Raw genomic sequence first — 70,431 nt, 5'->3', positions numbered from 1 at the left:
GCCCCAGGGGTGTGGGCGGTCCCCTCTGGCCACGGGCCTTCCCCAGCCAGGCCTAGCCAAAAGCTATGGCCCTAGACATTGGGAGCAGGGCTGGGCCTCAGATCAGAGAAGGTCCCAGTGTCCCCAGGAACACTGCACAGCCCCTCTGGGTGAGGCCTCCCAAATTCCCCCAGTGTTGGGTGTCAGGGGAATAGAGACCCCCAGGTACGTACCTGTTTGCAGAAAAACAAGTGACCACTTCTGGGGGATTCTGGACTTGGTTTTGTGGGGGGTTTTTTTTGTTTTTTGTTTTTTGTTTTGAGTCAGAGTCTCGCTCGGTTGCCCAGGCTGGAGTGCAGTGGTGCTATCTCGACTCATTGCAACCTCCGTCTCCAGGGTTCAAGCGATTCTCCTGCCTCAGCTTCCCGAGTAGCTGGGATTATAGGCGCCTGCCACCACGCCTGGCTAATTTTTGTATTTTTAGTAGAGACGGGGTTTCACCATGTTGACCAGGCATGGATTACAGGCATGAGCCACTGAGCCTGTCCCATGGTTTTGTGGTTTTGTGAAGCTAAATTCCTCCACATTGAAAGAGGAGACAATTTTAACATGAGTTTGGAGGGGAAGAAAAAAACTTAAACATTTTTGGCCAGGTGAGGTGGCTCACGCCTGTAATCCCAGCACTTTGGGAGGCCAAGGCTGGTGGATCACTTGAGGTCAGGAGTTCAAGACCAGCCTGGCCAACATGGCGAAACCCCGTCTCTACTAAAAATACAAAAATTAGCTGGGCATGATGGCGCGTGCCTATAATCCCAGCTACTCAGGAGGCTACGGTAGGAGAATCACTTGAACCCAAGAGGCGGAGGTTGCAGGGAGCTGAGATCACGCCACTGCACCCCAGCCTGGGTGACAGAATCATAAAAAAAATTTTTTTTTTGAAAAAAAGAGGAGACATTGAACCCTGGCACGGTGGCTCACGCCAGTAATCCCAACACTTTGGGAGGCTTAGGTAGGAGGACCTCTTGAGACCATGAGTTTGAGACCAGTGATCCGGTGTGGATGAGGGGGTGCAGCAGGGGAGCTTAGAGTAAGTAAGAAAAGAAGAAATTGGGGCTGGGTGCAGTGGCTCATGTCTGTAATCCCAGCACTTTGGGAGGCTGAGGCGGGCGGATCACCTAAGGTGGGAAGTTCGAGACCACCCTGACCAACATGGAGAAACCCTGTCTCTAATAAAAATATAAAACTAGCCAGGCATGGTGGTGCATGCCTGTGATCCCAACTACTTGGGAGGCTGAGGCAGGAGAATCACTTGTACCCGGGAGGCGGAGGTTGCGGTGAGCCGAGATCGCGCCATTGCACTCTAGCCTGGGCAACAAGAGCGAAACTCCATCTCAAAAAAAAAAAAAAGAAAAGAAAAGAAGAAATTGGAGAAACTGTGCTGGGTGGCGTCCAGCCTCGTGAATCTCTTACAAAACCAACATTACTCACCAAATCTTTTGACGTGTTTTGTTTTGTCTATGGGAGTGGGGAGGAAGATGGGAGAAATGCTGAGGGCGGCCTCCAGGTGAGCAGGGGGGCAGACGCTGCCATGGGGGTCTTGCTAGACTCCGTGCTGCTGCACAAGGAAACTATTGCCGAGGGTGGGCAGGGATGCAGCATCGGAGACCGCCCGAAGCAGCACCGCTAACACCCACGGCACCCGCTCCCCACCTCCTGGCTTCCTCCTGTTCCCCTCTAGACGGCTTTCTAGCAGGGGAGCAGGGATGCTGACCCTTCCAGCTCCCTCTGCCTGAGCCTCTGAGTGCTGACTCGAGGTTAACTAAAATCCCAGGAAAAGACTCTTGATTGGCACTGGTCAGGGCCTGCCCCCTGACCAATTAAGAGTGGCCAAGCAGTGATGTCACATAACAATGGTTGCTCCTGGGGGTGTCCCACAGTTGCAGGGCAGTTCGGGGAGGGGTGGGGAGGGTTCAGGACAGGCAGAATAGCAGAGGGAGGAGCGCAGCACTGCCCAAGGGACTTTGCGTCTCTGCACCCCGCAAAGTATATTTATCTTCAACTCACAGATGAGGAGTCCACGGCCAGAGAGGGTCTGTGATGACAGCTGCTGAATGGAGGAGTCATGAGTGCCAGTGCCCGGACTCACCTCCTGCAGCACTGCCTGGCCTTGGATCCTGCCTATTCTAGGTGCTCACGTCTTCTTGCAAGATTTTTTTTTTTTTTTTTTTTTTTTTTTGAGACAGACTTTCACTCTTGTCGCCCAGGCTGGAGTGTAATGACGGGATCTTGGCTCACTGCAACCTCCACCTCCCGGGTTCAAGTGATTCTCCTGCCTCAGCCTCCCAAGTAGCTGGGATTACAGGTGCCCGCCACCACGCCCGGCTAATTTTTTTGTCTTTTTAGTAGAGACGGTTTCGCCATGTTGGCCAGGCTGGTCTCAAACTCCTGACCTCAGGTGATCCTCCCGCCTTAGCCTCCCAAAGTGCTGGGATTACAGGTGTGAGCCACTGCACCTGGCCTGTCCTTGCCAGATCTTAAGGCCTTGAAGGCAGAAACCACGCTGGATCTTTTCTCCCATCCCCAGAGCTCGTTTCTCTAGGCTGGATCTGGGTAGTCCCTGGCTGCTACCAAGGGGTCCTCTGAAGAGTCTGCAGTGACGGAGAAGGAGCCACAAACCCATTTGTCACCTAAATTTCCCAAACCTGCAATGTCAGAGTGGCCCTGATGATTCACAGAAATCTCTCTATGTTCTTTTATTTTTTGTTTTTGTTTTTAGAGACATATCTCACTCTGTCACCCAGGCTAGAGAGCAGTGGTGTGATAACGGCTCACTGCAACCTCGAACTCCTGGGCTCAAGTAATCCTCCCAACTCAGCCTTCAGAGTAGCTGTGACTACAGGCGTGCATCATCATACCCGGCTTTTTAGATTTTTTTTGTAGAGACAGGGTCTCATTATGTTGCCCAGGCTGGTCTCAATCTCCTGGCCTCCAGTGATCCTCTCGCCTCCCAAAGTGCTGGAATTACAGGCGTGAGCCCGACTTAGCCCCATGTTCTTAACAATCCTTACATCCTCAGGGTCTGAGCGTGAGCCCCAGGACTGCACCAGCCAGCTGCGGTGTTTGCAACTGCGGTGTTTTCATCTGATTTGCCAGTTAAAGTCTCCATGTGTTAAATTTGCATTTCCCTTGTTATTACGGTATTAGGTTTTATTCCCAATACTCAGAGCTAGAATACGTGGCTCAAAGTGATCCACGGAGGCATGCAGGAGTCACGTGATCCCACCACGTGGAATGATCTTGTAAACATAAACAAGGGGCAGGGGAGCCATGCAAATGCAGAGAGGGTACCCTGCCAGCTAATCCGCAGGTGCAACTGGAAAGACCAAGCAGGCAGGACAGTCAGGAGCCTGACTGGACAAGCAGGACAGCAGGGACTGACTGGCCCCCACCTAACCCCAGCTCCTGGCAGTGACCGTGATGCAGCTGTGAGTGCAGAAGAGGCCAGGAGCTCTTTTTTTTTTTTTTTTTTTTTTTTCTTTTGAGACAGAGTCTCGCTCTGTCGCCCAGGCTGGAGTACAATGGCGCGATCTCGGCTCACTGCAATCTCTGCCTCCTGGGTTCAAGTGATTCTCCTGCCTCAGCCTCCGGAGTAGCTGGGATTACAGGCATGTGCCACCACGCCTGGGTAATTTTTGTATTTTTAGTAGAGACAGGGTTTCACCATGTTGGTCAGGCTGGTCTCGAACTCCTGATCTCATAATCCACCTGCATTGGACCCCCAAAGTGCTGGGATTACAGGCGTGAGACACCATGCCCGGCCAGGAGCTCTTTTTCGCAGTGGGCGCTTTGTCTTCTCTAAATCCATAGGGTTTGTTTATTTGTTTGTTTTCCAGAACAAGCAAAAAATAATTATTTGCAGCAGAAAATGGATTAATTTTTAGACTAAAGGCAGAGATGTCCAAATTATAGAGACACCATTCAATGTCCCCTTCCCTCTGGCAATAAAAGAGAAACAGGTCACACTGTGCTGAGAAGGCAGGAAAACCTGCTTGTTGTGACTGAATTATGTCCCTCCAGACCCACTGGCTGAAACCCTAACTCCCAGTACCTTAGAATAGGACTGTATTTGGGGACAGGGTAAAGGGGTATTTAACTTCAAATAAGGTCATATGGGTGGGTATTTAAGTTTTTTAAAAAAGGCCATACTAGCCTTATGAGAAGAGCATAGGCTGGGCGTGGTGGCTTACTCCTGTAGTCCCAGCACTTTGAGAGGCCAAGGCAGGCATATCACTTGAGCCCTGGAGTTTGAGACCAGCCTGGGCAACATGGCAAGACCTCATCTCTACAAAAAAATACGAAAATTAGGGCTGGGCGCGGTGGCTCACGCCTGTAATACCAGCACTTTGGGAGGCCAAGGCGGGTAGATCACCTGAGGTCAAAAGTTCGAGACCAGCTTAGCCAACATGGTGAAACCCTGTCTTTACTAAAAATACAAAAATTAGCCAGGCGTTGTAGCAGGTGCCTGTAGTCCCAGCTAGTTGGGAGGCTGAGGCATGAGAATTGCTTGAACCGGGGAGGCAGAGGTTGCAGTGAGCCAAGATTGCACCACTGCACTCCAGCCTGGGCAACAGAGTGAGACTCCATCTCAAAAAAGGAAAAAAAAATTAGCTGGGCACTGTGGCGTGTGCCTGTAGTCCCTGCTACTAGGGGAGCTAAGGCGAGAGGGGCTTGAGCCTGGAAGGTCAACGCTGCAGTGAGTGAAGATTGCAACACTGCACTCCAGCATGGGTGACAGAGCGAGAACCTGTCCCCACAAGAAAAGAAGAAGAAGGGATGAGGACATAAACACACACAGGGGGAAGACAGCACGAAGACTGGGGAAGGAGAAGGTGGCCACCTGTAAGTCAAGGACAGAGGCCTCAAAAGACACCAACCCCACTGACACCTTGATCTTAGACTTCGGGCCTCTAGAGTTGTGAGAAAATAAATTTCTATTGTCACCGTGGTGCACACCTGTAGTCCCAGCTACTCAGGAGACTGAGGCAGGAGGATCGCTTGAGCCCGGGAGTTTGAGGCTGTAGGGCTGTATGATCGCATTTATGAATACCCCCACCGCCCTCCTGCCTGGCAAAACAGTAACACTCTGTCGCTTTAAAAAATAAATAAATAAATAAATAAATAAAAATTAAAGTAAACTGTTGTTTAATCTACCCAGTCTGTGGTATTTTGTTACGTCAGCCTAAGCTGACTCATACAGTGCCCCAGAGTTCATGTCAGATATTATGTTCAGAAAGTATGATGTTCTATTAGCAAATTTTTTTTTTTTTTTTTTGAGATGGAGTTTCGCTCTTGTTGCCCAGGCTGGAGTGCAATGGTGTGACCTCGGCTCACTGCAACCTCTGCCTCCCAGGTTCAAGCAATTCTCTTGCCTCAGCCTTCCGAGTAGCTGGGATTACAGACATGCACCACCACGCCCGGCTAATTTTTGTGTTTTATAGTAGAGACGGGGTTTCTCCACGTTGGTCAGGCTGGTCTCGAACTCCCGACCTCAGGTGATCCACCTGTCTCGGCCTCCCAAAGTGCTGAGATTACAGGCGTGAGCCACCACGCCCTGCAGCAAATTTTCTTTTTGAGACAGGGTCTTGCTATGTTGCCCAGGCCGGTCTCGAACTCCTGGACTCAAGCAATCCTCCTGCTTCAGCTTCCCAAAGTGCTGGGATTTGCCAGGTGTGGTGGCTCACGCCTGTAATCCCAGCACTTTGGGAGGTTGAGGCAAGTGGATCACCTGAGGTCAGGAGTTCGAGACCAGCCTGGTCAACATAGTGAAACCCCGTCTCTACTAAAAATACAAAAAAAAATTAGCTGGCCATGGTGGTGGGGCAGGCACCTGTATTCCTATCTACTTGCAAGGCTGAGGCAGGGGGATCACTTGAACCCAGGAGGCGGAGGTTAAGATCGCACCACTGCACTCCAGCCTGGGCAACAGCACAAGACTCTATCGCAAAAAAAAGAAGAAAAAAAAAAAAAAGAAAGTCATCAGTCCAAAGTGCTGGGATTACAGCTATGAGCCACAGTGCCCAGCCCAATGACTAGCAATATTTTGACATTTGGACAAAGCTACCGATGTCTTGGCTCTCGGCCCCTGTGCAGAGCAGGAGCGAGGGAGGAATGTTTGATGACTTTGTTCTGCTTATCACTGAGCACCCAAGCTCAGGGAAGGGCTGTGCATGCGTGTGTGTGCACGTATGTGTGTTTATTCATGGCCCTGCAAATCAGGAGCCCAGGCCATATGGCCCCTCCAGCACGAGTGCTGCTTCTCGACTTGACCAGGCTGAGGATCAAGTCAATGATTTTTTTTTTTGAGACAGAGTTTTGCTCTTGTCGCCCAGGCTGGAGTGCAATGGTGAGATCTTGGCTCCTAGGTTCAAGTGATTCTCCTGCCTCAGTCTCCCGAGTAGCTGGGATTACAGGTGCCCGCCACCATGCCCGGCTAATTTTTGTATTTTTAGTTTTTGTTGTTTTGTTGTTGTTGTTTGTTTGTTTTGAGACAGAGTCTTGCTCTGTCACCAGGTTGCAGTGCAGTGGCGCGATCTCGGCTCACTGCAACCTCCGACTCCCCAGTTCAAGTGATTATCCTGCCTAAGCCTCCCAAGTAGCTGGGATTACAGGCACACAGCACCACACTCAGCTAATTTTTTTGTAATTTTAGTACAGACAAGGTTTCACCATGTTGGCCAGGATGATCTCGATCTCCTGACCGCGTGATACACCCGCCTCAGCCTCCCAGAGTGCTGGGATTACAGGCATGAGCCACCACACCCGGCCTTCTTTTTGTATTTTTGGTAGAGACAGGGTTTCGCCATGTTGGCCAGGCTGGTCTTGAACTCCTGACCTCAGGTGATCCACCCACCTCGGACTCCCAGAGTGCTGGGATTACAGGCGTGAGCCGTCGCCAGCCATTTTTAGCTACATCTAAATGCTGTGCCAGAGAAAGAACCTTCTCCAAAGCCAAATGTCACCAGAGAGAGGCTTAAAACTCGGCTAGCCAGGGACATGCCCAGGTCAAGAGGGTGACGTGCTGCTGGTGTGTCTCCGGGACCACACCATGGGCAGCCTCCTGAGGAAACATCACCAGCTTCTGAGGCCAGGTTTTGCCCGAACACCCATAAGGGTCCCGTCTTAGCCCATCTGGGCAGGTGTGACAAATACCCCAGGACCAGGAGGCTTTGAAACAACAGACACTTCGTTCTCAAAGTTCTAGAGGCCGGAAAGTCCAGAAGTCAAGGCACTGGCAGATTCTGTGTCCCGTTCAGAGTTAGTCATTCTATTTATTTATTTATTTTTAGGCCAGGCACGGTGGCTCACGCCTGTAATCCCAACACTTTGGGAGGCCTAGGCGGGTGGATCACCTGAGGTTGGGAGTTCGAGACCAGCCTGACCAACACGAAGAAAACCCATCTCTACTAAAAATACAAAATTAGCCAGGCGTGGTGCCACATGCCTGTAATCCCAGCTACTCAGGAAGCTGAGGGAGAATTGCTTGAACCTGGGAGGCGGAGGTTGCGGTGAGCTGAGATCACACCATTGCACTCCAGCCTGGGCAAGAGCGAAACTGTCTCAAAAAAAAAAAAAATTAGCCGGGCATGTTGGTGGACATGTGTAATCCCAGCTACTTGGGAGGCTGAGACATGAGAATCGCTTGAACCCAGGAGGCAGAGGGTGCAATGAGCTGAGATCATGCCACTGCACTCCAGCCTGGGCAACAGAGCAAGACTCCATCTCAAAAAAAAAAAAAAAAAAAAAATTAGCTGGACGTGGTGGCCTACACCTGTAACTCTAGCTACTCAGGAGGCCGAGGTGAGAGAATCACTTGAACCCAGGAGGTGGAGGTTTCTGTGAGCCGAGATCACTCCATTGCACTCCAGCCTGGGTGACAAAGCAAGACTCCATCTCAAAATAAAATAAAATAAAAAATAAAAATAAAAATTTTTTTAGAGACAGGGTCTTGCTCTGTCCAGAGTGGCAGAAACAGAAACTTTCCTGGGCCTTCCTGTAGCAGGCAGCTGTCAGGGCCTGGGGGACACAGAAATTCTCCCTGGAATTCTTCCTGAACCCCAAAGGTACTTTGATAACAGCCGGGGTCCACTCCTTGACTTCTTCCTCGCTCTTAGAAAAGTCCTCCATCAGAACCAGGCACGGTGCCTCGTGCCTGCAATCCCAGCATTTTGGGAGGCCAAGGTGGGCAAATCGCTTGAGCCCAGGAGTTCAAGACCAGCCTGAGTAACATAGTAAGACCTCATCTCCACAAAAAAATCAAAAAAATTAGCCAGGCGTGGTGGCATGTGCCTGTAGTCCCAGCTACTTGGAAGGCTGAGGCGGGAATTTCACCTGAGCCCGGGAGGTTGAGGCTGCAGTGAGCCGTGATTGCAACACTGCACTCTAGCCAGGGCAACAGAGGGAGACGCTGTTTCAAAAAAAATGTAAAGAAAAAAGAAAAAACCCTAAAAATGCCCTATCAGTCCAGAACCCCCGAGCCATGTGTCATGGGGCTGTGGCTGATTTTTAATCTGCTGGTCTTGTGTGTTTGCAGAGGGACTTTGCCAGAACTGGAGTAATTTGGTTAAGGCCGAAGCTGAGTGGACACAGACAGCTTGTCCTGGGTCCTGGGAGGGTGACAGGAGGAGGCTGCAGGTTCCCAAAACCACAGCCCTCACAGCTGGAAGGGACTGGGAGAGACCCCCTCCCTGCACAGCCCCCAGTAACCAGTGTGTCACCCAAGCCTGGGAGGGAAGGATGATTACTCTTCCTAGTTTACAGACGAGGAAACTGAGGCTCTGAATGGTCCACGGTCTCACAGAGAATGAGCACCTGAAAGATGCTAACCAGGCCTGTTGGAGTCCACAGCCTCATCTGCCTCTCGGGACAGGTGCTGCCACTGAACGAGGTGGCTGAGCTGATCCGGGGTGCCCTCTCCCCAATACCCCTTTCCCATGGGTCCCTCACATGCCAGGAAGCTCCCTTTCCAGAGCCAGCCTTTGGAGTCCGGCAAAGGATCTGCCCAGGTCACTTCCTGGGGACTTGCCTTAGCTGACCCCCCAGCTGGACAGCAGGGAGGGGGCTTGGGAAATGTCGAGGAGGAGGACCACGGGGTTGGGGGGGTCTTCACGGCGTCTGCCCCCTCCTCACTTCCCCTTCCAGCCTGGCCCTGGCCTTTCCGCCCCACCTTCTGCTCCCCATGGGCACCCAGGGACAGATGTGGCCTGTTAGTGCTATCCGAGAGCTGTGGGGGATGCCTGTCACCTGTGTCCATGACTCAAGGGACAATTCAAAGTCCTCTCTCAGCTCCCAAAAGGCTGACCCCACCCTGGGCAGCACTGTCCTTTGTCCTGCTTTCCTGGGGGAACCACTTGTAAGTTGATTTGGGGACTCGTCCTAGCTCCAGATTGTTTTGCTTTATTTCAAATAACAGGTCAAGGCAGCTTGAACGGGGGCGTGAGAGGAAGTCAGAGGCAATCCTGGGGCAGCAGCCCTGCAGGGTGGCCCCCCACCCTGAGGTCTCCCACAGACTGGCTAGGTTTCAGAGCCATCTGAGGACACGGCTGGGACAGGCCCCCACCCCTCGTCACCTGGCCTTGCATTGTGTTTCAGCGTCTGGTGTGGGGGTGTTCCATGGACAGATACGAAGTCTCACAGTTTCCTAACAGGAAACACGGGGCGTGGAGGCCTCCTTCAGGTCCCAGTCCACTGGGGTTAAGAAGAAGGGCTTGGGGTCAGGCGCAGTGGTTCATGCTTGTAATCCCAGCACTTTGGGAGGCCAAGGCAGGCAGATCATTTGAGGTCAGGAGTTCGAGACCAGCCTGACCAACATGGTGAAACCATGTCTCTACTAAAATTACAAAAAGAATTAGCCAGGCGTGGCCAGGCGCGGTGGCTCACACCTGTAATACTAGCACTTTGGGAGGCAGAGGCAGGCAGATCACGAGATCAGGAGTTCAAGACCAGCACGGCCAACGTGGTGAAACCCCGTCTCTGCTAAAAATTCAAAAATTAGCAGGGCGTAGCCAGGCATGGTGGCTCACGCCTGTAATTCCAGCACTTTGGGAAGCCAAGGTGGGTGGATCACTTGAGGTCAGGGGTTCGAGACCAGCCTGGCCAACATGGTGAAACTGACTCTACTAAAAATACAAAAATTAGCTGGGCATGGTGGCATGCGCCTGTAATCCCAGCTACTCAGGAGGCTGAGGCAGGAGAATCACTTGAACACGGGAGGCGGAGGCTGCAGTGAGCCAAGATCGTGCCACTGCACTCCAGCCTGGGCAACAGAGCAAGACTCTGTCTCAAAAGAAAAAAAAGAAGAAGAATGGCTTGGCCCTTGGCTTCCACACAGAGCCTTGGGGTCCCAGCACCCTGCTCCCCAGCCCCACCCTGGACCCCAAGGCCTTGCAGCCCCATTGCCTCCCGGGCCACGCAGCCCAGGCCCCAAGTCATCGCCTATGAATGGAGATAGCACCCCGCCCACCTGGCCACACAGGGAGAGGGCAAAACGACCTGGTCATCATACTCCCCCAGTGTCACCTTCCTGGTTTCCCCTCCCAGAGACTCCTCCACTCATTGAACGAACACAGAGGCCTTGGCCTTGGCAGGGAGCCAGTCCCTGTGGGTGGGCAGCGCCGACAGCCATCACTGGGAGTGGGGTAGGAGGGGGGTACAGGGATCACTGAGCAGAGTGGCAAGGGGCCAGCTCTCTGGGCAACTGGCTGAAGTCAGCAGTCACTGGTCATGGGCCTACACCCTCGAGAGGCCTGGCCGGGTCTGTGCCCACCCTCTGATGGGGGCAGTTGGGCACCAGGGGAGACCACCCCAGTTAGACAGACACAATGGGACATACTCCTCTTCCCAAAGAGAGACGACAAGCTTTCTCGAGAGAAGGGCTGGATGCAACACGGGCAGGAACACGGACGGGGCAGGAACACAGGCCGGATATTCACCACTGGCCCTTGCCTGAGGCCATCTCTACATGGGGGACCCAAACGTGATAACCACGGTGAAGGCTTGGGGTCGCCCTTGAGCTGTACAAGAAGATCCTGTTTCATCTTAAGAACAACTCGGCCAAGGCCAGGTGCGGTGGCTCACGCCTGTAATCCCAGCACTTTGGGAGGCCTAGGCGGGCAGATCACCTGAGTTCAGGAGTTCGAGACCAGCCTGGCCAACATGGTGAAACCCCGTGTCTATTAAGATACGAAAATTAGCCGGGCGTGGTAGTGTGCACCTGTAATCCCAGCTACTCGGGAGGGTGAGGCAGGAGAATCGCTTGAACCTGGGAGGCAGAGGTTGCAGTGAGCCGAGTTTGTGCCACTGCACTCCAGCCTGGGTGACAGAGCGAGACTCCATCAAAAAAAAAAAAAACCAACTCTATGAAGCCCACACTGTAAGGAAGCACAGAAGTAGCAAAGGCTTTGCTGAGTATTGGGAACCTACCCTGGGCAACAAGCTCAGACCTGCCTGGGAAGGAGCTGTGCCCAGCAATGATGCAATGATGCTTTATTTATTTATTTATTTATTTTTTTTGAAAGGCATGTGCCACCACACCTGGCTAATTTTCTATTTTTAGTAGAGACAGGGGTTCTCCATGTTGGCCAGGCTGGTCTCGAACTCCTGACCTCAGGTGATCCACCCGCCTCAGCCTCCCAAAGTGCTGGTATTACAGGTGTGAGCCACCGCGCCCAGCCAGTGATGCTTATTTTTTCTGCCAGTGGTGAGGCTGGGAACACAGGGACCATAGGAGTGGGAACAGCCAGCCTGAGGACAGACAGTAGTGCAGGGGCCCCCCCACCTGGCATGGGAGGTTAAGAGCCAGCCGCCGGGCCTACGTGGCTGGGAGGGTGGATCTGTAGCTGCCAGGAGAGGGTGGTGCCCCTGGAGAGGCTGCAGAATGTCCTCTTCGAGTCCCTGAGCCTGCATCCTGCAGGCTGCAAAGTGCAGTCGCCTGGAGTGGCCGGTGCCGACTGGGATAATAACCAAGTGCTTCTCATTGCTGCGAGGGCATCTCTCTTTCCCATCCCAACAAAGAGGCCAGGCCTCCGGCTTGCTGGTCTCTGGGAAAGCAGACAGAGCGGGCAACCAGATCACAGCCTCCCTGGCCAGCACCCACACACCCTGGGGTGGCGGAAACTGGGGCTCCCTGAGAGCATTAGACTGGGGCAAGCAGGAGGGCAGTGGGTTAGAGGCAGGTGCAGGCGGAGAGGAGGGGTTGGCAGCCTCCCCACCTAAGCCTCGGAAGGGATGAGGCCCCTCCTAGCCTCAGATGGTAGGACCCTGGGAAAGTGGCTGCAGGGGAGCCCAGGACAGGCAAACCCTGGAGACAGGGGTCCCAGGGAAACTCCTTACAAAATGTATAAAATTAATCAGGGGCTGGGTGCAGTGCTCATACCTGTCATCCCAGCACTTTGGGAGGCTGAGGCAGGCAAATCACTTGAGGTTAGGAGTTCGAGACCAGCCTGGTCAACATGGCGAAACCCTGTCTCTACTAAAAACACAAAAATTAGCTGGGTGTGGTGATGGGCGCCTGTAATTGAAGCTACTCGGTAGGCTGAGGAAGGAGAATCGCTTTAACCGAGAGGCGGAGGTTGCAGTGAGCTGAGATTGCGCCACTGCACTCCAGCCTGGGTGACAAGAGTGAGACTCCATCTCCCAAAAAAAAAAAAAAAAAAAGAGTAATCAGGGAAGAGGAGGGAAAAACGGAAACAAGCCAAGCTTGCAAGCTACTCAGCATGAACTGTGAGAGCAGCCTGCTCTCTGACCAGCTGCCTCACAGCCATGCAGTGCCTGTGGCCTCAGAATCACACAGACCCTGTCGCAGGATGCTAACACCCCTTAACTGCTCTGTAGACAGCCACTACAGAGCAGTTGAAATGTTCACTTTTGCATTTGAGATATTCTTTCAGGTCCTGCATCTGGATGAAACTACTGATGCCAGCTAGTCTGAAAGATCCCACAAAGAACTGACTCACAAAAAAAAAAAAAAAAAAAAAGCCATTTCCACATCCTGACGAATTCATCTCCCTGCCCCCACCAATCAATGACTCCAGTTTTCCAACCCCTTGACTTCTTTATAGGATCCCCATAAAAGCCCCAGCCTGGAACTCCTCTGGAGGTGGATGTGAGGGTCTCCTCCCAATTCCTCGCTCTGTGCTCTGCAATCATTAAACTCTTTCTTTGCTGCAAACCCTGCTGTCTCAGTGTCCTGGTCTGCTACTGAGCAACGGGCATGCAAACATGTTGGTCCTATGACACCAGCCTTAGCCAAACCCTAGGCCCAGGAGAGTCACACCCTAGAGGTCTAGACAAGAAGAGTGTCAGCAGGGACCACTTTGCATTGTAGACTACAGGCCCAGCTAATTTTTGTACTGTTAGTAGAGATGGGGTTTCACCATGTTGGCCAGGTTGGTCTCTGGTCTCGAACCCCTGACCTCAGGTGACCCGCCCGCCTTAGCCTCCCAAAGTGCTGGAGTTACAGGCCAGGAAGTTCCTTTTAATGAGTATGATAAAATATTTACATCTTGTTTTTTTGAAAATGCTATATTTAAGCTTTGTTCTTAAAAGACTGTTTTCCTTGGTACACATTACAAATTAATAGTTATTTTCTCTCCACATTTTGGAAATATTATTCCACTGTCTTCCAGCTTCCATTGTCATTGAAAGCCTCCTTATTGTCCTCTACGTTTGGTGGTTTTGTGTTTTTGTTTTGTTTTGTTTTTTTAAATTGGTCAGGCGTGATGGCTCATGCCTGTAATCCCAGCACTTTGGGAGGCTGAGGCTGGCGGATCGCGAGGTCAGGAGTTCAAGACCAGCCTGGCCAACATGGTGAAACCCGTCTCTACTAAAAAATACAAACATTAGCCAGACATGGTGGTGTGTGCCTGTAATCCCACCTACTCAGGAGGCTGAGGCAGGAGAACTGCTTGAACCTGGGAGGCAGAGGTTGCAGTGAGACGAGATCACGCCACTGCACTCTAGCCTGGGCAACAGAGCAAGACTCCATCTCAAGACTCCAGCTGCGGTGGCTCATGCCTGTAATCCCAACACTTTGGGAGGCCAAGGCTGGCAGATTGCTTGAGTTCAGGAATTTGAGGGTGGGCAGCCTGGGCAATGTGGTGAAACCCCGTTGTCACCGGTGGAGGTTCTTGGCATCTTCAACAAAGAATTGGACAAAATGCACAAACAAAGCAAGGAAGGAATAAAGGGATTTATTGAGAATGAAAATACACTCTGCAGTGTGGGAGCTGGCCTGAGCATAGGGGCTCAAGGGCCCCATTACAGAATTTTTGGGAATTTAAATACCCTCTAGGGGATTCCATTGTTTACTTAGGGTATGCCCTATGTAAATGAAGATGATGAAGTAAAGTTATAAGGTTATTTACTTGGCCTGTGCCCTGTGGAGAGGATACTTCCTGTCATAGCTGAAATGTGAATTGGCCTTATGTGCCCTGCCTCCGGACCCTATTTTCCTGCCTCATCATCTCTCTAAAAGTACAAAAGAATTAGCCAGACGTGGTGGCACGTGCCTGTAGTCCCAGCTACCGGGGAGGCTGAAGTGGGAGGACTGCTTGAACCCTGGAGGCAGAGGCTGCAGTAAGTGGAAATCATGCCACTGTACACCAGCCTGGGCGACAGAGCCTGTCTCAAAAAAAAAAGTCTCCCGTTCATCACGCTGCCATGATCTGCAGCTTTCCAAAAGCATACCTAGGTTTAGATTCTTTTTATTTATCCTGCTCAATATATGTTGTGACTCTGTTTATAGATTCCTGACTTGCACCATTTCTAGAAAATTCTCAGTCATTAGAGGTTTTTTTTGTTTGTTTTGTTTTTGAGATGGCGTCTTGCTCTATTGCCCAGGCTGGAGTGCAATGGTGAGATCTCTGCTCACCGCAACCTCCGCCTCCCAGGTTCAAGCGATTCTCCTGCCTCAGCCTCCCGAGTAGCTGGGATTACAGGCACCTGCCACCAAGCCTGGCTAATTTTTGTATTTTTAGTAGAGATGGGGTTTCACCATATTGGCCAGGCTGGTCTCGAACTCCTGACCTTGTGATCCGCCTGCCTCAGCCTCCCAAAGTGCTGAGATTACAGGCATGAGCCACCACCTCCAGCAGCTTTTTTTTTTTTTTTTTTTTTTTTTTGGAGAGGGAGTTTAGCTCTTGTTGCCTAAGGTTCAAGCAATTCTCCTGCCCCAACCTCCCAAGTAGCTGGGATTACAGGCATGTGCCACTACACTGGCTACTTTTGGATTTTTATTTTTTATTTTTTGAGACCGTGTCTCCCTCTGTTGCTCAGGCTGGAGTGCAGTGGTGCGATCTCAGCCCACTACAACCTCTGCCTCCGGGGTTCGAGCGATTCTCCTGCCCCAGCCTCCCAAGTAGCTGGGATTACAGACGCCTGCTACCAGGCTGGTTAATTTTTTTATTTTTAGTAGAGATGGGGTTTCACCATGCTGGCCAGAATGGTCTCAAACTCCTGACCTCAGGCGATCCGCCTGCCTCAGCCTCCCAAAAAATGCTGGTATTACAGGCGTGAGCCACCACACCCGGCCATTAGCTCTTTATTTGCTGCTTCTCCTCCCTCAACTCCCGGGACTCAAGATTAGACTCTGTGAATGTCCCCTGGTGGGTGGTGGGCAGGTCTAGACAAACCTGTCCCCAAAGTCTGAGGAAGCTAAGAGGCTGAAAAAAGAGGCTGACAAATCTGGCTTCTCAGAAAAAACATTTAATAGGGCCTTATGAACAGAAGCCATGTCTGTGTGTAAGGCAGCAAGACAAGAGGTGGATCCCCACACTCTCACTCCCAGACCCAGGGCTTACATAGCCTGGGAAAGGGTGAGTCAGAGGGACGAGCAGGCCACTTGAGGTACCTTAACATTAAGGTTGTTTGACCTTAGGGCAGGATTTACAGTAAGTGTGTGCTCTTACACAAGGAACAATAGAGAAACTGGAAATCTTTTTGGTTTTGAGTCGAAGTCTCACTTTGTCGCCCCGGCTGGAGTGCAGTGACATGATCTCGGCTCGCTGCAACCTCTGCCACCCGGTTTCAAGGGATTCTCCTGCCTCAGCCTCCTGAGTAGCAGGCACAGCCCACCATGCCCGGCTTATTTTTGTATTTTTAGTAGAGACGGGGTTTCGCCATGTTGCCCAGGCTGGTGTCCAACTCCTGACCTCAGGTGATCCACCTGCCTCGGCCTCCCAAATTAAAGGTTCTCCTGTCGGTTCAAACCCTGAGAGCGTGCCAACAGACAACACGAGGCAACGTGGAGCAACAGGCTGTTTTAATGAGCGATTACATGCAGGCGGGCTGAGGCCTAAAATGGCGTCAGCACCAAATGAAGACGGAGCAGGGGTTTTATACTCTCCTGTAAACAGGAAGTGTCCCAGTCTGACGTGACTGCTACATAGTACCCGGAAGGCCTCCCTCTCGATCTTCAGCGAGTATGTCTCTTCCGGCCAGGGTAGGTGTTTTCCTCCTGGCTTTCTTCCTGCTTCTGCCATGCTGCTGGCGCAAGTAGCCTTGCGCCTTGGGACTGGGCCTGAGAAGGGAGGAGTTACCCATCCCTTCAAGCTTTCAGGCCCCGGGGAGAATCACCAAAGTGCTGGGATTACAGGGGTGAGCTACCGCGCCTGGCCAAACTGGAAATCTTAGAGGCCTCCCAGAACTGGGATTATTCAGAAGTCAACATGGCAGATTAGCGTCTAAGATGGAGCTGCTTTGACAGCCTCGACCTCCCCAGCTCAAGCGATCCTCCCACTGGGACTACAGGCATGCACCACCATGCCCGTCTAATTTTTTATTTTATTTTTAAATTTTATTTATTTATCTTTTTTGAGATGGAGTCTTGCTCTGTTGCCCAGGCTGGAGTGCAGTGGCGCAATCTCGGCTCACTGCAACCTCCGCCTCCCAGGTTTAAGCAATTCTCCTGCCTCAGCCTCTGGAGTAGCTGGGACTACAGGTGCCCGCCGCCACGCCCGGCTAATTTTTTGTATTTTAATACAGACGGGGTTTCACCATGTTGGTCAGGATGGTCTCGATCTCCTGACCTCGTGATCCGCCCGCCTTGGCCTCCCAAAGTGCTGGGATTACAGGCGTGAGTCACCGCGCCCGGCCTTTATTTTTTAATTTTTTTAGAGACAAAGTCTCACTGTGTTGCTCAGGCTGGTCTCAAACTTCTGGCCTCAAGTGATCCTCCCGCCCGGCCTCCCAAAGTGCAGGGATAACAGGCATCAGCCAGGGCGCCCAGCGTCTGTGTCTCTTTATTGCTATTAATATTTCACCCTCTTTCTTTCTCCACGTCCTCCCCGCCACTTCCTGGCTTCCCTCTCATGCTCCAGGCCTTGCCAGGGCCCCACCCAGCCTCCAGGGATGTTCCAAGGCCCAGCCTGCCAGGCTGAAGTGAGTGTTCTCTGGGTTCAGCTGAGATCAGCTGGAATCTCCCCCAAAGTAATTTCCTAGGTAACTTTAGGGCAAACAGAGGCCAAACAATGGAAAGAATAGAGGCCCCTAGAGGGAGAGGCCAAAGGGGCCGCCATGGGCTGTCCCCGGGGCTGGGCCTGGGCTCTGCTCCAAATGCCTGCCCTCCTCCCCACCAGAGCCTTCCTGCCTCAGGCTCTGAAGATTCAATCACTAGGGGGCCCCCAGAGGCTCTTTCTCCCCACTCACACACACTACTGATCCCCTGGCGGGGAAGGTGAAAGGGTGCAGGTTGGGGGCAGGGCTGGACACCCCCCACCCCCGCCACAGACAAAACTGAAGAATGAAGTGTCTGTCCTCTGGGGGTAGGGGTTGGAACCCATGACAGAGGGTGCTCAGGCCCCCAGCCCAGTCCAAGTCCAGTCTGAATGTCCCCTGCCCCAGGCCTCACAGCTTTTCAATCTCCTGCCATCCAGGATGGCCACTGCTGGGCCTGCAGGGTCCTCCCAGGACCCTAGGAGAGAGAGGATGCTTTGACCCACACAGCACTTCGTTACCGAGGACATGCAGGAGCCCCTACCCAGAGCGCGAGGGCCAGCAGACCCAAGGGGACCAATCCGAGTCCAGATCGGGGATTTTGCTACCTTGCACCCAGCTGATTGGCTCAAGGAGAACCAAACAGAACCCAGAGTTGGGATTTTGCAAACAAAATGCAGAAGAGAACTTTGTCTTCCCACTCCCACGGAGAGCTAGTCTGTCAAAAACAGAGATGAGGAGCGGACAGGAAGAGAGTGGTGGGCGCATTGGAGCACTAGGCTTGGGGAGTTCCTGCTTGTCCGAATATTCGGTTTGGAATCTTGGCAATTCCACAAGCCAGTGAATCCTCTTTGTGGCTGAGTGAATGTCAAGTGGATTTCTGAAATTTGCAACTAAGAGAATCCTCATTAACTCAGTGTTCAAGGATATTTACACCTGGAAACAAAACAAACAGCAAAAACCCCATCACCCTGGGCTCCAGGCCATGCGAGCTTCTCAGGAGAGTGGTCTACACCTGCTATCTCTCCTGCCGAGGTCTGATCTCTCCGTGCTGCCCACTGAAACCGCCCCCACCACTACCCCTACAAGGAGGAAAAAGACCTACGAGTCCCCGAGCCTGAGGGACACACTCAGCCATCATCTTCCTAAACCCTGCCGGGGCCTGATGCTGCCCGATACTCTCCTCTCCCTCAAGATTCTGTCCTGTCTCTCACTCCTTCTCTTCCTCTCCTCTGGGGGCCTCGGAGGCCAATCACAACCACCTACATCCTTGTCACTGAGCCAGCCCTCTGCCTGGAGGTTGCTCAAGGCACCTTAGTACGACATGTCAAAATCAAACTCACCATCTTTCCCTGCATGGCTGCTCCTACCCCCCCACCTTTGTACAAGATGTTCCCTCTGCCCAGTGTGCCCTCGCCACCCTGATCCACTATAAACCAATTGCCTTTCCGGCTTCCGGACTCCCTGGCATCAGCCCACCCCCTGCAAAGCTTATTGCCCAAGATGGAAGAGCCAGGTAGGGGGAGGGTCTGAGTTGTGACATCCCCATTGAAGGAAATCAAAATATCACACCCCAAAATATGACTACCTGCTATAATGAGCATTTGAATTAAAAACCCTTAGGCCGGGTGCCCTGGCTCACGCCTGTAATCTCACCATTTTGGGAGGCTGAGGCAGGTGGATCAACTGAGGTCAGGAGTTCAAGACCAGCCTGACCAAGATGGTAAAAACCCCCATCTCTACTAAAAATACAAAAATTAGCCGAGTGGCCGGGCGCGGTGGCTCACACCTGTAATACCAGCACTTTGGGAGGCCGAGGCGGGCAGATCACAAGGTCAGGAGATCGCGAACATCCTGGCTAACACGGTGAAACCCCGTCTCTACTAAAAAAATACAAAAAAATTAGCTGGGCATGGTGGTGGGCGCCTGTAGTCCCAGCTACTCGGGAGGCTGAGGCAAGAGAATGGCGTGAACCCAGGAGGCGGAGCTTGCAGTGAGCGGAGATCAAGCCACTGCACTCCAGCCTGGGCGACTGAGCGAGACTCTGTCTCAAAAAAAAAAAAAAAAAAAATTAGCTGAGGGTGGTGGCCCAGGCCTGTAATCTCAGCTACTCCGGAGGCTGAGGCAGGAGAATCACTTGAACCCCGGAGATGGAGGTTGCAGTGAGCTGAGATCATGCCATTGCACTCCAACCTGGCAACAAAACTGAAACTCCGTCTCAAAAAAATAAAAATAAAAATAATGGCCGGGCGCAATGGCTCACACCTGTAATCCCAGCTCTTTGGGAGGCTGAGGCAGGCGGATCACAAGGTCAGGAGATCGAGACCATCCTGGCTAATACGGTGAAACCCCGTCTCTACTAAAAATGCAAAAAATTATCCGGGTGAGGTGATGGGCGCCTGTAGTCACAGCTACTGGGGGGCTGAGGCGGAAGAATGGCGTGAACCCGGGGCTTGCAGTGAGCCAAGATGCACCACTGCACTCCAGACTGGGCGATAGAGCGAGACTCATAATAAATAAATAAATAAATAAATAAATAAATAAAATTAACAACCCTGAGAGATCGGCAATGCAGGAAGAGACTTTTCCCCCGGTCTACCTAAAGATGGGACTCACCCGCCAAGAACAGCTGTTCTTTTTGTCATGCGTGTCCCTGTTAAGAGACCACCAAACAGGCTTTTGTGTGAGCAACAAGGCTGTTTATTTCATATTTCGCCTGGATGCAGGCGGGCTGAGTCCGAAAAGAGAGTCAGCAAAGGGTGTTGGGATTATCATTAGTTCTTACAGGTTTTGGGATAGGCGGTGGAGTTCGGAGCAATGTTTTGCGGGCAGGGGTGGATCTCACAAAGTACATTCTCAAGGGTGGGGAGAATTACAAAGAAACTTCTTAAGGGTGGGGGAGATTATAAAGAACCTTCTTAAGGGTGGGGAGATTACAAAGTACGTTGATCAGTTAGGGCAGGGCACAAACAAACCACAATGGTGGAATGTCAGCAGTTAAGGCTATTTTCACTTCTTTTGTGAATCTTCAGTTGCTTCAGGCCATCTGGATGTATACCTGCAGGTCACAGGGGATATGATGGCTTAGCTTGGGCTCAGAGGCCTGACATTTTTCCCTCCCTGTTATGTCATTATCCAAAAATGCAGCCACACCTGAACAGATTCTTTTTTTTTTTTTTTTTTTGAGACCGAGTCTCGCCCTGTCGCCCAGGCTGGAGTGCAATGGCTCCATCTCAGCGTACTGCAACTTCAACCTCTCGGGTTCAAGCGATTCTCCTACCTCAGCCTCCTGAGTAGCTGGGATTACAGGCACATGCCACCACGGCTGACTAATTTTTGTATTTTTAGTAGAGACGGGGTTTCACCATGTTGGCCAGGCTGGTCTCGAACTCCTGACCTCGTGATCTGCCTGCCTCGGCCTCCCAAAGTGCTGGGATTACAGGCGTGAGCCACCTCGCCCGCCCCCTGAACACATTCTTTCCAAGACAATGACTGTCTCCAGGGGTCGTTTAAATTCCAAAGAGAACGATTTAGAAATTAATCTCTGAGGCCGGGCTCGGTGCCTATAATCCCAGCACTTTGGGAGGCTGAGGTGGGCGGATCACGAGGTCAGACTATCGAGACCATCCTGGCCAACATGGTGAAACTCCATCTCTACTAATATGCAAAAAAAAAAAAAAAAAAAAAAAGTTAATATTTGTTCCCCATTTAATCCTTCTCCCTGGCAGTCATTTATTGCCCCACAACAGAATTCCTCTCTTCTCCTTCCTTGCCCTGGTTTACCAGGATCTAAGCCCCCATTCTTTCTGCAACCTCAAGGTGGTTGGGAAGTTTCTGCACCGCGTTGGGAGGTTGGGTCTTCATTGTGAGGGCTCGCATGCATGCACCCCTGATGAACCTGTGTGCCTTTTGTGCTGTGAATCAATCTGCCTCACATCAGTGATTACAGCTCAACCCCCTAACTCCAATCCCTTTATCTGTGGACCGGGAACAGTAACCAGCTCACCTGCTTCAAGGGTTGAACTAAGCTCAAGTGAGGACTAGACGTCTACCTGAATGTCTCACACGTGGGGAGCCTGGTCCGTTTTAAGAGACCAAAAAGGGGGTTGAAACTGTTAACAGGATTGGCTGGGCGTGGTGGCTCAAGCCTGTAGTCCCAGCACTTTGGGAGCCGAGGCGGGTGGATCACAAGGTCAGGAGATCTAGACCATCCTGGCTAACACGGTGAAACCCCGTCTCTACTAAAAAATACAAAAAATTAGCCGGGCCTGGTGGTGAGCGCCTGTAGTCCCAGCTACTCAGGAGTCTGAGGCAGGAGAATGGTGTGAACCTGGGAGGCGGAGCTTGCAGTGAGCCAAGATCGCGCCACTGCACTCCAGCCTGGACGACAGAGGAGACTCCGTCTCAAGAAAAAAAAAAAAAAAAGAAACTGTTTACAGGAAAGGGGTCCCGATCCAGACACAAGAGAGGGTTCTTGGATCTCCCGGAAGAAAGAATTCAGGGTGAGTCCATAAAGTGAAAGCAAGTTTATTGAGAAAGTAAAGGAGCTGAGCACAATGGCTCATGCCTGTAATCCCTGCACTTTAGGAGGCTGTGGCTGGCAGATCACTTGAGGTCAGGAGTTCAAGACCAGCCTGGCCAACATGGTGAAACCACGTTCTAGTGAAAATACAAAAAAGAGCCGGGCATGGTGATGCGCGCTTGTAATCCCAGCTACCCAGGAGGCTGAGGCAGGAGAACTGCTTGAACCTGGGAGGCAGAGGTTGCAGTGAGCCGAGATCTCTCCACTGCACTCTAGCCTGGGGCAACAGAGTGAGACTCCTCAAGAAAAAAAAAAAACAGTAAAGGAATAAAGAATGGCTACTCCATAGACAGAGCAGCCCCAAGGGCTGCTGGTTGCCCATTTGTATGTTTTTCTTTCTTTCTTTTTTTGAGACAGAGTCTCACTCTGCTGCCCAGGCTGGAGTGCAATGGTGTGATCTCAGATCACTGCAGCCTCCGCCTCCCGGGTTCAAGCGATTCTCCTGCCTCAGCTTCCCGAGTAGCTGGGACTACAGGCGCCTGCCACCACACCTGGCTAAGTTTTGTATTTTTAGTAAAGATGGGGTTTCACCATTTTGGCCAGACTGGTCTCGAACTCCTGACCACAAGTGATCCACCAGCCTCGGCCTTCCAAAGTGCTGGGATTATAGGCATGAGCCACCATGCCCAGCTGGTTATGTCTTAATTATATGCTAAACAAGTGGTTGGTTACTCATGCCTCCCCTTTTTAGACCATATAGGGTAACTTCCTGACGTTGCCATTGCATTTGTAAACTGTTATGGAGTTGGTGGGAGTGTAGTCGTGAGGATGACCAGAGGTCACTCTCATTGCCATCTTGGTTTTGGTGGGGTTTTTTTGTTTGTTTGTTTTTGTTTGGTTTTTCTGAGACAGAGTTGAGACTGGTCTTCAATCTCCTGACCTCATGATTCGCCCGCCTCAGCCTCCCAAAGTGCTGGGATTACAGGCGTGAGCCACTGCGACCGGAGGTTTTGATGGGTTTTGACTGGCTTCTTTACTGCAACCTGCTTAATCAGCAAGGTCTTTATGATCTGTATCTTGTGTGCGGAACTCCTATCTCACCCTGTGACTTAGAATCCCTTAACCATCTGGGAATGCAGCCCAGTAAGTAGGTCTCAGCCTCATTTTACCCAGGTCCTATTAAAGGTGGGAGTTGCTCTGGTTTCCATGCCTCTGACAAAACCACTTGGAGGTAGAAAGCCACATGTGAGCTGACTTTTGAAGAAAGCTCACTTCATTTGTAACCAAACACAGGTCCGGATGCCCACAGAGTCCAATTTACAAGAGTGAGAGGTCTGGTAGAAAGAAGGTGATTTTGGCCAGGCACTTTGGCTCATGCCTATAATCCCAGCACTTTGGGAGGCCGAGGCAGGTGGATCACCTGAGGTCAGGGGTTCGAAACCAGCATGGCCAACGTGGCAAAACCCTGTCTCTACTAAAAATACAAAATTAGCTGGGTGTGGTGGTGCATGTCTGTAATCCCAGCTACTTGGGAGGCTGAGACAGGAGAATCGCTTGAACCTGGGAGACGGATGTTGCAGTGAACTGAGATCCCACCATTGCATTCCAGCCTGGGCAACAAGAGCGAAACTCTGTCTCAAAAAAAAGGAAGAAAGTGATCTTGTTACTCAGAACTCCCAAAACTAGCAATGGGGAAGTGGCCGGACTCCCATCCGAAGCAACCACTTCAAATTTGGAGGGGGAAAGCAAGGGTTTAGAAAGGGAAAACTGGCCAGGGTTGGTGGCTCATGCCTGTAATCCCAGCACTTTGGGAGGCTGAGGTGGGCGAATCGCTTGAGCTCAGGCGTTCAAGACCAGCCTGGGCAACATGGAGAGACCCTGTCTCTACAAAAATACAAAAAAATTAGCTGGGCATGGTGGTGCACACATGTAGTCCCAGCCACTTGGAGCAGGTGAGGCAGGAGGGTCATCACTTGAGCCCAGGAGGTGGAGGTTGCAGTGAGCAGAGATCACACCACTGCACTCCAGCCTGGGCAACACAGTGAGACCCCATCTCAAAAAAAAAAAAAAAGAAAAGAGAAAACTTGATAAGGAAGGTATATGCAGGAACGTGCTGAGTACAACCTCTATGTGTCCTATTCCTGAGGCTATCTTGGGTCCCAGTCCACCTGGAGCATGGGCTGGCAACATCTCAAGACTGGGCGGGTTGTTAATTAGCCATCTTCAGGTCGTCTCTGGAATTTTGCAGCTGTATCTCCAGGCTTGGTCTGCCTGTCTCAAGATCAGCCCTGGAGCTTCTAAGAAGGCTTATAATCAGATACCAACATGAAGTTAGGTAAATGTGAGGGGAGTATAGATGGTGGAAAGGGGAGAGACCCGGAGTCTGTTTCAAGGCTAAGGGAAAAGGGGCTTCTGCAATTTGTTACAAGGTTACATCTTGAAACCCAAGAGAAAGATAAAGAAAATTTAAAAATGCATTTTGGTGTGGGGCGCAGTGGCTCACGCACCTATAATCTCAGCTACTCAGGAGGCTGGGTCAGGAGAGCCACTTGAACCTGGGAGGTGGAGGTTGCAGTGAGCTGAGATCATGCCACTGCCCTCCAGCCTGGCGACAGAGCGAGACTCCATCTCAAAAACAAACAAAAAAATATAAAAATAAATGCATTTTGAAGTTAATTATAACTAGGCAGTTAAAAATAACTGCTTAGTTACACATTCACTCACTCACTCATTCATTCATTAATTCATCAAACACTGTCTGAGTACCTAGTATCTTCCAGGTCCTGGGCTTGAATGGAACCCCAGCCTGCCCTCCAGGAACTCCTGGTAAGTGGGGCTGAGAGGCAAAAACAGGCCATGCCCCATCATATGATCAAGTCACGGTGGAGGGCAGGGAATGGTGGGACAGAGCAGACAGACAGAGCCTGTGGGCTCTGAGATGGACGTGGAGGCTGACCCACTGCTGTCCCTGCATCCGGAGGGGCAGAACTGGAAGGCAAACCCAAGTCTCAGCATCCTAACCCTGGCTGTCCCAGGAGACTGGGACTCAGGGGCTCCCGGGGTTAGGACAGATTGGGAGTAAGGCCTTGGGTCTCCGTTCTGTGAGAGAGGTACCCCCATCAGGCAGCGGCCTGGAGGGGTGAGGACAGAGGCTGCCAGCTCTCTGCTGATCCCTCCCACCCTCTCACAGTCCACGTGGGCTGGGGGTGGTTATAAGGACAGAGTCCAACAGTGCCCAGTGCCAGGCTGGCTCACCCTGCTGCACACCAGAAAGTCCTAGCTAGTGGTTCTCAAAGCGAGGTCGCCCAGCCCAGCAGCACCGGCATTAACTAGGCACTGTCAGAAATGCAAATTCTCAGCCAGAGGTGGTAGCTCACGCCTGTAATCCCAGCACTTTGGGAGGCTGAGGCGAGTGGATTACTTGAGGTCAGGAGTTCAAGACCAGCCTGGCCAACATGGTGAAACCCCATCTCTACAAAAATACAAAAGATTAGCCGGCCGTGGTGGCGCATGCCTGTAATCACACCTGCTCGGGAGGCTGAGGCAGGAGAATTGCTTGAAGCCAGGAGGCGGAGGTTGCAGTGAGCTGAGATCACACCACCGCACTCCAGCCTGGGCAACAGTGTGAGACTCCTTTTCAAAAAAAAAAGAAATACAGGCCGAGCACCATGGCTCACTCCTGTAATCCCAGCACTTTGGGAGGCCGAGGTGGGCAGATCACCTGAGGTCAGAAGTTCAAGACCAGCTTGGCCAACATGGTAAAACCCCATCTGTACTAAAAACACAAAACTTAGCCAGGCATGGTGGCGGGCCCCTGTAATCCCAGCTTCTTGGGAGGCTGAGGCAAGAGAATCACTTGAACCCGGGAGGCGGAGGTTGCAGTGAGCCAAGATTGCGCCATTGCACGTTAGCCTGGGTGACAGAGCAAGACTCCGTTTCAAAAAAAAAAAAAAAAGGAAAGAAAGAAAAGAAATGTAAATTCTCAGGCTCCACCCCAGACTTGAATCAGAAGCCCCAGGGATGGCACCCAGCCATCTGTGTGCTAACAAGCCCCCCTGGAAGACCCTGATGCATGCCAGAGCCTAAGCCACCATCCTAGAGTTCTGAGGACCGTCTAAGAAGACAATAATGGAAGTCACATATGTGCTGGGTGCTTTGCGTCATCTCAGGTAATGCTTCCAACAGTGCATGCAGCAGGGGCCTGCGTCATCCTTCCAGGCTCAAGAATGTCACAGGCTTAGCGCTGGGCTGGATCAGCATCCAACCCCAGGTCACTGTGACCCTAAGGCCCGGGCTTCAGTTATCAGGCAGAATCTGTGCAGCAGTCAACATCCACACAGCACTTGGTGGTTGCAAAACGCCTCCTCATAGCTGTTGTCATTGTTCAGTATATCTCACAGGGGCTCCAGCAAGGCACAGCGGCTGCACGCTTTGCTGTGCTGAACAGCCAGTGAGTTACAGCCAGGGCCTGCCAAGCAAACTGGAGAGAAAGGAGAGGCAGGTGGACTCAGTGCCATGTCACACGACGTCGGTGGATCAGGCAATCTCTCCAGAGTTCAGTTTCTTCATCTGTGAAATGGGACGATAATCCCTCCCACACAGCCAGCAGAGATGGAGGTCAGATACGAAGCAGCCACCTCCACTTTCTCCCGAAATTCCACCAAAATGACACAAAAGAGATGTCTTTATTTTATTTTATTTTTGAGACAGAGTCTGGCTCTGTCACCCAGGCTGGAGTGCAGTGGCGCGATCTCAGCTCACTGCAGCCTCCGCCTCCTGGGTTGAAGTGATTCTCCTGCCTCAGTCTCTACAGGTGCCCGCCACCATGCCCAGCTAATTTTTGTATTTTAGTAGAGATGGGGTTGCACCATGTTGGTCAGGCTGGTCTTCAACTCCTGACCTCAGGTGATTCACCTGCCTCAGCCTTCCAAAGTTCTGCGATTACAGGCGTAAGCCACTACATCATTCTTTTTTTTTTTTTTTGGAGATGGAGTTTCACTCTTGTTGCCTAGGCTGGAGTGCAGTGGCATGATCTTGGCTCACTGCAACCTTCGCCTCCCGGGTTCAAGTGATTCTCCTGCCTCAGCCTCCCGAGTAACTGAGATTACAAGCGACCGCCACCATGCCCAGCTAATTTTTTATTTTTAGTAGAGATGGGGTTTCACCATGTTGGCCAGGCTGGACTCAAACTCCCGACCTCAGGTGTTCCACCCCCCTCAGCTTCCCAAAGTGCTGGGATTATAGGTGTGAGTCACGGAGCCTGGCCTGTTATTCTTTTTTATGGCTGCATAGTATTCCATGGTGTATATGTACTACATTTTCTTTTCTTTTCTTTTTTTTAGACAGTCTCCCTCTGTCGCCAGGCTGGAGTGCTGTGGCATGATCTCAGCTCACTGCAATCTCCGCCTCCAGGGTTCAAGTGATTCTCTTGCCTCAGCATCCTGAGTAGCTGGGACTACAGACGCACGCCACCATGCCCAGCTAATTTATGTATTTTTAGTAGAGATGGGTTTCACCATGTTGGCCAGGATGGTCTCGATCTCTTGACCTCGTGATCTGCCCGCCTCGGACCCCTAAAGTGCTGGGATTACAGGCATGAGCCACCGCGCCTAGCCATGACATTTTCTTTATCCAGTTTATCACTGATGGGGATTTGAGTTGGTTCCATGTCTTTTTTTTTTCTTTTTTTTTTTTGAGACGGAGTTTTGCTCTTGTTGCCCAGGCTGGAGTGCAATGGCGCGATCTCAGCTCACCACAACCTCCACTTCCCAGGTTCAAGCGATTCTCCTGCCTCAGCCTCCCAAGTAGCTGGGATTACAGGCATGCGTCACCACACTCAGCTAATTTTGGATTTAGTAGAGACAGGGTTTGTCAGTGTTGGTCAGGCTGGTCTTGAACTCCCGACCTCAGGTGATTCGCCAGCCTCGGCCTCCCAAAGTGCTGGGATTACAGGCATGAACCACTGCGCCCAGCCCCAAATGGAAGCCTGGTTCCATATCTTTGCTATTGTAAACAGTTCTGCAATAAACATACGTGTGCATGCATCTTTATAGTAGATTGATTTATATTCCTTTGTGTATATACCCAGTGTATATACCCAGCCTGATCTTTCTAAAACTGGAAAAAAAAAAAGTCTAGGCGCGGTGGCTCACGCCTGTAATCCCAGCACTTTGGGAGGCCAAGGTGGGCAGATCACAAAGTCAGGAGTTCGAGACCAGTCTGGCTAACATGGTGAAACCCCGTCTCTACTAACAAAATACAAAAAAAATCAGCCGGGCATGGTGGCATGAGCCTGTAATCCCAGCTACTCGGGAGGCTGAGGCAGGAGAATTGCTTGAATCAGGCAGTTAAAGGTTGCAGTGAGCCGAGAGAGCGTCACTGCACTCCAGCCTGGCGACAGAGTGAGACTGTCTCAAAAAAAAAAAAAAAAAAAAGGTCAAGTAGACCGTGGCTCTGGGCACCAGCAACTCCTTTGTGGGCTGGACTAGGGCTCAGCTTTGGAAGGAGGCCAGGGTGGGTTGGGGGCCAGACCACCTATGTAGGAGACCACCCGGGAAATGTGAGGCAAGGAGAGAGGGGGCTGGCAAAGGGCCAGGGCTCCAGCACGGGAAGGGTGGGTTGAGAGGAGTCCTCGACCAGTCAGAGAGGCAGGAGGCCAAGGACACAGAATTCATGACCAACTATCAAATACACGAGCAGGTCAGAGGGACAGCCTGTGAACCACCATTGCATTTGCTGATGGAGTTGTTGCTATCGAGAGATCTCAGGCCAGGCATGGTGGCTCAAGCCTGTAATCCTAGCACTGTGTGAGGCTGAAGCAGGAGAATCACTTGAGGCCAGGGATTTGAGACCAGCTTGGGCAACATAGTGAAACCCCATCTCTGAAAGAAAAAAAAAAAAAAAGACAGGTGTGGTGGTGCACACCCATAGTCCCAGCTATTTGGGAGGCTGAGGTGGGAGGATCACTTAGCCCAGGAGTGCAAGGCTGCAGTGAGTTGTGACATGTCACTGTACTCCAGCCTGGGCTGGAGTGAGACCTTGTCTCAAAAAAACAAAAGAGTATAATTTGCTTTTACCAAGAAAATGTATCCACTTATTTGTGTCATAAAAAACAACTGCTGGGCACAGTGGTTGGTGCCTGTAGTCCTATCTGCTCAGGAGACTGAGGCAGGAATTCCTTGAGGGCAGGAGTTTGAGAGCAGCCTGGACAACATAGCGAGATTCAGTCTCTTCAAAACAAACAAACAAAAACCTTCTGAATCATACAAGACAAAGAACAAAACAAACCAATAACCACAACAAAAACACCAGTAAACCAACAACAACCTTTTTTTTTTTTTTTTTGAGATAGGGTCTTGCTCTGTTGCCCAAGCTGGAGTGCAGTAGCATAAAATCATGAATCACTGCAGCCTTGACCTCTAGAGCTCAAACAATCCTCCTACCTCAGCCTCCCAAGCACCTGGGACTACAGAGGTGCGCCACCAGACCTGGATAATTTAAAAAAATTTTTTGTAGAGACAGGGTCTCATCATGTTGCCCAGGCTGGCCTCGAACTTCTGACCTCAAGTGATCCTCCCACCTGAGCCTCCCAAAGTCTTGAGATTATAAGCTTGAGCCACTGTACCCGGCTGGTCTCTTCTATCTCAAAAGCAAAACTTCGAAATCCAATTTCTTAAGTATTCCAACCTTGATTACAAACTTAATTAACTAAACTCCCATACATGATCTAAACTGCAATGACAGATTTTGTATGGCTGACTTCCATAACAATACTTTTACACTTAACACTCTCCTGAAACATCAAGGCCCGGGGGTCATTCAGTGCTTCCTCACTTCTTTTTTCTTTTTTTCTTTTTTTTTTTTTTTTGAGACAGAGCCTCCCTCTGTCACCCAGGCTGGAGTGCAGTGGCACGATCTCGGTTCACTGCAATCTCCACCTCCCAGGTTCAAGCGATTCTCCTGCCTCAGCCTCCCAAGTAGCTGAGATTACAGGCGCCTGCCACCATGCCCAGCTAATTTTTGTATTTTTAGTAGAGATGGGGTTTCACCATGTTGGTCAAGCTGGTCTCGAACTCCTGACCTCATGATCTGCCAGCCTTGGCCACCCAAAGTGCTGGGATTACAGGCATGAGCCACCACGCCCAGCCAATGCTTTCTCATTTCTATCCTTCCTTTTATCTTCTTAGGGATCTTTTGATTTCTCCCTAGGACTTCGGTGATGGGAGTTTGTTTATTTATTTATTTACTTATTTACTTATTGGATACAGGGTCTTGCTTTGTCACTCAAGCTGGAATGCAATGGCTAACAGCTCACTGTAGCCTCAACCTCCTGGGCTGAAGTGATCCTCCCATCTCAACCTCCCAAGAAGCTGGGACTACAAGCACACACCACCACACCTGGCCAAAATTTTTATATTCTGTAGAGGCAGGGGTCTTGCTATGTTGCCCAGGCTGATCTTGAACTATTGGGCTCAAGCGATCCTCCTGCCTCAGCTTTCCAAAGTGCTAGAATTACAGGGTGCACTACCCTGCCTGACCAGTGATGGGATTTTGGTATCTTCCCATGTTTGGAATAATTTTCCAAGAGAAGCTGAGGTCACTGGATCTGGATGTTTGACTGTTGGTCCTTGGCTGGAACATAGGACTTGACTGCCTCTGCTGGGATTGCAATGGCCTATTTAGTCATTTTGGACATTCTCTATTGAATCCTCCTTGTCCTTGAAAACTAGGGGTGGCCCCTGTCCTGAATACCTGGCAAAGCCTTGTCTGCCTAGTAGTTGTATGCAGCTACCAGTGCCCATGAGTCTGTGCTTGCTTTCCTTGGTGCAGTTTCTGCCTCTTCAGGGCTCCAGCCCAGAGCTCTGTGTTTATTCTTTTCTGATTACACAGATAGAAAGCAAACAAATCAGTCTGGGCGCGGTGGCTCACGCCTGTAATCCCAGCACTTTGGGAGGCCAAGGCAGGCGGATCATGAGGTCAGGAGTTCAAGACTAGCCTGACAAACACCGTGAAACCCCATCTCTACTAAAAAAAATACAGAAAAATTAGCCGGGCGTGGTGACGCGTGCCTGTAATCCCAGCTACTTGGGAGGGTAAGGCAGAAGAATCACTTGAACCCAGGAGGCAGAGGTTGCAGTGAGCTGAGAACGCACCACTGTACTCCAGCCTGGCAACAGAGCGAGACTCCATCTCAAAAAACAAAAAAAGAAAGCAAACAGATCTCTTTACTGTTTTTTGTTTGTTTGTTTTTGTTTTTTGTTTTTTTTCGGATGGAGTTTCGCTCTTGTTGCCCAGGCTGGAGTGCAATGGCGTGATCTCGGCTCACTGCAACTTCTGCTTCCCGGGTTCAAGCGATTCTCCTGCCTCCTTGGGATTACAAACTTGAGCCTCTCGAGTAGCTGGGATTACAGGCATGCACCACCACACCTGGTCAATTTTGTATATTTAGTAGAGACGGGGTTTCTCCATGTTGGTCAAGCTGGTCTCAAACTCCTGACCTCAGGTGATCTGCCCACCTCAGCTTCCCAAAGTGCTAAGATTACAGGCGTGAGCCACCGCGCCCGGCCTAATATGTTAACAATAATAAAAGAAACAAAATGCACAGACTAATGCACCCCCACATATTAAGCTCAGTAAAAATTCAAGTCATATGACAATCATCTTTCGTATTTATTTTTTTCCATACCTAGTCCCGCAGACATCTTTCTTATATTACAACTCTTTTTTTTTTTTTTTTTTTTTTGAGATGGAGCCTCTGTCATGTCAGGCTGGAGTGCAGTGGTGTGATCTCAGCTCACTGCAACCTCCGCCTCCTGGGTTCAAACAGTTCTCCTGCCTCAGCCTCCCGAGTAGCTGAGATTACAGGCATGCGCCACCACACTGGGCTAAATTTTGTATTTTTAGTAGAGACAGGTTTTCACCATGTTGTTCAGGCTGGTCTCGAACTCCTGACCTCAATTGTGATCCACCCACCTCGGCCTCCCAAAGTGCTGGGATTACAGGTGTTAGCCACTGTGCCCGGGTTTTGTTTTTTTTTTTTTTTTGTAGAGGTAGAGTCTCACTATGCTCCCCAGGCTGGTCTTGAATTCCGGTGCTCAAATGATCCTTCTGCCTCAGCCTCCCAAAGTGTTGGGATTATAGGCGTGAGCCACTGTGCCCGGCCAGGGAATAATTTTTCATGTTCATATTATCACAGCTTGGCTGATTCTGGGGAGACTTTGGTTGTTTCCACTGCCTGTCCCATATTCCCCTAACATGTGTGAGTGTGGCCTTCCTTTCTGGCCACCCCAGGCCATTCTGGGCCATTGTAATTTTTTTTTTTTTTTTTTTTTTTTGAGACGGAGTCTCATTCTGTCGCCCAGGCTGGAGCGCAGTGGCACGATCTCAGCTCACTGCAAACTCCGCCTTCCTAGGTTCATGCCATTCTCTTGCCTCAGCCTCCTGAGTAGCCGGGACTACAGGCGCCCGCCACCACGCCCGGCTAATTTTTTTGTATTTTTAGTAGAGACGGGGTTTCACCGTGTTAGCCAGGATGGTCTCAATTTCCTGACCTTGTGATCCGCCCGCCTCAGCCTCCCGAAGTGCTGGGATTACAGGCGTGAGCCACCGCACGTGGCCTAATTTTTTTTTTTATATGCTCCAAGGGATCCTGGTTTCCTTTAGTGGATAAGGGTCTAAGAGACTTATATCTGGGTACCAAGGTGCCCATGAGACTGGGGGTGGGCAAGGAGCTATTGTGGCTTTCAGGCAACTCTTGTCAAAAACAAAGCCGGAAGCCAGGCGCGGTGGCTCATGTCTGTAATCCTAGCATTTTGGGAGGCCAAGGTGGGAGGATTGCCTGAGCTCAGGAGTTCGAGACCAGCCTGGGCAACATGATGAAACCCTGTCTCTACTAAAAATACAAAAAATTAGCCAGGCGTGGTGGTGCATGCCTGTAATCATAGCTACTCGGGAGGCTGAGGCAGGAGAATCGCTTGAACCCAGGAGGTGGAGGTTGCAGTGAGCCAAGATTGTATCTTCACTGCACTGCAGCCTGGGAGACAGTGAGACTCTGTCTCAAGAAAAAAAAAAAAAAAGAAAAAACACAAAAACAACCAAAGCCAGAAATAACTCTTATACTTTTAAAGTCATAAATTGACAGTAAATTCCTTCAGTCTGCAGTTTTGTTAATAGACATTAATAACATTGTTATTGTTAATTCTGTATGGACAGGGGCAAGCCACAGGAGTCACTGTGACACTGGCTGGCTCAGCAGGGGACAGGAAGCAGAGAAGAAGGGGATGAAGAAGACAGGGAAGGAAGGGTCAGAAACAGCGAGTGGAGGTGATTCCTTTGAGAAATCTGGCTGACAGGAGGAGAGAGCTGGCAGTCACAGGGTGGAGGGAGGAGTGTTTGCTTTGCTTTTTGTTTTCTTGTCCTCTTCTTGGGATGGGAGAGGCTCAAGCTTGCTCATGGGTGGAGTGGAAAGTGCCAGTACCCATAAGAGTGTATCCATCAAAATTCCTGCTTCTACAAGGGAAAGTAAGAAGCCGGGTGTGTAATCCCCACACTTTGGGAGGCCAAGATGGGCGGTTCACCTAAGGTCCAGGGTTGGAGACATGGCGAAACCCTGTCTCTACTAAAAATACAAAAACTAGCTGGATGTGGTGATGTGCGCCTTTAGTCCTAGCTACTAGGGAGGCAGAGGCTCGAGAATCTCTTGAACCCAGGAGGCCGAGGTTGCAGTGAGCCGAGATCGTGCTACTGCATTCCAACCTGGGCGACAGAAGGAGACTCTGTCTAAAAAAAAAAAAAAAAAGTGAAAGAATCCAGCTCGTCTGGTTAAACCAAACCATGTAACAGGAAAGCTCAGGTGGGGGTGGAAGCAGGGAGATCACCAGGTCAGGCCCAGCTGGACATGGCTCCAGGGATGCCCTGACTCAGTTCTGTGTGTATAACCAGCTCCATTCATGGAGGACTGGGCTCTATTCTGTGATGGGCCCTCCCCTCATATGGCAATGAGATATCACCGAGTCCGGAAAAAGACAACACATCTAGAAGCCATCCAGAAGAGGACACACCTCTGTCCCAGACTTCTATCATTAAGACCATGTGGGTCACATCATCTCTGGACCAGTCTCTGGCTGGGTGTTGTGAACAGTCCGCGGTCAGAGATAACCAGGCCCACGTTTGTGTCTTTCCACAATGTCAGGATTTTAGCAGATTTTTTGTGTTTCAATCACAAGAGCCATGAGCTCCATGGCGTTCCCAAGGAGGCATTCTCATTGCTTCCCATTTACTTGGTAGTCAGAGCCACAGGCACACAGGCTCAAGCCACTCTACAAGTCAGTCAATACTGTAAACCATACATAGTAGTGTGCTTAGTCTACATATAAATGTTACAGATTAAACATTCCACAACAAAATCACACTTAACATCAAGAGGAAAGAGAGGCTGGGTGTAGTGGCTCACATCTGTAATCCCAGCACTTTGGGAGACTGAGGCGGGCAGACTGCCCGAGGTCAGGAGTTTGAGACCAGCCTGGGCAACATGATGAAACCCCATCTCTACTAAAAATACCAAAAAAAACAAAAAAAAAGCCAGGCATGGTGACAAGTGCCCGTAATCCTAGCTACTCGGGAGGCTGAGACACTAGAATTGCTTGAGCCTGGGAGGCAGAGCTTGCAGCAGTGAAGACAGAGCAAGACCCTGTCTCAAAAAGAAAAAAAGATGGAGTTACTTATGTCAAGGGAGCCACTGCCTTAAACTGGCTCACAGGCCCGCCTTGGAGCTGGGGACAGGTCAACCACACCAAACCCAGGTGGAATTCCTCAGGAAGTATTTAGTGTGCTGTTACCAGACAGTTGGCAGAGAGAAGAAAGAAAGATCCCTGTCCATCAGAAAGTTGGAGCTAGAGGCCAGAGTGGGGGTGATCAATGAGAGCAGGCACAGAGGGGATGAGAGGAGACGGGCCCTGTGCCTTGCCTCTGCCTGTGCTGTTCCTTCTGCCAGGAGAGCCCTATGGAGTCATTCACAGGACCTCCCCTCCCACGTGAGCAGTGGTCTAGATGTTGACATCCTGCCTTTCCTCTCTAGGGCCCAGGAAATGCTTGTTGAAATAAATTGCTGGAAAGCCACCACACCACGAACCATGCAAATTGTCAGACTGTTCTTTCCCATGTGGATATGAAATCTGCTTTGGAACATGGGCCCAGTGGGGCTGCAGGGAGCCCACCACCTTCCAGGACCACTGTCTTAGCCAGGACTAAGAGTTGTGGACTGAGACCTATTAACGGAGGGCCCTTAGGCAAGGCTGTGCCTGGCTCCCTAAGCCCCAGGGTCCTCCTGGGTAAGGGGTGCCCCTGGAAAGGGCTTAGCAAGTGGTGGGAGTTCACCCCAACAGTAAATATGCCAGTGCTTTAACCTTCCCTTATTGCAGGTAGACCAAAGTGGCCACAGGTTTTCTATTCAACATTCACAACCAGATAACCAGCTTCAGTTTACTGATGGGAGAGAAACCCATTGGTTCAAAGACTTTAAGAATTTCAGCCTAGCTGGGCGCGGTGGCTCACGCCTGTAATCCCAGCACTTTGGGAGGCCGAGGCAGGGAGGCGGGCGGATTGCAAGGTCAGGAGTTCGAGATCAGTCTGGCCAACACAGCGAAACCCCGTCTCTACTAAAAATACAAAAAAAAATTAGCCGGGCATGGTGGCGGGCGCCTGTAGTCCCAGCTACTTGGGAGGCTGAGGCAGGAGAATGGCATGAACCCGGGAGGCAGAGCTTGCAGTGAGCTGAGATCGCGCCACTGCACTGCACTTCAGCCTGGGCGACAGAGCAAGACTCCGTCTCAAAAAGAAAAGAATTTCAGCCTAGAAGCTGGGCGAGGTGGCTCATACCTGTAATCCCAGCACTTTGGGAGGCCAAAGCAGGAGGATCGTTAGAGGTCAGGAGATCAAGACCAGCCTGGGCAACATAGGGAGCCACTGTCTCTTCCAAAAATTAAAAAAAAAAAAAAAAAAAAAAAAAAAAAAAAAAAAAAAAAAGGCCAGGTGTGGTAGCTCACGTCTATAATCCCAGCACTTTGGGAGGCCAAGGTGGGTGGATCATCTGAGGTCAGGAGTTCAAGACCAGTCTGACCAACATGGTGAAACCCTGTCTCTACTAAAAATACAAAAAAATTAGCCAGGTGTGGTGGCGGGCGCCTGTAATCCCAGCTACTCGTGAGGCTGAGGTAGGAGAATCACTTGAACCCAGGAGGCAGAGGTTGCAGTGAGCTGAGATTGCGCCATTGCACTCCAGCCTGGATGACAAGAGCAAAACTCCATCTCAAAAAAAAAAAAAGACCCAGGCATTGTGGTGCACACCTGTGGTCCCAGCTACCCAGGAGGCTGAGGCAGGAGGATCACTTGTGCCTGGGAGGTCAAGGCTGCAGTGAGTTGCGATCACATCACTGCACTCCATCCTGGGCAACAGAGTGAGACCCTGTCTCTAAATAGTAATAATATTAATAATGAATCCCAGCCTGGGTAAGAGTGTCTCAAAGAAAGAAAGAAAGAAAAAATCTGCCCACACCCACCCTGCTAAGAGAGGCAGATTCAACCCCAGGCAGATCACTGTCTTCTTTTACAAGCATCCCAGGGCTCTCTATCTCCAACCAGAAAGCCAGCCACGAGCCATGCCTTCCCTTCCTCTCGGAGCCTCTGTGCTCAACCTTAGGAGGAAAGGGACCTGCCAGGGTGCTAGGAGGGAGGGAAGAGGGGAGCACGGGGCTCAGAAGCGGAGGGGGTGCTCCGGGGGTCAGGAGAGCCCAGGGCAACATGGGCCAGACTGTGCTTCCAGGGCAGGGTTTCACAGATGAGTGAACTAAGGCCAGGGCAGGTCAGACACGTAGGCTCTTTTGTCCCCTGCTTCCTCCTTCATGCCCTGGCTTCTGAAGCTCCCCCTACAGTCAGGACAGGTCAGGCTAGAAAATAATTTGGCCTCAAAGGCTGCTGGGGCTTTGGGGGTCAGGCAAATTTGAATTCCAGCCTCTGCTTGTCTTTTTCTTTCTTACCTTTATTTTGAGATAGGATCATTCTATGTTGCCCAGGCTGGTCTTGAACTCCTGGGTTCAAATGATCCTACTGCCTCAGCCTCTGTGAGCTTAGGTTAATTTCCATCTTGGGCTCAGTATTTTTCTTTTTTCTGAGACGGGGTCTCGCTCTCACCTAGGCTGGAGTGCAATGGCATGATCTCGGCTCACTGCAATCTCTGCCTCCCAGGTTCAAGCAATTCTCCTGCCTCAGCCTCCTGAGTAGCAGGGATGACAGGCAGGCATCACCACATCTGACTAATTTTTGTATTTTTAGTAGAGATGGGGTTTCGCCATGTTGGCCAGGCTGGTCTTGAACACCCGAGCTTAGGTGATCCACCTGCCTCAGCCACCCAAGTGCTGGGATTACAGGCTTAAACCACCGCACCCAGCCAACAGCCTCCATTTTTTTTGGTTGTTTTTGAGATGAAGTCTCGCTCTGTCGCCATGCTGGAGTGCAGTGGCACGATCTCAGCTCACTGCAACCTCTGCCTCCCGGGTTCAAGTGATTCTCCTGCCTCAACCTCCCGAGGAGCTGGGACTACAGGCGCATGCCACCACGCCCGGCTAATTTTTGTATTTTTAGTAGAGACAGGGTTTCACCATGTTGGCCAGGATGGTCTCGATCTCCTGACCTCATGATCTGCCTGCCTTGGCCTCCCAAAGTGCTGGGATTATAGGCATGAGCCATTGCACCTGGCCCAGCCTCCGTTTTTTCATCTGTAATATGGGGATAACAGGGTGACCTCAGAGGGATGTGAGATTAACAAGCTGCAAGGAGGCCGTTTCCCCAGGCACAGCTAGGAAGAGCTTGTGGGTCTGGGCACAACTCCAGCGATGGCTATCGTAAGAAAGACATTCCCTTCTCAATTCTCTTTTAATCCCTTTGCTTAAGTCCAGGGGCAAGTCTTTGCTGGGTGCTGATCTGCCTTGAGTATCTCTCTACATCTTTTGAATCTTCCTTTTTTTTTTGAGATGGAGTCTCACTCTGTCGCCCAGGCTGGAGTGCAGTGGCGTGATCTCGGCTCACTGCAAGCTCCGCCTCCCAGGTTCACACCATTCTCCTGCCTCAGCCTCCCGAGTAGCTGGGACTACAGGCGCCTGCCACCACACCTGGCTAATTTTTTTGTATTTTTGGTAGAGACGGAGTTTCACCTTGTTAGCCAGGATGGTCTCCATCTCCTGACCTCATGATCTGCCCGCCTCGGCCTCCCAAAGTGCTGGGATGAATCTTCCTTTTAATAAGGAGAGGGCAGGAGGAGCTCAGCTCTTGGAGGGGCAACAGGACCTACCTGGGCTTTATAACATTGTTTTAGTTTTATCTTTACTGTTGCCTTCTAGTCTCTGAGATACTGGTGTTCCATTTAGGGTAGCAATACAAAGTTTCACTGAAAAATACATTTGTGATCATGGAAAAGCCAACATAAAGCAAAAGCATTAAAAGTATTACAAGTGGGCCAGGTGCCATGGCTTACACCTGTAATCGCCACACTGTGGGAGGCTGAGGCGGGTGAACCACTTGAGGTCAGGAGTTCAAGACCAGCCTGGCCAACATGGTGAAACCCTGTCTCTACTAAAAATACAAACATTAGCCATGGTTGTGCATGCCTGTAGTCCCAGCTACTCAGGAGGCTGAGGCAGGAGAATCACTTGAAACTAGCAGACAGAGGTTGCAGTGAGCCAAGATGGTGTCACTGCACTCCAGCCTAGGCAACAGAGCGAGTCTCTTCTCAAAAAAAAAAAAAAAAGAGTATTACCAGTGGAGAAAGGGTCCACATTCATTCTTCTTTTTTTTTTTTTGAGACAGAGTCTGGCTCTTGTCACCCAAGCTGGAGTGCAGTGGCATGATCTAGGCTCACTGCAACCTCTGCCTCCTGGGTTCAAGTGAGCATGTCCAGCTAATTTTTGTATTTTGTAGAGACGGAGTTTCACCATGTTGGCCAGGCTGGTCTTGAACTTCTGATCTCAGGTGATCTGCTTGCTTTGGCCTCCCAAAGTGCTGGGATTACAGACGTGAGTGCTTGCCGGGCCTCTTGTTTCCGTTTTAAGATGGGAGAAGTAACAGCCTGTGATGGGAATGACCCAGGGAGAGCGGAGAGAAGGCAGGGTTTCAGGATCGGTCTTGGCTTGAAGGGTCGGGATCTTCTGGAGGGGGTCGTCTTGGCCAGGAGCTGGACGGGTTCAGCCCGGTCCCAGGAGGGAAGGGAGTGGGTGCTACCTCAGCGGGTGGGTGGGGGAGCTGGTGGGAATTTTCTACTGATTCCTTCATTCGAAGTGTATTTATTGGGCACCCATTGAGTGCCAGGCTCTTTCTCAGGGCTAGGATCGAGGTTCCATTTTCTCAGTGGCTTGGGCACCGGGTCATCGGCTGAGTGAGAGGATGGGCGTCAGCACTCAAGAAGTCACTCAATGGTTTCATTTTTTGCAGTCTTTGTTGTCCCAGAGGAGTAAGAACTAAGAGCACTAGGACTGTGACATGCTGGAAACATGGCATGTTCCAAAGAGAATAAAATACAGTTTTATGATACACGAATTGTGTGTGATACATTCCGATTCCTCACATTGAACAAATTACCAATAGCAATATGCTGTGAAGATGGGCGACGTGAGAGTGAGGAGGAGAAGGAGTAGAGAAAGGACGGGGCGGCGTTAGGGATACAGCAAATAACTGCAATTCCGCAAACACTGGGGTGATGCAGGCAACGCCCTTAGCACGGTCCCGGCAGGAGGCGGTGGGATCAGGCCGACCCGGGTCCCAGGGGTGACAGCGTCCCTTCTCCACTGCAGAATATCGGGGTACTCAACCCTCTGAAACTCAGTTTTCTCATCAGTTCAATGGGGAAGACGGGATGGTAACCCGTAGTACTGGGGCGCGGAGGCCGGGGAGCGCTCCCTACCTGTTGGCCAGCGGGCTGGGGACGGTCCGCACCCGACCCGGGGAGGAGCGAGGGCGCGCGGGCGGGGTCGCGGGGACCCAGCAGGGGCTCTGGGGACCGGGACCCGCAGGGCAGGGAGGGACGGGCGGGGCGGGGCGGCGCTGACCCCGCCCCGGGCCGGAGGGGCGGTGCTGCCTCCCGCTGGGCCCCAGGCACTGCCCTCCGGCCGCCGCGCCGCCCGCCCGCCGGGGCCCCGCTGTCCGCCGCCGCTGGAGCTAGAGGTACGAGGGGCCGCGCCGAGGTTGCGGGGGGCGGGGGCTCCTGGTGGATCCTGCGGCTCGCAGTGGGGAGGAGGCGCCTCGGGAAGGCAGGGGCAGGGGCGGAGGGGCTGGGCCGCCGCCCTAGCCCGGGCCACCTGTTCTGGAGGCGACATTTGTGCGCGCACGAACCCCGCGCGGCGGTCCCGGCCACCGCCTCCACCCCAGCTGCGCCCCGAAGTGGAGCGCGGCGGCTGGACCCGGAGCCCCGGCCCTCGCGGGCAGGACGCGCCTGGCTCCGGAGCCCTCGAGGGCAGCCCCACCCGGTTGGGTCCCGGGGCTGGAGAGGGGGCGTCGGGGAGAAGCCGGGTTCGAGGCAGGCTCTGCCCGGCCACCGTGGGCGAGTCGCGCCCCTCCGTCCGGGGTAGGCCTGGGCGTCGGGCGGTGCTGGCCCCGGAGCGGATGCGACTGGGGAAGGGGATGGAGAGCGGCCGGCAGGAGGGGGCTCTGCCGGGCTGGAAGCGTCGGCGCCGGCCTTAGGAAGGGTGAGGATTTGGACCTGCCCAGAAGCGGGAAGGGCCCTCCCCGTGCGGGAAACGGTCCGGGTACGAGCTGGGCACAGCGCGAGCCGGTTGGAGTCGCCCGGCCTCCGCGCTCGCCTCGGATCCGCAGGCTCCCCTCCCTCCTCTCCAGCTGGGGGAGGTTGAGGACTGAGCGGGAGCGGAACTGGGCTTGGGAGAGGCTCTGCTGGGGCACCTGGTCCCAGCGCCCATCCCGTTTCACTGCCAGGGCGAGTCCCCTTCCCTCAGTTTCATCACCTGTCATCTGGAGGGACAAGTTCCCACCTGGATAGTCTCGGCTGAGCCTCTGGCCCTGAGTGGGTTAAAGCGCCATCTCCCCTGCACCCACCTTTCCCTCACGACACCCTCTCTGCCGCTTCCTCCCCTCCGCCAACGTCGAGTGATTGACTGTTCCGCTAAGGCCCCTTGGGGTCACGTCACTTACCCTGCACTCAGCAAATAATCCCTTTGCACCCGGTGTGTCTCAGGCCAGGTCTGGCCTTCCCGTTCCCGCCACCAGCTGCCCAAAGACTTTCCCTTTGTCACCTCCTCCCAAAGAATGGGGGAGCCACCCTGCCCAGGGTCCCATAGCAGAGTGCAGATGGAGCCAGGCCTCCCTCAAGATTTCCCACAGCCCTCTCCAGCCTCAAACCTTCTCCAGGACCCAAAACCCTGCTACACTGTGTTTCCATAGATGAAACCCCCAAAAAGAGGGTCCCCAAATCAAAGGAATAAAGGAAAACAAAATATAAAGGAAAAGAAAGGAAGAGAAGAGATGGAATCCTCTCTGTCATTAGTTTTCTGTTTGTTTGTTTTTTAGGGTCTCCCCCTGTCACCTAGGCTGGAGTGCTGTGGCAGCTCACTGCGGCCTCAAACTGCTAGGCTCAAGCGATCTTTCCATCCCAGCTTCCCTAGTGGCTGAGACTGCAGGCACACACCACTACACCCAATGTTGTCTTTAGTTTTTCTCTCAAACATTTTTCTAATGCCTTGGGTGCCTGTCATTTCTTGTCTACTAGGACAGCTCAGTATTAGAGGACAAACTCCGAAATGGACAGCCATCTACAAAATGTGTTTTGTTTCCTAGTACTAATTGAAGCCCTCTAGCTGCTAGGTTAATGGGTCCATTAATTTCCAGTTCGTGTGATGGGCCCTGGGACCCCAGTGCGGGGCAGTATTGGCAGAATCTCCAGGTGGTTTGTGTGGAACACCAGGAGGTTGTGAACTACCACATCAGCCCCAGCTAGCAACTCCCAAGCCCACCTGGCCACAGGGCCACTGGGTTCAGACCTCCAAGGATGCAGTTCAGCTGGGGATGCAGGTCCTGGAAGGTGGTGACAGGTGGACGGCTCCACCACCAAGCCAACCATCTGAGTTCTGAAGTGCACCTCCTCTCACTCTCACCAGCTGCCTCCTTCTTTGGGGACCTGCTAGGCATGCTCACAAACTCCTGTTGATCACCCTGCATTTTCACTGGCTCACCGCATCCTTCCCTCCAGATTGGAAGCTCCTGGAGGGAAGGACCCTTGTCCAGATTCCAGATCCCAGAGCCCAGTGCCAGGCTTGGCACCTAGCAGGTGCTTCCTGAATACTGTTTGAATGAATTAACCGAAAGAAGTAGGAAAAACCATTCCTGTTTGCATACTTGTAGATAATTATTGTCAACATTTGCCTTTTTTTTGCCAGACCTTTAAAAACACGTTTTTCCAGCCGGGTGCGGTGGCTCACGCCTGTAATCCCAGCACTTTGGGAGGCTGAGGCGGATGGATCACTTGAAGTCAAGAGTTCCAGACCAGCCTGGCCAACTTGGTGAACCGCCCCCCCCATCTCCACTAAAAATACAATAAATTAACCAGGCATGGTGGCACGTGCCTGTAATCCCAGCTACTCAGGAGGCTGAGGCAGGAGAATCACTTGAACCTGGGAGGCAGAGATTGCAGTGAGCCGAGATGGCGCCACTGCACTTTAGCCTGAGCAACAGAGCAAGACTCCATCTCCAAAAAAGAAAAATAAATAAAATAAAATAAATAATAATAAAATAACACCTTTTTCCATATTTGCATATCTAGTCTATATAAAATATTTTTCCATTAGTATAATTTCATGAGCATTCCTCATCGCAAACACTTTTTATATTTTTCAATGCTTGCATTTTGCTACGTCATGTTGAGTTATTGGATCTCTTTTGAATTTTTAAAAATATATTTGGCTCTTTTTGATAATGTTACATTGAATTCCTGCATACATTTATACATGGCCAGATCTTTCCTGGAAAGGAACTAACCTGGTAATCAGTGTGTATGAACTTCCTAGAATGGCTGTATCTAGACCCAGCTAGATATTTCTTCGTATTTCCTAGAAATGAAATTCCTGGGTCAGAGTATGAGCAGCCAGGTTCTTTGTGTGTCGCTTATTGATTGGTTTGAGCTCATCTCTGTGTGGCAAGGATCTTTCCCCAGTTTATCATTTGGCTCTTATTTGTGGGTGTGTTTGTGCGTGCATGGGTGTGTGTGTGGACGTATGTCTGTGAGAGAGAGAGGAGCAGCAAGTTTTTTATTTTACTTTATCTGTGTGTGTGCTTTCTGATGAGGGAGACTTGGCTGCATTTATGAGCTGATGGGAAAGCTAGAAGAGAGAGCTCAGCTCCCTCAGGCCCAGGAGAAGGAGGGACAGGTTGATAGGCTGAGGTCTCCGAGGACTGAGGAGGTGGGAGGATGCAGTGCTGCTCCCAAGGATCCTCCTGGGCTGGTGAGGACAGGAGGCAGGAGGGAGGGGCTGGGGGGACACTTGATGAATTGGCTTTGATCTTCCCCAGAGGGAGCTGGAAGTCAGCAGAGGGGAGGGCCCCAGTCCTAGGTGCTTCCTCCCTGGGAGGGAGCAGGTGTGAACACTCCCATTGATGACTACGCAGGGAGGAGAGAGCCTAGTTCAGGGTGAGTCCATGCAGGGCCAGGTTCAAAGCAGGCCCTCCACATACCAACCACATGCCCTTGGGAATTGCTCTTCTCTCCGAGGCTCTGTTTCTTGTAGCTATCGAGAAGTGGCAGCTCTTTGAATAAGCGCCTTTTCCTCTCCTATCTGCCGCCTTTGTCTTCCCTCTGGACAAATCCTGGGGGTGCAGGAGCTTCCAGCTGTGCAGTTGGCCACAGGACTAGGGGAGCCCCCTTCCCCTCCAGACCAGTGTCCGCATACCCTCCCCTGTGCCCGCACTCTCACCTACCACAAGCCTTCTCCAGCAGGAGCACCACAGCCTTCTGCAGTCACGCTGTGCAGTCTGAGCTGGCAGACGGGGAGCCAGGTGTACCAGCACATGAGAGCGAAACAGGAAGAGTGTCTGTCTTCACCTTCGCTGTTTGAAAGTCATTGTCCCAGAGATAGGTACAGGACCCAGAGAGCCCCAGTCATCTGTGACCATCATTTGCTCCTTCCCCTTCAGTTGGGGGTAGGCCTCTACCCATTAAGCCAGACACTGTTACCTGACCTACCAGACCCTCTCAGCCACCATGCTCTGTTATTCCCATTTTACAGACAAGGAGACTGAGTCTCAGAGTCAAGCGCCTCCTATTGGCCACAGTGAGATTGAGCCGCTAGCCCTGGTGCAGTCCCAGGCAAATAAGGCTGGGCCACAGGTAGAGACAGACCTCTTTCCCCCAGCAAAGGGTGTTTGAACCCCGCTCTGCCGCTGCCCAGCAGGCCTTGGTTTCCTCTGCACTTACACTGTAGTTAATCATAAGAGGACCTGCCACACAGGATGGTGAGGGATTAAACAAGTCAAAGTCAAAGCAGAAAACCACTTTGACCAACAGCTGCACATGGTCAGTGCTCAGAAAATACACACCATTGTTATTATTAAACCACACAGCTCCAGGCCTGACAGTGAGCTTTTAATAAATGTTAACTCAACACTGGAGAAGCCTTCTCACCCCGTCAGCAGTGCAAACAGAAACAACAGTGAGATCACATTTGCCACTCACCCCAGTGGTGGAGAGGACCGTCATGCACCCCATTCGCCCTCCTATGCCCTGGGAGAGCCTGTGGTGAGGCAAGTGTGCCCTGAGCCTGGAGTAGGAGTGGGAGAGAATAGGTTAGGGCTCCATATCTGAAGATTTAAATTATATTTCTGAGGCCGGGCGCGGTGGCTCACACCTGTAATCCCAGCACTTTGGGAGGCTGAGGCGGGCAGATCACCTGAGGTCGGGAGTTCGAGACCAGCCTGACCAACATGGAGAAACCCTATCTCTACTAAAAATACAAAATTAGCTGGGTGTGGTGGTGCATGCCTGTAATCCCAGCTACTCAGGAGGCTGAGGCAAGGGAATCTCTTGAACGCAGGAGGCGCAGTTTGCAGTGAGCTGAGATTGCACCATTGCACTCCAGCCTGGGCAACAAGAGTGAAACTCCATCTCAAAAAAAAAAAAAAAAAAAAATTGTATCTTTCCGGCCAGGTGTGGTGGCTCACACCTGTAATCCCAGTAATCCCAGCACTTTAGGAGGCTGAAGGGGGTGGATCGCTTGATTCCAGGAGTTACCTTTTTTTTTTTTTTAAATATAATTTTTGAGATAGGTTCTTGCTCTATTGTCTAGGCTGGAGTGCACTGGTGCAATCATGGCTCACTACAGCCTCAACCTCCTGGGCTCAAGCGATCTTCCCACCTCAGGCTCATGAGTAGCTGGGACCACAGGCACCCTCCACCATTCCCTGCTAATTTTTTAATTTGATTTTTTGCGGAGAAGGAGTCTTGTTATGTTGCCCAGGCTGGTCTGGAGCTCCTGGGCTCAAGTGATCCTCACACCTCCACCTCCCAAAGTGCTGGGATTACAGGGATGAGCCACCTTGCCCAGCCCTAAATTACATTTCCTTTGACCCAGAGGGCTCACTTCTAGGAACCAATCCTATAGTAGTAATTAAGGACATGCTCAAAGATGGAAGTGATGGTTACCATGGTGTTGTTTATAAAAGCCAAAAAGATCAAAACCACATTTCTGGTGGTCAAGATAGGAAATGTATGAAATGAAGGCAGGAACCGCCTTAAGATGGGATACAATGTTGCCTTGGAATTTATGGTATGAAGCTGTATTGCTTTCTTAGATCTCTAAGACATAAGTCACACTGTAGCACTCCCAAAATCATCCCAATCAAAAGGCAAGTCCTTCAGCAGCTCTCAAGGCCCCCTGTGGCCCACCCTCCCCTTATCTTTCTGACCTCCTGTCCTGGAACCCCCCACCCCACATACTCTGCTGTTTGCTCAGTACTCAGCCACACTCGCCCCTGGATCTTTGCAATCCCTGATCTTCCTCCTCCCTGAGTCACTTCCCCCAGGGCCCAACAGTGTGTTCCCTGGCTTCCTTCAGGCCTCAGCGCAAATGTCCCCTTTTCAGAGTGGCACCCCCTAACCCAACTGTATGTAGTAGCCCCTGCCCTGCAGCCCATCTCCCTGAGTGCATTTTTCTCCTGGCACATTTTACCCCCTGATGTATTTCTTTGTTTCTTTTCTTTTTCTCTTTCCTTTTCTTTATTTTCTTTTTTTCTTTTTTCCAGCCTGTAGTGCCGTGGCACCATCTCGGCTCACTGCAACCTCCGCCTCCTGGGTTCAGGCGATTCTCAGCCTCCCGAGTGGCTAGGATTACAGGTGCCAGCCACCATGCCTGGCTAATTTTTGTATTTTTAGTAGAGACGACGTTTCACCATGTTGGCTAGGTTGATCTTTTTTTTTTTTTTTTTTGACACAGGACCTTGCTCTGTTGCCCAAGCTGGTGTGCAGTTATGAAACCCTGGCTCAGTCTTCTGGGCACAAACCATCCTCCCACCTCAGCCTCCCGAGTAGCTGGGACTACAGGCACATGCTAATTTTTGTATTTTTTGAAGAAACGGGGTTTCACTATGTTGCCAGTCTGGTCTCGGACTCCTGGGCTCAAGCAATGCTCCCGCCTTGACCTTCCAAAATTCTGGAATTACAGGAGGGAGCCACCATTCCTGCCATTTTTTTTTTTTTTTTTTTTTTGAGACAGAGTCTTGCTCTGTTGCCAAGGCTGGAGTGTGGTGGTATGAGCATAGCTCACTGCAGCCTCAGCCTTCTGGGCTCACGCAGTCCTCCCACCTCAGCTTCCTGAGTAGCTGGGACTACCGCGCCTGGCTAATTGTTTTATTTTTATTTTTTGTAGTGATGTGGTCTCCCTATGTTGCCCACGCAACTCTTGGCCTCAAGATTCTCCTTCCTCAGCCTCCCAAAGTGCTGGGATTACAGGCATGCACCACTGTGCCTGGCCTCTGGCTAATTTTTTTATTTTTATTTTTTGTAGAAATGAGGTCTTCCTGTGTTGCCCAGGCTGGTATTGAACTCTTGGCTTCAAGATCCTCCCACCTCAGCCTCCCAAAGTGCTGGGATTACAGGTGTGAGCCACCTCGCCCAGCCAACACCTGATGTCTGTCTGTCTGTCTTTTTTTTTTTTTTTGACGGAATTTCGCTCTTGTTGCCCAGGCTGGAGTGCAATGGCACGGTCTTGGCTCACTGCACCCTCCACCTCCCGGGTCCAGGCAATTCTCCTGCCTCAGCCTTCCAAGTAGCTGGGATTACATGTGCCCACCACCATGCCTGGCTAATTTTTGTATTTTTAGTAGAGGTGGGGTTTTGCCAGGTTGGCCAGGCTGGTCTCGAACTCCTAACCTCAGGTGATCCACCTGCTTCGGCCTCCCAAAATGCTGTGATTACAGGTGTGAGCCACCTCGCCCAGACAGCACCTAATGTATTTCTTCACTAATTTTCCCCTACTAGAATGTCAGCTCCATGAAGCCAAAGACAATCCTTCTCTTTCCTGTGGTACATATTCCCTGACCTTGGAGAGGGGCCGTCGCAACGTTGGCGCCCGGGCACTTGTTGGATGAACAGTCGAGGTGCTAAGGGCAGTGCTGGGGACTTGTCTGGTTTCTTTCCAGGATGACTTCTTGCACGAGGTTGGGCAGAAACTCTCACCTGTGAATTGTCACCTCCTGATTTCTTTGTCTTCTGCACCCTTGGCCTTGACCCAAGGGGGCAGGTGGCACGGAGCCGCTCTAAGAGGTCAGTGATGTTGGCTCCTGATGGAATGGACAGAGGTGGTGCCAGGAGACCAGATTAGGAAGATCTTTCTAGAAAGGTCCTAAGAGATTGTCTTTTCTCAGCTCTTTATTTTACAGATGAAGAAACTGAGGCTCAGAATTGAGGGGGAGGCTACAGAGCAGGATGTAGAAGACAGGCCCCTTCTCAGGCAGTATCCAGTTAGCAAAGATGGTTAATGACAAGAACACACAGTAGGTGATGCTGGGGGAGCGGGGGGAGGATGAACACTCTCTTTTGCTACTATTTTTGTTGTAGTTGTTGTTTTTTTGAGACGGAGTCCCACTCTGTCGCCCAGGCTGGAGTGCGGTGGCTCACTGCAACCTCCGCCTCCTGGGTTCAAGTGATTCTCCTGCCTCAGCCTCTCAAGTAGCTGGGATTACAGGCGTCCGCCACCACGCCCAGCTAATTTTTGTATTTTTAGTAGAGATGGAGTTTCACCCTGTTGGCCAGCCTGGTCTTGAACTTGTGGCCTCAAGCGATCCACCCACCTCGGCCTCTCAAAGTGCTGGGATTACAGGTGTGAGTCACCACACTCGGCCTTGCTACTGGTTATTTTTAATCTTTAAGACAGTAAAACAGGTGAAAGTGAAGCAACGTGGAAACTTTCTTTCAAATAGAACGAACTCAGGACTCTACTAACTCAGGCAGAGATTTCTAGATGCCCTTTCCATGGGCATTGCATTTGCCAGGCAAGATTTCCCTGTGAAGAGCTTTCCCTGCGACTTGCATCTCTGGGATCTCCGTGCATAGCAAGTGACTAAGTCAGAAAACTTATCCGCATCCAGGCAGCCTGGCACGACAGGATATCCCCACGTGTGTGTGTGCATGTGTCCAGAGTGAAAGTGTAGGAGCCCAGATTCAAGGTCACTCAGTGCTTTCTGAACTGAGATAAAACCGGGTGGAGGGGTTGCAGGGAATTTCACTGTGCCCCTGAGAAGCCAGCCCCACCCAGCCAGATCCAGCTTCCTGTGCGGAGCTAGAGTGACCCTGGGAGGGAAGGGTGGCCTTGGGGAAGGAAGAAAGGCGCTCTTGGGACTGGCAAGTAGTCAGGTACTTTACCATGAAGAGCTAAAGGCATGTGACTTGATTTGTACCTTCAAATAATGAGGCAGCTGTAATTTGCATCTGTGTAGAGTTTATAGTTTGCAAAAGGCATTTCCCAGGATTAGGTATCACATTTGATCCTGGCTTTGTGGGCAGGACTGGTATCATTTACTCATCCTTTCAAAAAATATGTACTGAGATCAGTCACGTGGCTCACGCCCGTAATCCTAGCACTTTGGAAGGCCAAGGTGGGCGGATCACTTGAGGTCAGGAGTTCGAGACCAGCCCGGCCAACGTGATAAAACTAAAAATACAAAAATTAGCCAGGCATGGTGGCGCGCATCTGTAGTCCCAGCTACCCGGGAGGCTGAGGCAGGAGAATCTCTTCAACCCAGGAAGTGGAGGTTGTAGTGAGCCAAGATCATGCCACTGCACTCCAGCCTGGGCAACAGAGCGGGACTCGGGGGTGGAAAAAAAACAAAAAACAAAATACAGAAAATATGTATTGAGCACTTACTATGTGGTAGGATCTGTGCTGGCCCCAGGGGAGACGACAATGAGTAAAAGCAGCATTGGTCTCTGCCCATTTCCATGCTATCATTATATCATTGTTTATTTAATCAGCCTCTTCAAGAAAGACCTTGGGTTGTTTCTAATCTTTTGCAACTGCAAACCTGTGACCTTGTGCAAATGTCATTCATCTGTAGGATAAAGCCCCAGAGTGAGACAGATGTTGTTAAATTGCGCTGAGCACTGTTTGCATGCTCACTGGCTGTGTATGAGCATGCCTGTTTGCTCACAGCCTTGCCAAGAGAATGTGTTAAGTGTTTTGGGTTTTTGCTAATCTGATAGGTGAGAGATGCTATCTGAGTATGTCCATTTGCATTTCTCTTACTTATAAAAAGATCCTTCCTCTAGCTTACTTGTTTAGAGGTCATAATTTTGTATGTGTGTGAATTGTCTTTGGCCCATTTTGTTTTGGGGTGTTGGTCTTCTTATTGATTTCTGGGAGCTCTTTATATATTAGAAAAATTCGACTTATGTGATGTGAGCTGCATTTAAGTTGTCCCAGGTTGTCTTTTTTTTTTTTTTTTTTTTTTTTTTTGAGACAGAGTCCTGCTGTGTCATCCACACTGGAGTACAGTGGTGTGATCTTGGCTCACTGCAACCTCCATCCCTAAGGTTCAAGCAATTCTCCTGCCTCAGCCTCCTGAGTAGCTAGGGTTACAGGTGTGCACCACCACATCTGGCTAATTTTTTTGTATTTTTAGTAGAGATAGGGTTTCGCCATGTTGCCCGGGCTGGTCTTGAACTCCTGAGCTCAAGCCATTCACCAGCCTTGGCCTCCCAAAGTGCTAAGATTATAGGCGTGAGCCACAAGGCTGCATTGTTTTAATTAATTAATTAATTAATTTATTTATTTATTTATTTATTTCGAGCTGGAGTCTTGTTCTGTTGCCCGGGCTGGAGTGAGATGGCACCATCTTGGCTCGCTGCAGCCTCCCCCTCCTGGGCTCAAACTATCCTCCCACCTCAGCCTCTCAAGTATCTGGGACCACAGGTGCATACCACCATGCTGCACTAATTTTTGTATTTTTTTGTGGAGATGAGGTTTCACCATGTTGTCCAGGCCGGTCTTGAACTCCTGGGCTCAAGCAGTCTGCCTGCCTCAACCTCCTAAAGTGCTGGGATTACAGGTGTGGACCACTGCACCCGGCCTCACATAGATGTTTAATATCTTTTGTTAAGTTTAACCCTGAGTGTTGCGGCTGTTGTTGTAAGCGGGGTCTTCTCTTTTACCATACCTTCTAGTGACTTGTTATTTATATTTAAGTGTGTGTGTTTATACTAACATCTTCCAGTGTGCTTTAGCTTTACTTTTTCAATTATTTATCTTGACTTTTCCAGGTATACAATAATATCATATGAAAATAGCAATAGTTTTAACTATTTTTTTTTTTTGAGACAGAGTCTCGCTCTGTCGCCCAGGCTGGAGTACAGTGGCGCGATCTCGGCTCACGGCAAGCTCTGCCTTCTGGGTTCACGCCATTCTCCTGCCTCAGCCTCCCGAGTAGCTGAGACTACAGGCGCCCGCCACCGCGCCCGGCTAATTTTTTGTATTTTTTAGTAGAGACGGGGTTTCACCGTGTTAGCCAGGATGGTCTCGATCTCCTGACCTTGTGATCCCCCTGCCTCAGCCTCCCAAAGTGCTGGGATTACAGGCGTGAGTCACCGCGCCTGGCCAGTTTTAACTATTTCTATTGGGTTTTCTTTCTCTTGTCAAATTCCTCTGATGAATACACCCAGTGTAGTGATGGTGGTGGCAGCATCTGTGTCTTCCCTGAGCTTAATATTAGTGCCCATGTATGAAACTGTGTATTCGTACTCTCTGGAGTATGAAGCTGGTTCCTGGCTTCTGTGTTAATCTATATAATTTTGTTGAGGAAGTGTCCATTGATTTGTAATTTACTAAGTGTTGGCTACTTTGTTAAATGTTTTTTGGTGTCACTGGGGATGATGATTTTTCTGCTTAGATCTATTTAATATGATGAATTATATTCATGATTTCCTAATTATATTGAACCATCCATGCATTCTTTGAATAAACCCCACTTGCATTCCTTAATCACCCCCATTTTTGTATTTGTTTTATTTTTTGAGACAGAGTCTCACTGTGCCACCCAGGTTGGAATGCAGTGGTGCAGTCTTGGCTCACTGCAACCTGTGCCTCGCAAGCTCAAGCGATTCTCGTGCCTCAGCCTCCTGAGTAGCTGGGATTACAGTTGTGCCCCACCACACTGGGCTAATTTTTGTATTTTTAGTAGAGATGGGTTTTTGCCATGTTGGCCAGGCTGGTCTCAAACTCCTGGCCTCAAATGATCCAACTGCCTCAGCCTCCCAAACTGCTGGGATTACAGGCATGAGCCACCGTACTTGGCGTCCATTTAATTTTAATGTGCTGCTGAATTCTATTTGCTTATATTTTATTTTGGATTTTTACAATAATATTCATAAGTGAAATTGGTCAGAAGGATATTCTGTGAAGCCGTTGTCAGGTTTTGGTTTAAGTATTTGCTTTACTTAATTTTTTTTTTTTTTGCCTGGCACAGTGGCTCATGCCTGTAGTTCCAGCATTTTGGGAGGCCAAGGCAGGTGGGAGCCTAGGAATTCAAGACCAGCCTGGGTAACATGGTGAAACCCCATCTCTACTAAAAATGAACCTGGTATGGTGGCATGTGCCTGTAGTCCCAGCTACTCAGGAGGCTGAGGTGGGAGGATCATGTACTTGAGCCTGGAAAGTAGAGGCTGTAGTGAGCCATGATCGTGCCACTGCATTCCAGCCTGGGTGACAGCAGACCCTGTCTTAAAAAAAAAAAAAATTTTTTTAATTTTCCTTTCTATATGTTGCTGTTTAACAGTTTAAACATTATCTGTTATTTCAGAGTTTTCCAGGATTCCCTCCCAAAATGTTTTGCCCTGGTGCTTTTGTTTTGTAATTGTAGTCCTTTTATAATTCTGTTTCTAATGTGGAAGTTGTCCTGTGTAGATTAGCTATGTCTTCTGGGATCCATTTGATTTATTATTTTTGTCCAGAAATTATTTTATTCAGGCTTTAAATTTTATTTGCTAAGTACTATCTTATTTTTTAAAACAATTATCTGCTTATTTGGTTATTTTCCCATTTGGCATTTCCTAGTTTGTATGGGAAGCTTTCTCCCCACTCTCCTATCTTGATTAGGTTAGTTGGTGGTTGTGTATTTTACTGGCTTTTTTCCAACAAGCCAGCTTTTTTACCTTATTTATTAGTTCTACTGCTTATTTCTTCCCTAATTTATTTCTTCATTTCCTTCCTTCCTTTCTTCCTTCCTTCCTTCCTTCTCTCTTTCTCTCTCTTTCTCTCTCTTCTCTTCTCGAAACAGGGTCTTGCCATGTCATACAGGCTGGAGTGCAGTGGCACCATCATGGCTCACTGCAGTCTTAACTTCCCAGGCTCAGGTGATCCTCCTGAGTAGCTGGCACTGCAGGTACACACCACCACACCTGGCTAAATTTTTTTATTTTTTGAGAGGGAGTTTCACTTTTGTTGCCCAGGCTAGAATGCAATGGCGCCATCTTGGCTCACTGCACCCTCCCTCTCCTGGGTTCTCCTGCCTCAGCCTCCCAAGTAGCTGGGATTACAGGTATGCGCCACAACACTTGGCTAGTTTTGTATTTTTAGTAGAGATGGGGTTTCTCCATGTTGGTCAGGCTGGTCTTGAACTCCCAACCTCAGGTGATCTGCCCGGCTCAGCCTCCCAAAGTGCTGGGATTACAGGCGTGAGCCACCCCGCCCAGCCTTTTTTTTTTTTTTTTTTTGTAGTGACAGTCTCACTGGGGTGCCCAGGCTAGTCTCAAACGATCCTCCCACCCCAGCCTCCCAAAATGCTGAGATTACAGACAGGAGCCACCATGACCAGCCATTGTTTCTGTGTTTTATTTTGTGGTTCTTTTTCTAACATTTTTAAACTGGTGCTTTATTTATTTTTATCCTTTCTGTTTTAATTGTTACATACACTGGTGGCTAAAAATATTCTGATGATTGCTGTAGCTGTATCCTGTAGATATGGATACTTGGTGTTTTGGTATTTGTTGGTGGTGGTGGTGGTGTTATATTTTGAGACAGAGTCTCAGTCGCTCAGGGTAGAAAATGATGATGCAATTTCGGCTCACTGCAACCTCTGCCTCCCATTCCAGCAATTCTCATGCCTCAGCCTCCCGACTACATGCGTGTGCCACCATGCCTGGCTAATTTGTTGTATTTTTAGTAGAGACTGGATTTCACCATGTTGGCCAGGCTGGTCTCAAACTCCTGTCCTTAACTGATCCGCCTGCCTTGGCCTCTCAAAGTGATGGGATTACAGGCGTGAGCCACCACGCCCAGCCTGATGTTTTTGTTATTTTTATTTGCTAGGAATCCCATAGATACAATTTTTTTAAAAATTCCCAATTTTTAAATTAATTTATAGTCATATTGCTTCATAATCATGAATTTTTAAAATATTTTTGGATGTTATTGACATTTTCTTTGGACTGAATGTGGTTAGATTTCATGACTGTTCAATCAGCTCAGCTCTTGAAAGGAAAGCACAGTATCTGTCACTAGGGTAGAGAGTTTGAAATATTATAGTACCTTACTGATTATCTTATTTGGGTCTTCTGAATTCTTATTTCTGTTTATGCTACTTAATGTTTCTTGGACTGAAAGTGGTAAATTAAAATCTCTTGTTAGTGTTTTGATATATTTATCCTAGTATCTGTAATTTTTCTATTCTGAAAATTTCTGCAGTATTATTTGATGCATTATGAATTATACTGTTAGCATAATAAATTGCCCTTCTTTGGCTCATTTAGTGAGGCTTGTTGTGATTTTGCATCATTTTATATTAAGATTATTGCCCCAGCATTTGCTTTTATATCTTTGCTTGTTCTTTTTTTTTTTTTTTTGAGATAAGAGTCTCACTCCATCGCCCAGGCTGGAGTACAGTACGGCTCACTGCAACCTCCACCTCCCGGGTTCAAGTAATTCTCCTGTCTCAGCCTCCCAAGTAGCTGGGACTACAGGCACCTGCCACCACGCCCAATTAATTTTTGTATTTTTAGTGGAGAATGGGATTCACCTTGTTGGTCAGGCTGGTCTCGAACTCCTGACCTCAGGTGATCCACCCGTCTTGGCCTCCCAAAGTGCTGAGATTACAGGCGTAAGCCACCGCACCTGGCTGTTCTTATATTTTTAACCATTCTAAATTACTTTGTTTAAGGTATGTCTCTTGAATAGAGAATAGAGATAGGTTATAGGTTATGCTTGAAATCTAATCTAAAAATCTTTTTCTCCTTCCAGATCAGTGGGTGAAACTTTTTTTTTTTTTTTTTTTTTGAGATGGAGTCTCGCTCTGTCGCCCAGGCTGGAGTGCAGTGGCACGATCTCAGCTCACTACAAGCTCTGCCTCCAGGGTTCACACCATTCTCCTGCCTCAGCCTCCCGAGTAGCTGGGACTACAGGCGCCCGCCACCACGCCCGGCTAATTTTTTGTATTTTTAGTAGAGACGGGGTTTCATCGTGTTAGCCAGGATGGTCTCGATCTCTTGACATTGTGATCCTCCTGCCTTGGCCTCCCAAAGTGCTGAGATTACAGGCTTGAGCCACTGTGCCTGGCCAACTTTTTTTTTTTTTTGAGATGTAGTCTGTGTCACCCAGGCTGGAGTGCAGTGGTTCAATCTTGGCTCATTGCAACCTCCGCTTCCCAGGTTCAAGCGATTCTCGTGCCTCAGCCTCCCGAGTAGCTGGGATGACAGGCACACATCACCACGCCTGGCTAATTTTTGTATTTTTAGTAGATACAGGGTTTCACCATATTGGTCAGGCTGTGATTTTTGTATTTTTAATGGAGATGGGGTTTCACCTTGTTGACCAGGCTGGTCTCCAACTCCAGACCTCAAATGATCTGCCTACCTCGGCCTCTCAAAGTGCTGGGATTACGGGCGTGAGCCACCGCACCTGGCCTGGAATTACTTTTTAAAGTGTTTTTATTTTTAAATTCATGCTGTAATTTTGGATTCGAATTTGTATTTGTCTTGTGCCAGTATTTTCTTTTTCTTTTTCTTTTTTTTTTTTGAGAGCATCTCTGTCACCCAGGCTAGAGTGCAGTGGTACGATCTCGGCTCACCGCAACCTCTAACTCCTGGGTTCAAATGATTCTCCTGCCTTAGACTCCCAAGTAGCTGGGACTACAGGTGCGCGCCATCATGCCCAGCTAATTTTTTGTATTTTCAGTAGAGAGAGGGTTTTGCCCTATTGGCCAGGCTGGTCTCGAACTCCTGACCTCAAGTGATCCACCCACCTCGGCCTCCCAAAGTGCTGAGATTACAGGCGTGAGCCATTGCGCCCGGCCTTGTGGCAATATTTTCATAGTGAATTTTCTTTATATATAAGCGAGTATTCGTGCGCCTCATCCCCGTTTCCATTTTGTTTTGTTTTATACCTTTAAATTTTTTTCCATATTTGAATTAGTTGAATTTTCCTGGAGTGGCAATTAACAAGAGGTTTTGGTGGAAATTGGGAGAGAAGCCAGGACAGTTCTCTGGGTTTCTCTGGTGAAAGGCTCCCTCCTCTGTTGCCATGGTAATGGGTTGTGCTTTTAAAATATGGCCTTTCTCTGTGTCCACTCCTCTTTCACCTCCAGAACCTAACCTGTCTCAAGAGGTCACCTGCCTCCAGCCCTGAGTACTCCCAGTTCATTCTGGCCATAGCTCCTGCCTTCTGCCATCTCCCTTTTAGAAGTGGCCTTTTCTGGGGTCTTCTACTCCTGAGCCCTCCCCACCCCCCATCCCCCACCCCCACCCCCTTGCTCCCCACCCTGCCATTGCCATGTCTGCTGCTCGCAGGTGCTTTGGGCCACACTCACCTGTGGTTGGGAGTTTGCGGGGAAAATTCAGAACTAAGCTGCTGACTTATTCCTCCTGGAATGAAGTCCACCTCCCTGAGTTTTCTCTTTGTAACGTCCACCCAGAGAGCAAGACCGCCTGCTTGATTCCTGGCTTCTGAGGCGTTAAAGGCCTGGGAGGAAGAATATGTTGTAACCTCTGCTCTGAAAAGAGCCCTTCTGCCCTTCTTACAAACAGCCCTTCTCTTTTTTTTTTTTTTTTTTTTTTTTTGAGTCCAGAGTCTCACTTTGTTGCCCAGGCTGGAGTGCAGTGGTGCAACCTCGGCTCACTGCAATCTCCGCCTCCCAGGTTTAAGCAATTCTCTTGCTTCAGCCTCCCGAGCAGCTGGGATTACAGGCATGCGCCACCATGCCCAGTTAATTTAATTTTTGTATTTTTTAGTAGAGATGGGGTTTCACCATATTGGACAGGCTAGTCTTGAACTCCTGACCTCATGATCTGCCACCTTGGCCTCCCAAAGTGCTGGGATTACAAGCATGAGCCACTGCGCCCGGCCACAAAAACAGTCCTTCTTATGCCAGTTACTTCCTCCTAAAAACTGTCATTCTTACTTCTCGGGTAGAAATATTATATTTATTTGTGCCCTGAAAGATTGTGGGGGCTAGGGATGGGGAACAGGACACTGGGCCCTCCAAGCAGGGTTTGGAAGCTCTGGGCATTGAGTTTTCACACCAAGGGGGTTCTGAGTTCCAAGACCAAGGAGCCCACCCCCTCCTTTGACGGACAGTGAAGGCCCAGGGAGGGGCAGAGGTGGGTCCAAGGTCACATTGCCAAATCTTAGCAGGTGCGAAGGAAGGAAGGAAGCTCAGGTATGTTGGTGTGGGTCGTTGTCCTCCAGGCCTGGCCACATAAAGTCCTGCTCAGGAAGGAAGCCGTGAGGCAATGAGCTGGGAGACCCTGGGGGTGAAGCCCACCTTGGTCCCTGTCTGACCAGGCAAGGGTGGAGGTGGCTGGGGAGGGGACCCGATTTGGCTCCACTAGAGGCAAGTATGACCGTGGGACAGGGATGGCAGGCTCTCACCCTCCAGTTGGTGACAGCTGTGGGACTGGGAGCGTGATAAAGAGCATGCTACGTCCTGGCTGCATGTCCCTGCGTCCTGACCTTAAACACTATCCTGAGTGGTCCTTCCCTTCCAGCCCCATCACAGACTTCTGCACACAGATACCCACCAGTTCCCCTGCTGGAGGAAAGGCCTATGACGCAATGGCCGTGGCCACATCTGTGGAGGGCCTGTTCCGTGGGCTGGGCCCTGGAGATGCATTGCCTCTCTCCATCCCTCCAAAGTGGAGTAAATCCCATTTCGTTGGCAGAGAGACTGAAGCTCAGAGGAGGAGCATGGCCTGACTGCAGTCACATGGCTGGTGACGCAGTGGGAGCACCCGTGTGACCCTGGCGCTGGTGTCTTACACCTCAGGGGTCTGGGGTCACAATCACAAGTCAGCAGGGGTGGCCGCACCCCAGCCTGGCCATGCACAGGGGCCAGCTCCTTATCTGGAGAGGCTTGGAAGCCACAGCAGGATCCAGCCATGGTCACTGATGCGCCCCCCCTTGGCCACTGCTGGGCCTGTTTCTCCCCACATCCCACCTTTGAATGAGCTGCTGGCCTCCCACCACCCGACCGTTGCTTTGCTCCTGGAGTTCCAGTTCCTGGGCCCTCTTGTTGAGACCCCAAGAACATGAGAAGAGTGGAAATAGCCTCTGGCTCTCCTGGAGGGCCATTCCTCATCTCTTCAGTATCTGTTGAGCTCCTGCTGTCGGCTGAACCTGCGTCAGCACCAGGAACAGAATGAGAGCGAGGAGCCCTTGTCCCTTAGGACTGAGACAACGGAAAACACATACAATCATTTCCAGGGGACGAGGGCTGCGCTGGGTGCGGTGGCTCCATCTGGTCCCACCATTGAGCCCTGGAGCCCCCGTCTCCTGGGTGGATTGCCCCCTACCTCAGGAGCAGCCCATCCCCACTGACCCACTGCGGGCCAGTGTTGGTGTAGGCCCCTGGGTTAGTCGGGGTTCTCCAAATAAACAACCAGTCGATGAGAAGATGAAATAAGACATCTCAGCTCAGCAGTGAGGCAGGAGAACGGGAGCGAATTCCTCCGTCCTCAGCCTTTCCTTCTACTCAGGCCCTCGAGGGTTGGGGGCCCACCCACACTGGGGGCCATATGCTTCCTGAGTCTGCCATTCGAATGGTAATCTCATCCGGAAACACCCCCAGACACACCCAGGAGTAACGTTTAATTGGGGCACCCTGTGGCCTGGTCAAGTTAACACATGAAATTAACCATCATAGCCCCCACTCTGGTTTGGAACAATCATCTCTGAAGGCCACCCCAGCTGCAGAGCTCCTATGGGACTGGCCAAGGCCCCTGTGGCAATGACAGCCTCACAGCTCAACATCTCCCTCTGTGCAGTCCTGCGTCCCTTGCCCTCACAGGGACCCAGAGCCCTCCCCTTGCCCTGCGTGGGGCTCTCCAAGTCCTCAGTCAGCTCCCCGGGCCAGGCCCATGACCAAGGGCATTGAAGGAAATGTTGAGTGACGTGACCGAGAGTGACACGAGGGTCGTGGTCACTCACACCAAGGGGCAAGAAAGAATTCAGGGCAAGACCGCAGTGCAAAGTGAAAGCAAGTTTATTAAGATTGTAAAGGAGCTGGGCGCAGTGTCTCGTGCCTGTAATCCCAGCACTTTGGGAGGCCGAGGTGGGCGGATCACTTGAGGTCAGGAGTTCAAGACTAGCCTGGCGAACTTGGTGAAACCCCATCTCTACTAAAAATACAAAAAATCATCCGGGCATGGTGGCACACACCTGTAATCCCAGCTACTCAGAAGGCTGAGGCAGGAGAATTGCTTGAAGCCAGTAGGCGGAGGTTGCATTGAACCGAGATCGGGCCATGATACTCCAGGCTGGGCGACACAGCAAGACTCCGTCATTTAAAAAAAAAAAAAAAAAAAAAGGTAAAGGAATAAAAGAATGGCTACTCCATAGAGCAGCCCCTAGGGCTGCTGCTTACCCATTTTTATGGTTATTTCTTGATGATATGCTAAACAAGGGGTGGATTATTCATGCCCCCCTTTTTAGACCACATAAGGTAACTTCCTGACGTTGCCATGGCATCTGTAAACTCACAGTGCTGGTGGGAGTGTAGCAGAGAGGACGACCAGAGGTCACTCTCATGGCCATTTTGGTTTTGGTGGGTTTTGGCCGGCTTCTCTACTGCAACCTGTTTTATCAGCAAGGTCTTTATGACCTGTATTTTGTGCCGAACTCCTGTCTCACCCTGTGAGTTAGAAAGCCTTAGCCGTCTGGGAATGCAGCCCAGTAGGTGTCAGCCTCATTTTACTCAGTTCCTATTTAAGATGGTGTTGGTCTGGCTCACACGCCTCTGACACCTTTGCCTCTCGGGGCCTCTGTGTTCCCGTCGGGACATCAGAATCTCCAAGGGCACAACCGTGGTGCTCTGGAAGCCTCTCTGTCAGCACTCAGCCTGGATGGAGGGCTCAGTGCGGACTCCGTTTTGTTGGGTCATGGTTGGCCAGTGCTAGGCTGAGCTGGGCTGGACACAGGGCTGGAGGGGTAGCGCCCTTACTGCAGGGACAGGTGAGGGTGCAATTCGTGTAGGGATGAAAAGCACCAGCTTGGAGGGCCTTTTCTAGGCTCTTGGGCCTGGCCCCTGATGCTGATGCCCCTAGTTAGGGCCTGCAGAGCTGGTGCCAAGAACCTGGCTGGTAGGGGTCTGACCCAGCCTTTGGCCCTCTGTCTCCATTGCCCTGCACCTCTCGATTTTTTTTTTTTTTTTTTTTTTTGAGATGGAGTCTCGCTCTATTGCCAGGCTAGGGTGCAGTGGCGCGATCTCAGCTTACTGCAACCTCTGCCTCCCGAGTTCAAGTGATTCTTCTGCCTCAGCCTCCCAAGTAGCTGAGACTACAGGCGAGCACCATCACGCCAGCTAATTTTTGTATTTTTAGTAGAGACGGGGTTTCACCATGTTGGCCAGGATGGTCTTAATCTCTTGACTTCATGATCCGCCCGCCTCAGCCTCCCAAAGTGCCGGGATTACAGGCGTGAGCCACCGTGCCCGGCCATGCCCTGCACCTCTCCGCTCTCCTCACTTCCTGCCTTAGATGAGTTATGGGGGATCCTGGCGATGGGAGCCATGGATGGGCTTAGAGCAGGCGAGTGGCCACAGTAACAGGCTAACTGGGAATAGCTCCCTGGTTCCCTGGTGACAGGGCGGGATGTGGTGAGCCTGGAGGCAGGGGCAGGCAGCAGGGGTGTGCCAGGCCCAGCTGACAAGGCCCGGGACATAGGGCCACAACTGCGAGGCCCGTCTCGGGGGCCAGGAGCATGCTTTGGGCCTGAGGTCACCCGGATATTGGGCTGCGGCCAACTTGGCCCCATACACAGTTTCTATTCCTGGGTCTTGGGCTCTGACACCAAATATGGCGTGGCCTGAGTCTGGCACCCCCAACTGTGGTCCGACGACATATCCTGCCCCTCCAAGTGGGCCTGGACCCCACCCACACCATGGAGTCAGATCAGGCCAGCACTCGGGGCCCCCAAGCGGGCAGAGGCTCCTACTGCTGCTAGTGGCCCTCTAACTGTCCACCCATCCGCGTGGTTCACATGGGGTTAAAAGTCCTTACGACCAAAATAGCCCCTCTGCCTGCAGAAGAAAGACAGGGGCAGGGGGCACCATGTCTTGGTTTACACCACAGCCCTGCCCTTGCTACCCGCATCCCAGGGAACTCACCTGGCTTCTGCTCCCTACCTTTCGCACTGGCCCACTTGGTCACACAGTGATCTACAAACTCATTGCTTCACTCTTGCTGGTCACTCACTCGTTCACTCATTCATTCATTTACCGATCATTAATTCACTCATTGGTTAACTCATGGAATCACTATTTATTGACCGCATACTAAGAGCTGGACACCGTTCTGCCATTCCAGAGCTGAACAAAACACAAAACATACCTATCCTCATGGGGTTATGTTCTAGACAGACAACCAAAGCAAATAAATAGGATGTACCGTGTATTAGAATAAATGCAAGGATGAGGAAACGAGGGGGCTCTGAGGGTGATGGGGGGAGTTGGAATTTCAGGGGGCCCAGGGAGGACCTGGTGGGAAGGGGACTTTTGAGTGGGCATCTGAGAGAAGAACCCTCCAAACAGAAGAACAGCAGGTGCCAAGGCCCTAGCAGCCGTGTGAGGCCTGAGAAACAGGCGGCCAGTTGTGGCTGGGGCACAGGTGGCGGGGAGAGAAGCAGAACATGAGGTCAGGGGTATGGGGGACACATGGGGCCCAGCGGATCAAGGCCTCACATTCAGGGTCTGAGCTGAGAATGACGTGGCTGATGTACTTGTAAAGCATCCTGATGGCTGTTGAGTGAATGGGTCAGAGTGAGCTGTTTTCCCCTGTGCCTGCTGCGTGCTGGGAACCTAGCTGGGTGCCAGGGAGAGAAGATGCAGGTGAACACTAGATGCTTGTTCCCATGGTGCTTGCAGAGGTCTGGAGCCACCACTTGTCTCCTCCATCTGACCTGCTCATCCTTGGTGCTTAACCATGTGTCATCTCCCCGAGGGAGTCACCATCTTTGTTTCCTTTTATCTTTTTTTTTTTTTTTCCTTTTTGAAACTGAGTTTTGCTCTTGATGTCCAGGCTGGAGTGCAGTGGTGCGATCTCGGCACACTGCAACCTCCACCTCCTGGATTCAAGCAATTCTCCTGCCTCAGCCTCCTGAGTAGCTGGGATTACAGGCATGCTCCACCATGCCCGGCTAATTTTGTATTTTTAGTAGAGACAGGGTTTCTCTGTGTTGGTCAGGCTGTTCTCGAATTCCCGACCTCAAGTGATCTGCCCACCTTGGCCTCCCAAAGTGCTGGGATTACAGGCGTGAGCCATCGTGCCTGGCTTTTTTTTTTTTTTTTTTTTGAGATAGAGTCTGGCTCTGTCACCCAGGCTGGAGTGCAGTGGCACAACTGGCTCACTGCAACCTCTGCCTCCTGATTCAAGTGATTCTCCTGCCTCAGTCTCCTGAGTAGCTGGGATTACAGGCGCACACCACCGCGCCTGGCTAATTTTTGTATTTTTAGTAGAGACGAGGTTTCACCATGTTGGCCAGGCTGGTCTTGAACTCCTGATCTCAAGTGAGCCACCACGCCTGGCCTCTTTGTCTGTTTCTAAATGATGCCCCCACCAGACTGAGAACTCCTTTAGGGAAAGGCTGTGTCTGATTCTCCCCTTCTCCCGGGTACCAGTGCAGGGCCTGTCCCTATTCCCCGAGCGTTCCCTGAGACGTGGAGCGAGTGAATGAATCAGTGAACACATGAGTCTCAGGCCTGACCCGCCTGTGTGGCCAGGGGGACGAGGCATCTGAGAGCCGGCGACCTGTTTCACTCTCTTCTTGCCATCTTTTGCAGATGGATTTGCAGCCGCTGCAAGTGTGTGGAAGGGCCGTGTTCGTGTTGGCAAAGAAGGTCGGCTGCTGAGCCAGGGCGTGTCTCCCGGAGGCCTGTGGGCTGCCAGGATCCCCACCTCTCTGCAATGGGCTGCCCAGGCTGGTCAGTTACCAGCCAGTGACATCATCAAGGTTCCCTGCTGTCTACCCTGGGAAGGGCCCAGCCTAAGTTACCAAGCCCCAGGCTCCCAGTACCACCCTCAGCCTATGTGGATTGCCACCCCACCTTCTGCCTGTCCTTGGGAGGGGACCGACTCTCAGCTCCCCTTAGCAATCAGGTTGCACCCAGTCCCTTGACTTTATGCCCAGGTTTCCTGGCACCTAAAGTAGAAACGATGCAACTGCCCCTTGGGCTCGCTGAGGGCCAGAAGGGGTGTGACTTTGTCACGGAGCGTAGAAGTCACTGAGTCGATGGTGATCCCGCTGGCTGTTAACATCGATACAGTTCAGGTCAGCACGCACCAAGTTCCTCCAACACACCAGGTGCATCGGCTAGCCACCTCTCCCAGGCAGGGCGGTGCAGTGGTGAGAGCAGGGACCCCAGCCAGGTGGCCTGGGACCTAACCCCTGCACTGTCACTGCTGGCTGTGGGACTCTGCACAAGGTACTGCACTTCTGTGCCTCAATTTCCTCATCTGTAGGGTGGGGGTGGTTATAAGGGGCCACACATGTTCCTATGTGTGAGATGCTGAGAAAGTCACCTGGCATGGACAGGATGGACAGCCAGTATTTATCGAATTATGAATGAATGAATGTTACCCTTTAGTGGGTTCCAGCATCCTGTCCTGTCGGTGGGAAGACTGAGGCTCAGAGAGCCCCGTAACTTGCCCCAGGTCACACAGCCGGTTCAGGCAGAGTTAGGGTCTCATGCCTCCCAGGTGTTCCCACAGTCTTTTCCCCAGGAGCAAGGTCCAAGCCTGCTGCTCCTCCAACCACCTGCGAGGCACCTGGGCATGTTCCTGGCCACCAGGAAAGACAGGTCTAAGGGCAGTAGTACCAGTCAGCGTCATGTGCCTGGAGCGAGCACCATGTGAGTGCACCTGCTGGGCAGCCCTTGGCAAACCAGCGCCCGGGCCTGCCGGAGCCCCAGACCTCATGCTGAACATCTTCAGGGTCCCTCAGTGGCCTGTCCTTGGACGATCCCCAGGCCTGGTTCATGGAGCTGAGGCGGGCATGAGCTGGGCCTCAAATCCCAGGCTGCCAATCCTAACAGAGCCCTGTGTGTCACATGGCGAAGCCATCACTTCTGACAGTTCTTATGCAGACCAGACTTTGGCCTGGGCCTGTGATGGTTACACACCATGGGTGGCACTGGCCTGGTCCTTGGGGGAGCTCACAGGTGTGTCACAGAGTGGAAGGGACCCTGCTCAGACCCCAGTCCATGGCCCACTGTGCTCCCATTTCGTAGGTGAGCAGCCAGCAGGCTGGGGTTCAAGCCTTGGCCCCTGTGGGCCCAGGAGCCCATGGGCTTGGAAGCCAGCCTTGGCTCTGGCTGATGTTCACAGGAAACGTTTTCCTTGTGGATCGGGAATGCCAGCGGCCTCCCTGATGGCGGGTGCTCATCTCTTGCAGACCAGCCGGTTCCTGCTGGAAGCTCCTGGTCTGATCTGGAGATACCATGTCCAAGCCCCCCGACCTCCTGCTGCGGCTGCTCCGGGGCGCCCCAAGGCAGCGGGTCTGCACCCTGTTCATCATCGGCTTCAAGTTCACGTTTTTCGTCTCCATCATGATCTATTGGCACGTTGTGGGAGAGCCCAGGGAGAAAGGGCAGCTCTATAACCTGCCAACAGAGATCCCCTGCCCCACCTTGGCACCCCCCACCCCACCCTCCCACGGCCCGGCTCCAGGCAACATCTTCTTCCTGGAGACTTCAGACCGGACCAACCCCAACTTCCTGTTCATGTGCTCGGTGGAGTCGGCAGCCAGAACTCACCCCGAATCCCACGTGCTGGTCCTGATGAAAGGGCTTCCGGGTGGCAACGCCTCCCTGCCCCGGCACCTGGGCATCTCACTTCTGAGCTGCTTCCCAAATGTCCAGATGCTCCCGCTGGACCTGCGGGAGCTGTTCCGGGACACACCCCTGGCCGACTGGTACACGGCCGTGCAGGGGCGCTGGGAGCCCTACCTGCTGCCCGTGCTCTCCGACGCCTCCAGGATCGCACTCATGTGGAAGTTCGGCGGCATCTACCTGGACACGGACTTCATTGTTCTCAAGAACCTGCGGAACCTGACCAACGTACTGGGCACCCAGTCCCGCTACGTCCTCAACGGCGCCTTCCTGGCCTTCCAGCGCCGGCACGAGTTCATGGCGCTGTGCATGCGGGACTTCGTGGACCACTACAACGGCTGGATCTGGGGTCACCAGGGCCCGCAGCTGCTCACGCGGGTCTTCAAGAAATGGTGTTCCATCCGCAGCCTGGCCGAGAGCCGCGCCTGCCGCGGCGTCACCACCCTGCCCCCCGAGGCCTTCTACCCCATCCCCTGGCAGGACTGGAAGAAGTACTTTGAGGACATCAGCCCCGAGGAGCTGCCGCGGCTGCTCAACGCTACCTATGCTGTCCACGTGTGGAACAAGAAGAGCCAGGGCACGCGGTTCGAGGCCACGTCCAGGGCGCTGCTGGCCCAGCTCCATGCCCGCTACTGCCCCACGACGCACGAGGCCATGAAGATGTACTTGTGAGGGGCCTGCCAGGTCACCTCCGCGACCCGCTCCTGATGGAGGGGGCACTGGGCCGCCCTTCCTGGGGAGGCAAGATTAGAGGCCCGGGAGAGGGAGGCCTGAGCTGCCACCGGGCTTAGGCAGGCTGTTGAGGAGCTGTGGGAGCAGGCCCAGTGGGAGGCTGTGGACACCCCCAGGACAGTGTCCTGTCTCGAGGCAGGGCTGACACATGGTGCCATAGCCAGCGGAGTGAGCTCAGTGAGCGCCCCGGGCCTTCTAGACGACAGGCAGGAAGGATGAACCTCAGGGCACCCCCAGGTGGCATGGAAAGCCAGGCAGTTGGGACAGAGGTGCCCACGAGAGCAGAGGCCGGTGCTAAGGGGATGGAGAAGGAGGGACAAGATTCCCAGAGAGGAGAGGAGGCTGTTGGTAGGAAAGTGGCAGGGCTGGGGGAGACCCAGCCCCAAGGGTCTGGGGCAGAGGATGCTTTGCTCTTTTCTGGTTTTGATTCGTCTTTCGGGGGGCGGTCAACAGGGACTGAGTGGGGCAGAGGCCCAGCAGTGCCAGCCTGGGGAGCCCTTTAGGGGCAGCCCCTCCTGCCCACCCATCCTTCCTCCTCTCCAGAGATGCCAGGGGGCGTGTATGCTCTGCCCCTTCCCTCAGATGGGGACTGGGTGGGGAGGCTCTTTAGGCCCAGGAGAAGCATTTTAAAGAAATCCCCACCCCGCCGCCCGCATTATAAACACAGGAGAATAATCAATAGAATAAAAGTGACAGACTGTCACTTTGGGCCTGGTGATTGGTGAAGTGTGTTCAGGCTCACAGCCTCCTCGGCTCCATTCTTCTGACGGGGAATCCACTGGGTGGACTGGTGGTGACTTTGCCAATGTCTCACAACCTGCCCAGCACGGAAGAGCTCGGGACCTGGCTCATAGCCCCAGTGTCCATGGTGATGGAGAGCCCCCGCAGTGGGGAATCGGGGGAGCCTGTTTTTCCCTCCTCTTTTTTCAAGGCTCGCAAACACCCGAGGTTGGGTCCCACCAGCACAACTCCCCCCATGACAAGCCTGAATCTGTTTAACATAAATGGGACCAAATGTGGACACTGGAGCCCACCGCCGGAGCAGGGCTGAGCCGCCACCCATCCAGGGAGGGGTCCCAGTGAGGGAGCTGTGAGGGCCTGTGGCTGAAATCCCGGGAGGGACCTGAAGTGCCTTGTGGGCGGCTCCAGGACTGGGCCATAGGAATATCTGCTCCCCGCAGGGCGAGACCCCAGCTGCTTCGCATTGTGGAAGCTGCCTAGGCGATCCCACCAGGCTGGAGGACAGCTCCCCACCAGGACTGGGGGTGCTGCCAGGAGCACTGGGGCCCAGCAGGCTGCTTTTTGGCAGCTGAAGGGGGAGACATTCATTGGCCTCCGTTTTCTGCCCACAGACCATCTTGAGCAGCGTGGGAAGGAGGTAAGCTCCCTGGCTCTTAGGAGTATTCAAGAGCAGGTTATGTGTTGTTTTCTTGGGTTTTTTTCTTTCTTTCTTTCTTTCTTTTTTTTTTTGAGTCCAAGTCTCACTCTGTCACCCAAGCTGGAGTACAGTGGCCCCGTCTCGGCTCACTGCAACCTCCATCTCCCGGGTTCAAGCGATTCTGACCTCGGGTAAGCCACTGCACCTGGCCCAGGTTTTGTTTTTGATGAGTACAAAGGATTGTTAAGTCAGTGATTTCTCCAGCCACAGCAGCATTTCAAATGAGCAGGTTTTACTTAAATAATACAAATCATATACTAACTATATATGTATGTGAACAAGCGAGATGACCTTTTAGAGTCCAGCATTGTTTAGGCATTTGACCATCGTACAGTGAGTGCCTACTCGGTGCCAGCATGAGGTCAGGAGTTCAAGACCAGCCTGGCCAACATGGTGAAACCCCGTCTCCACTAAAAATACAAAAATTAGCCAGGCGTGGCCGGGCACGGTGGCTCATGCCTGTAATCCCAGCACTTTGGGAGGCCGAGGTGGGCGGATCACGAGGTCAGGAGATCGAGACCATCCTGGCTAACATGGTGAAACCCCGTCTCCACTAAAAATACAAAAAATTAGCCGGGCGTGGTGGTGGGCGCCTGTAGTCCCAGCTACTGGGGAGGCTGAGGCAGGAGAATGGCGTGAACCCGGGAGGCAGAGCTTGCAGTGAGCCGTGATTGTGCCACTGAACTCCAGCCTGGGAGACAGCAAGACTCTGTCTCAAAAAATAAAAATTGCCAGGCGTGGTGGCGGGCACCTGTAATCCCAGCTACTCGGGAGGCTGAGGCAAGAGAATTGTTTGAACCTGGGAAGCAGGGGTTGTGGTGAGCCGAGACCACGCCAGTGTGCTCCAGCCTGGGTGACAAGAGTGAGACTCTGTCTCAAAAAAAAAAAAGGCCCGGTGTGGTGGCTCACGCCTGTAATCCCAGCACTTTGGGAGTCTGAGGCAGGCGGATCATAAGGTCAGGAGTTCAAGACCAGCCTGGCCAATATGGTGAAACCCCATCTCTACTAAAAATACAAAAACTAGTCGGGCATAATGGGGGGAGCCTATAGTCCCAGCTACTTGGGAGGCAGAGGCAGAATTGCTTGAACCCGGGAGGTGGAGGTTGTAGTGAGCCAAGATTGCACCACTGCACTCCAGCCTGGGTAGTAACAGACCAAGATTTCATCTCCAAAAAAAAAAAAAAAAAAGGAAATTATGTGCATAAATGTCTGCTTAGGGCAGAGAGGTGGGTAGGAAGTGCCAGTTCCCAGGGAGGGTGCTGTTGACTCCTTATCCACAGCCATTCTCCCTCTTCTTTCTTGCTAAGGAAACCCCAAGTTTCTTCAACCCTCAGGTAGCTTAGGGCTGTAGAGGAAGTGGGCCCTCCCTAGGCCTGGGGGTGAATGAATCTCTTTTGGTCTAAGCCAGTCCTAGTCATTCCAGTCCGTTCCTAGTAATTTGAGTGGAAATGGGCATATAATGCTATTCTGGCCAATGAGAGGGCAAGTCAGCTGGAAAAGGGGGCTGTGAGAAAATTTTCATAGACAAGAAAGCAACATTTCTGCATTTGGCAAAGGGTGTAATGCTCCAAGCAATGGCAGCCATCTTGAGGCCGTGAGGGAACAAGTCTGAGATCAAAAGTCACCACACTGCATCCTTGAAGACATGAAGACCTCAACGAGCTGCTGAATTAACCAACCCTGGAAGCGCCCTATCCCGATCCTTTTCTCATGTGTTAGATGCTGTTTACCATCCTCAAGTGTCTATTCTTCTTGTGGTCCTTAGAAAAAGAACACACTGAGTTCTAGGCAGACATATCACCTCCCCTTGGCAGCTGGCTGTGGCCATGTGACTAAGTCCAGGCCAATGGGATGTGAACAGGAGTGATGCGGGTAACTCATGGATGATCTTAAAGACATTTGCTTTGGGCACTCTTCCGCACTTCCCACTGGCTGGAGCATGGCAGCAACTGGAGTGCTTTCCAGGGCACATTTTGGGGGTAGAAGAGTGGCCCCAGTGGCCTTGGAGCATTCACCTTGGGACTGTAATGTGAGACAGAAAAATCTTCTGGTTTTTTGTTTTTTGTTTTTTGTTTTTTTGAGACAAAGTTTGACTCTTGTTGCCCAGGCTAGAGTGCAATGGTGCGATCTCGGCTCACTGCAACCTCCGCCTCCCGGGATCAAGCGATTCTCCTGCCTCAGCCTCCCGAGTAGCTGGGATTACAGGTGTACGTCACTACACCCAGCTAATTTTGTATTTTTAGTAGAGACAGTTTCTCCATGTTGGTCAGTCAGGCTGGTCTCAAACTCCCGACCTCAGGTGATCAGCCCACCTCGGGCTCCCAAAGTTCTGGGATTATAGGCATGAGCCACCGCGCCTGGCCTAATTATTGTATTTTTAGTAGAGATGGGATTTCACTGTGTTGGCCAGGCTGGTCTCGAACTCCTGACCTCAGGTGATCTGCCCACCTTGGCCTCCCAAAGTGCTGGGATTACAGGCATGAGCCACCACGCCTGGCCTGGTCCCGTTTCTCTCCTTGGAAGTTGGCGGGGGCCGGGGCCGGGTTCTGATTTTTGGCAGTGGACTAGAGCTGGGAGGAATGTCTCACGTCTCACCTCCCCTTGGTTTCCTGCTGCTGCTGCTGCTGCACCCACTCTGGAAGGGGATGCTCCTCCTCCCCCACCCCCACCGCAGCACAGATCACACCTGCGTCCAGGGTCTGAAGCCTGGTCCCACCCTGACCCCCAACCTCACAGCGGAATTCCGAGCACACCTTGCACTGGGCTAGTCCAAGTTAGAACAAGCAGAGATTTAGGAACAAGTGAACCATGAAACTAGACTTCCAGGAACACGGGGGCTCACTCATCCCCGATCTCTGTTGGGCACTCAGAGGACATTACAATTTAATATTTAAACAAGAAGTTGAATATTGATACACCAGCAAGAGGGAATTATTTTCTTTCCCCTAGAGCTGCTGGGAAAACAACTCCCTGCTTGCGTGTGCCTGGCCAGCTGGGAAGATTCTTAAATAACCGACAGGATGCCGGCCCCAGGCCACACAGTGCCCCCCCAGTAAAGGATGGGTCCACATCTTTCTCAGTCCTGGCCAAAAACGTCTGTGAACACACCCACTAGAAACAAGCCAGGAACAAACCGCTGCTCTGAGGATCTGATTACATTTCCCCAGGGCAGGTTTCCACCAGAGCGAGCGCCCCTCCCTCCTCCTTTCCCAGAACTCAGTTGCCCAACAACTGTTCCGGCTCCTGCTCCTGAGGTGGGGGCAGCCTGAGGAAACCAGGGCCTCAGGCGACAGCCAGCTCTGTTAGGCAGGGGCAAGACAAAGTGCAAGGTCCCTCTGGAGTCCCCCAAGGCAGAGGGCGGGAGCCAGACACCTCCGGTAGCCGTGGGGGCTCGGAAGGGGACATTAGACTCTGGTCTGTGGCTGTTGGCACAGGGAGG

General features: G+C 51.4%; 1 protein-coding gene across 9 annotated transcripts; it reads left to right on the top strand.

Moving 5' to 3' along the window:
• Nucleotides 1-39,697: 39,697 nt before the first annotated feature.
• A4GALT (alpha 1,4-galactosyltransferase (P1PK blood group)) lies at nucleotides 39,698-66,257 on the top strand. Of its 9 annotated transcripts, none has more exons than XM_054469998.2 (3): nucleotides 39,698-39,834; nucleotides 62,777-62,917; nucleotides 64,387-66,257. In XM_054469998.2, the coding sequence occupies exon 3, from the start codon at nucleotides 64,433-64,435 to the stop codon at nucleotides 65,492-65,494; it is 1,062 nt and encodes a 353-aa protein (XP_054325973.2). In that variant the 5' UTR covers nucleotides 39,698-39,834; nucleotides 62,777-62,917; nucleotides 64,387-64,432; the 3' UTR covers nucleotides 65,495-66,257. The 9 variants fall into 9 exon arrangements, with proteins under 9 accessions (XP_054325973.2, XP_063519050.1, XP_063519048.1 ...); XM_063662980.1 differs by having other exon boundaries at nucleotides 39,711-39,834; nucleotides 62,777-63,418; XM_063662978.1 differs by having other exon boundaries at nucleotides 39,754-39,834; nucleotides 62,777-63,264.
• Nucleotides 66,258-70,431: the final 4,174 nt, after the last annotated feature.

Source organism: Pongo pygmaeus, chromosome 23 (genome assembly GCF_028885625.2).
Source record: "Pongo pygmaeus isolate AG05252 chromosome 23, NHGRI_mPonPyg2-v2.0_pri, whole genome shotgun sequence".
Classification (NCBI taxonomy): domain Eukaryota; kingdom Metazoa; phylum Chordata; class Mammalia; order Primates; family Hominidae; genus Pongo; species Pongo pygmaeus.
This window is presented reverse-complemented; position numbering and strand designations above follow the sequence as displayed.

Excerpts from the sequence above, each read along its gene's own strand:
- A4GALT (XM_054469998.2), top strand. The coding sequence starts at position 64,433 with ATGTCCAAGCCCCCCGACCTCCTGCTGCGGCTGCTCCGGGGCGCCCCA.